Genomic DNA, 72,089 nt, shown 5'->3' with positions numbered 1-72,089 from the left:
AACATTTTGGCACATACAGGTCCCTTTCCCTTCTTTAATATTTCCTTGGGATATAAGCCCAGTAGTAGCACTGCTGGGTCAAAGGGTATGCCCATTTTGATAACTTTTTGGGCATAATTTCAGATTGCTTTCCATAATGGTTGTATTCTTTCACAACTCCACCAACAATGCATTAGTGTCCCAGTTTTCCCACAGCCCTTCCAACATTCATCATTATTTGTTCCTGTCACCTTAGACAATCTGACAGGTGTGTAATGATATCTCAGAGTTGTCTTAATTTGCATTTCTCTGATCAATAGTGATTTGGAACACTCTTTCATATGAGTGGAAATAGTTTTGATTTCATCATCTGAAAATTGAGTGTTCATATCCTTTGACCATTTATCAATTGGAGAATGGCTTGATTTCTTATAAATCAAAGTCAATTCTCTGTATATTTTGAAAATGAGGCCTTTATCAGAACCTTTACCTGTAAAAATGTTTTCCCAATTTGTTACTTCCCTTCTAATCTTGTTTGCATTAGTTTTGTTTGTGCAGAAACTTTTTAATTTGGTGTAATGAAAATTTTCTATTTTGTGATCAATAATGGTCTCTACTTCTCCTTATGACTCAAATTCCTTCCTCCTCCAAAAGTCTGAGAGGTAAACTATCCTATGTTGCTCTAATTTATTTATGATTTCATTATTTATGCCCAAATCATTTCGATCTTATCTTAGTATGTGGTGTTAAATGTGGGTCCATGCCTAGTTTCTGCCATACTAATTTCCAATTTTCCCAGCAGTTTTTGTAAAATAATGAATTCTTATCCCAAAAGTTGGGATCTTTAGGTACCATGTCAAACACTAGATTGCTATTTTTATTCACTATCCTACCCTGTGAACCTAGACTATTCCACTGATCAACTAGTGTATATCTTAGCCAATAGCAAATGGTTTTGGTGACTGTTGCTTTATAATATAGTTCTAGATGAGGTACAGCTAGACCACCTTCATTTAATTTTTTTTTTCATTACTTCCCTTGAAATTCTCGACCTTTTGTTGTTCCATATGAATTCTGTTGTTATTTTTTCTAGGTCATTAAAATAATTTCTTGGGAGTCTGATTGGTATAGCACTATATAAAAGATTAGTTTAGGGAGTATTATCATCTTAATTATATTCACTCGGCTTATCCAAGAGCACTCAATGTCTTTCCAATTATTTAAATCTGATTTATTTTTGTGGCAAGTGTTTCATAATTGTGCTCATATAATTCTTGACTTTCCTTTGGTATTTATATTCCCAAATAAAAAAATTATACTATCGACCGTTATTTTGAATGGGATTTCTCTTTGTATCTTTTGCTCTTGTATTGTGTTGGTAATGTATAAAAATGCTGAGGATTCATGTGGATTTATTTTGTATCCTGCAACTTTGCTAAAGTTTGGAATTATTTCTAATAGCTTTTTAGCAGAGTCTTTGGGGTTCTCTAAGTATACCATCATGTCATCTGCAAAGAGTGATAGTTTGATTTCCTCATTTCCTACTCTAATTCCTTGAATCTCTTTCTTGGCTCTTATTGCCGAGGCTAGAGTTTCTAGTACTATATTGAATAGTAATGGTGATAGTGGGCAACCTTGTTTCACTCCTGATCTTACAGGGAAAGGTTCCAGTGTATCTCCATTACATATGATGTTTACTGACGGTTTTAAATATATGCTCGTTATTATTTTAAAGAGTAGTCCATTTATTCCTATACTCTCAAGAGTTTTTAATAGGAATGGATGTTGGATTTTATCAAATGCTTTTTCTGCATCTTTTGAGATGATCATATGTTTTTTATTAATTTGATTATTAATATGGTCAATTATACTAATAGTTTTCTTAATATTAAACCAGCCCTGCATTCCTGGTATAAATCCTACTTGATCATAGTGTATTATGCTGGGGGTGATTTTCTGAAGTCTTTTTGCTAATATCTTATTTAAGATTTTAGAATCAATGTTCATTAAGGAGATTGGTCTATACTTTTCTTTCTCAGTTTTCAATCTACCTGGTTTAGGTATCTGTACCATGTCTGTGTCATAAAAGGAATTTGGTAGGACTCCTTCAATCCATATTTTTTCAAATAGTTTATATAGCATTGGAGTTAGTTGTTCTTTAAATGTTTGGTAGGATTCACCTGTAAATCCATCTGGTCCTGGGGATTTTTTCTTAGAGAGTTGATTAATAACTTGTTCTATTTATTTTTCTGAGATGGAACTATTTAGACTACTTACATCTTCCTCTGTTAATCTGGGCAAGCTATATTTTTGAAGGTATTCTTCCATTTCATTTAAGTTATAGAATTTATTGCCATATAGTTGAGCAAAGTAGCTCCTAACTATTGTTCTAATTTCCTCTTCATTAGTGGTGAGTTCTTCCTTTTCATTTTCAAGACTAACAATTTGCTTTTTCTCTTTCCTTTTTTAAATCAGGTTTACTAATGGTTTGTCTATTTTGTTCGTTTTTTCATAGAACCAACTCTTAGTTTTATTAATTAATTCAATAGTTTTTTTTACTTTCAATTTTATTAATCTCACCTTTTACTTTTTGAATTTCAAGTTTTGTGTTTGTCTGGGGGTTTTTAATTTGTTCCTTTTCTAGCAATTTTACTTGTAAGCCCAATTCGTTGGCCCTCTCTTTCTCTATTTTATGCAAGTAGGCCTGTAGAGATATAAAACTTCCCCTTATTACTGCTTTGGCTGTATCCCACACATTTTGGTATGATGTCTCATTATTGTCATTTTCTTGGGTGAAGTTATTAATTATGTCTATGATTTGCTGTTTTACCCAATCATTCTTTAGTATAAGATTATTTAGTTTTCAATTGTTTTGTGGTCTATTTTCCCCTGGCTTTTTATTAAATGTAATTTTCATTGTATTGTGGTCTGAAAAGGATGCATTTACTATTTCTGCCTTACTGCATTTGATTTTTAGGTTTTTATGCCCTAGATTATGATCAATTTTTGTATAGGTTCCATGAACTTCTGAGAAGAAAGTATACTCCTTTCTGTCTCCATTTAGCTTTCGCCAAAATCTATCATATCAACCTTTTCTAATATTCTATTTACCTCTTTGACTTCTTTCTTATTTATTCTGTGGTTTGATTTATCTAATTCTGAGAGTGCAAGGTTGAGATCTCCCACCATTATAGGTTTGCTCTCTATTTCTTCTTGCAGCTCTCTTAATATCTCTTTGAAGAATTTAGATGCTTCACCACTTGGTGCATATATGTTTAATATTGATACTGCTTCATTATTGATGCTACCCTTTAGCAGGATATAATGCCCTTCCTTATCTCTTTTAATTAGATCAATTTTTGTTTTTGCTTGATTTGAGATGAGGATGGCTACCCCTGCTTTTTTGGCTTTACCTGAAGCATAGTAGAATCTGCTCCACCCTTTTACTTTTAGTTTGAATGTATCACCCTGTTTTAGGTGTGTTTCCTGTTTTTATCCCATTCACATTTATGGGTAGAATGACTAATTCTCTATTTCTTGCCATCCTGTTAACCCCTGCTTATGCTTTTCTCCTTTCCTTCCCTCTTACCCTCCTACCCAGTATTAAACTTGTGAACAACACTTGCTTTTCACAGCCCTCCCTTTTTAGTATCCCTCCCCCACTTTAATGTTCCTCCCCTTATTTTACCCCTTTTCCTCACAATTTCTATATTCCCTTCCCCTTAGCTTACTCCTTCCCTCTCACTTTTCAATGAAGTGGAAGAAGTTTCACCATAAATCAAATATGTCTATTGATACACACTATATTCATCTCTCTCCTTTCTTTCTCTCAGATATAATAGGTTACCTTTGCCTCTTCATGAGATGTAGTACCACCACTTTACCCTTTTTTATGATATAATTTACTTTCCACCTGTAGTTTCTAGCACAAATTATACATATGCTCTTTACATGTCTTTATGGCAGAAATATAGTTCTCAAGATTTCTTTTTTACCTTTTTAGAAATCTCTTGAGTTCTGTATTTGAAGATCAAACATTTTGTCTAGGTCTGGTTTTTTCATCAAGAATAGATGAAATTCATTTATTTTCTTAAATATCCATCTTCTTCCCTGGAAAATAATGCTCATTTTTGCTGGGTAAGTTATTCTTGGCTGCATACCAAGTTCCTTAGCCTTTTGGAATATCATGTTCCAGGCCCTTCTTCTTTTAATCTAGATGCTGCTAGATCCTGGGTTATCCTTATTGTGGCTCCTCCATATCTGAATTTCTTTTTTCTAGCAGCTTCCAGTATTTTTTCCTTCATCTGATGGTTCTTGAACTTGGCCAATATATTTCTTGGTGTTTTGATTTTAGAGTCCCTTTCAGTAGGTGATTGATGAATTTTTTTCAATGTGTATTTTACCCTCTGTTTCCAAAATGTCTGGGCAGTTCTCTTTGATAATTTCCTCGAAAATAGTGTCCAGGCTCTTTTTTTCTTCACATTTTTCAGGAGTCCAATTATTCTCAAATTGTCTCTCCTGGTTCTGTTTTCCAGGTCTGTTGTCTTTCTAATAAGGTACTTGACATTCTTTTCAATTGTTTCATTTTTCTGATTTTGCTTGACTACCTCTTGGTTTCTCCTTGAGTCATTCATTTCTACTTGTTCGAGTTTAATTTTCAATGATGTATTTTCTTCACTCACTTTTTTTATATCTTTTTGTAATTGTCCAATTGTGTTTTTAAGTGAGTTTTTTTTTTCCCAATGGAATTTTTCTCCTTTTCATCCATTTTATTTTTTAGAGAGCTGTTTTCTTTTTCCAGCTCACTAATCCTGTTTTCCTTGGAGTTGTTTACCTTTCCTAATTCACTAATTTTATTTCTCAATGATTTGATCTCTTTATCCACTCTGGATAACTTCTCCAGACATTCTTCCCTTTCCTTTTCCCTTTTCTCTTCTAGCTCTCTTGTGAGAGCCTTTTTTATTTCCTCCATGAGATACTTTTGTATTGAGGAACAGCTCATATCCCCCTTAGGAGATTCCTCTTGGGACAATCTGCTTTTAGTGTCCTCAGTATTTTAAGTCTGCTCTCTCTTCATACAGAAGCTGTCAATGGTTAGAGCCCTTTTAAATTTTTTGTTCATTTTGTCAGAGCGGGAATTGAAGAAAACAAATTGAGAAGAGAAACAATTGGTCTGTTTTTTGGGGGGATGGGGCTGGATGGTGTTACTGGGCTTCCTCTACAGATTGAGGGGACAGAGGCGAGGTACTAACAGGACAGCGATGGCTGCACTGTGTCTGTGCTCTGAGGCTCTGAGAATGGGATGAGTCACTCCGGGTGGGGGTGGGGGTGGCCGAGTCCCAAGAGACACTGGCTTTCCGGGGTTTTATTGTTCACCTCTGGTGTTTACACCCTCTCTGCTACTCCTGGCTTGCTGCCAAGACATAGTATCCACACTGGGTAAAAGTCTTTTTGAAGAAACTGAAGTGCTCATACCCCTCACCCCTCTGGTCCGGGTTGTGTGAGCTGCCTGTCTTGTTTGAGCTGGCTGCCCTCAGTCTGCACCCAGTCTGTTTGACCCTCCCCCAAAAAAACACAGACCATTTCTGGCGAATTTCAAGGATGGCTTCTGTTGGTGATTATTTGTGGGTTTCTTTTCCAGTCAAGCATTAATTTCGAGGCTTGTCATGAAGTAAGTCCTGAGAGAAAACACGGAGCTCAAGCAGCTGTCTGCCTCCACTGCTGCCATCTTGGCTGGAAGTCGGCATCTAAATTCTTAAAAGAGAAATTAAGAAAGCTGCAAGAAGAAATAGACAGCAAAATTATAATAGTAGGAGATCTCAACCTTGTACTCTCAGAATTAGATAAATTAAACCACAAAATAAATAAGAAAAAATCTAAGGTAAATAGAATACTTGAAAAGTTACATATGATAGACCTTTGGAGAAAATTAAATGGAGACTGAAAGGAGTACAGTTTCTTCTCAGCAGTTCATAGAACTTATACAAAAATTAAACATACATTCGGATATAAAATCCTCAAATTCAAATGCAGAAAGGCAGAAATAGTAAATGCATTCTTTTCAGATTATTTTGCAATTAAAATTACATTTAATAAAAAGCCAGGTGAAAATAGGCCAAAAATAATTGATAAACTAAATAATCTCATACTAAAGACATATATAAAGACATATCTTGTATCTATGATATACTATTACATATTTAACATTTATAAGACTGCCTGCCATCTAGGGGAGGGGGTAGAGTGAAGGAAGGGAAAAGTTGGTACAGAAGTGAATGCAAGGGATAATGTAAAAAATTACCCATGCATATATTCTGTCAATAGAAAATTATGATAAAAATAAGAATGTAGCACTAATGAAATTATTTTGTAAGCAAAGAAAAAAATAAAAAGACTAACTGTAAAGATGTAACTTAAATGTGAATCTCTCTGTGTTTAAGCTTCTAGTATTTTATGATTAACTTCATTCTTGGAGAGAATCAACTTTATGGTATGTACCAGGGGAAAAGGAAGAATTGAAATAAGAAAAAGAGAAACATTTGGGAAAGATGTTTTTCTTTCTTCCTTCTTTGAGAAGAAACATAGAGATCCAGACTTCAGATTAAGAAAAAAATAATATTTGGGAGCCAGAGGATGGTATACTTTACTCTATCCCTGATTTTATTTTTGTCTTCTTTGGTATTTTGAGGAATTTACCCTATTTATTCCTCGTTTTTGTCTCTTGTCTATTTCTAATTCTCTTTCTTTAAACAGTCTTTCTGTGTGTTTGGCTTGCTAGCTGGCTGGCTCTCTGTTTCTGGTTCTTTCTCCTATTTTCTTTCTTTGTCTCTCTAACTCTTTCTCAGTTAATCATGATTCTTTGAGCCTCAAATCATCATCCTTTCTGACAGGCTTGAAATCAGGGCTAAACTTAAATTTTCTCATTAGGGCTTGACAAAGCAAGTTAGAAAAAATCATTTTAGTGTTTCAACTAGTTTCCTTTTGAAACAAACATATACAAGCACTTTACATCAAAACATTTCTTTAAAAAGAAGTCTTGGTTTTTAAAAGTTTTAAATTTGAATATTCTTTGAATCTTTAGTCCCAGAAAGCAACAAAATTCCTATCATTAAAATGATTAAATAATAAAGGTCTTATGTAAAATGTATAAACAAATAATATATATTTGGAATATGGTATCCTTCACAGGTTTCAGAACCAGGAAGACATAGGTTTAATTCCTTGCCAGTAGGCAAGTCACTTAACTTCTAATTATATTATTCAAATGCCTGGAGCTTAAATGTTGATTCATTAATAGGTCTGGATCAGAGGCCCTTCTTCCAGGGAGGAAGATCCTCATATTGATGAAATTACAGTTTGTTTGCAAAAATGTATTATTCTACTTCTTGAAGCTTTAAAAACGTGAATTGAATATAGATAATTATAGTAATAAAGGAATATTAGCATACTGAATAATGTTTATCTTACATTTTAAAATTAATATCTGTGGGGTTCTAAATTGTCCAATCTTTAAGAAAAAAAAATGAGGCAGATGTTTAAGCCAATATCATTTTATAAAGGGTCCATGGCCCTGTCCAATAAAGTGAATCTTAGATCTTTCTTAACATCTGATATGCCTCCATTCCCCAAGGTCTTACTTGTATGAGGTTTGATTTCCAATAATGAAAGAGAGCCATTTTGTTTTATCACAAGAATCATCCAAGGAGGAGTAAATACTCCAATTGTCAAGTAGCCACCACATATACAAGTCCTGAAAGTGAATTTAAGGTCTTACACATAGTATAGTAGAGATTTTCCACTCTGTACTTTGTGTAGTGATCCCTCAAACAATTACATGTTCTGAAGGTAACATTGTAATCAATTAGATAATGCAGATACATATTATAAGCATCCTTTACAGCAACAGTTACCCAAATGTTAACCAAACATTTAACTAAATATTTTTCATCCCTAAACACACATCCTAAACACATAGTAACAGGGGAGCCATTCAGAATTTTACAGTTATTCATCAACCACTTTCTGTTCCCCCCAAATCAATGAGGCTCAAAGTCCATTAGGGACAGGAGAGAGGCTCTCTTCTGAAACTGCTTTCTGCTGAGAATGGATGCAGAGTTGATACCTATTCCAGGGAGGGAGGTTATGTGTGATGTGCTGAAAACATCCAATGGGCTGACCCAGGTCCCAGAAACAAGTCAATACAGCTATAATTTGAGCAAAATGTAGAAGAAAACAAATCTAACAAGTAAAGGTTAGAACAGTCTGAGACAGAAAAAAAATACACAGGGGGGGAAGGATACTGGAAGGAAGGATTTGTATAGCTGAAGTCAGAGAAGCCTCTCTGATGGTGCTACAGATCAAGGTATCATGTAACCTTGTAACCTATACTGGCCATGTGCATTGGTGGGGGGTTATGTTCCCCAGGATTTGCCCTTTCAAGGGCAAAAAGAAATTGTGAGGCTTTATGCAATGGTATACAAAAGAAAGCATCTTTAAGATCTAGAGTAAAGAACAATTGTGCCCCCTAAGATACTTGTACTGGACTCATGGCTTATACTGACCATTTGTTCTAATTATAGAAATTTGCTATAAGATGAAAAAGCTGGGATATAATTATTTTTTAGCATCAAAACAGGTCCTTTAGGTCTCAGCTTGAGAGCACATACATGACAGCATAAGGCATTATTAAGTGAGATCTGTTTGACCACTCATCATACAGTAATAATTACACTTATAGCCAGACTCAGGAATAATCAAGTGGGAAGCAAAGAAAGAGAACAGAGAAACTGAGTCAGAATGATCCCACCTTGAGCAAAGGCCAGGGTCTTGTCCTCCTAATTTTTGTCCAGATAAGTCATCCACCTAGACATTTTAGAAAGACATTCTCTTAGTAATTTATGGCATTTCTCTGGAAATGGTGGGATACTGACTTAATGATCAGGGAATCCAATTCAGAACTCAAAAGAATATCTGTCACAGTACCAAGCAATTTTATCTCTAATAGCAAATTCTACCATTTGCAGCTTAGGGCTAGATACATTATTTTAAATGTTTACCAAGACTTAAATCCATAAGGGATTTTTTTTTATCATATTTTATATGTTTAAACTTCTCCTGGTGCAAAGGATCAATCACTATACAAGGTTATAGATTCTTAGAAAATGCATTCCTTGTTTGGAAACTGTAAATCCTAAACAGGCTTATTTCTCAGGGCTAATAATCTTGCTTACCCTGATGTTTTCAAGGAAATTGGCAAGCTTATAAATTAAGGAGAGTTGAGATCTCAGCAAAGATTTGAGCTTACTAAATTACTCACCTCAACTATTCTTAGTGCTTTCCTGGGCTGTGCTGTTTTATATCTCCCCCTACTCTGTGAAGAGGGAAATGCATTCACATATATACTTGGAGGTAAATTGATAAGGCTTAACATGATGATAATGACTCCAAGTAATTAAGTTAATAACTTTTGAATTTTTCTAAGTAATAGCCAAATAATCAGCTATAGTTTCTATTCCCTTAAGTTTCCCTTTTGTTTTAGGGAGAAAATAACACAATTCTTAAAACTGAGATAGAACAGAATTTAAAATTAACTTTCGTTAATGAGCCTAGGTAAACTGAATTGCAATTTGGTTATTTTCAGATTCATGCAAATCATTTCTCTTTTGTGGGCCAGGAAAAGGTGACATTTTTTTTTTTACCAACAGGGCCCTCAGAAGTCTGACTCTGGATAACTAGTTTAAAGTAGTGTCAAACTGCTTTTCTGTTTTCCTGAAGTTGCAAAAGTGTTTTGTTAACACTATCAGTGAAAATAAATCCATTTAGGGGGATTTTCTTTAAAATTGCTTTTACTTCATGTCTCAAATTCCCAAATTATTTTGTATGTATATATATATATATATATATATATATATATATATATATATATATATATATATATATATATATATATATATATATATATATATATATATATATATATATATATATATATGTAAAACTTTGTACACATCATTTTTCTGTTGTTCTCATTAAAAATACCCATAAAGTATCAAATATAAAGCAATTATATCCAATAAAGCAGTTAATATTCACATAGCAAGTTTTATGCTAAGTATTATGAGGGGTGTAGAAGACCCTTACCCAAAATGACTATTCAGAAATCACTCAGTAGAAAACAGAAAAGTTTTTTTTTTTTTTTTTTAAGCCTCCAGAGGATGAACCCTCCTACCACGAGCTTTATCTCATGATAAGACAGCTCATCTTCCAGAGGTTTTCAATAAACAACTTTTCTGTTTTCTACTGAGTGATCTCTGAATAGTCATTTTGGGTAAGGGTCTTCTATATCCCTCACAGTACTTTTACAATTATGTGATGTGGTCTTCAAAACAGCTATTATCTTTCTTTACAAATCAGAAAACTGGACATGCAATGCCTGAGAAACTGAAACAAGACAGAGATTAAGATTTTTAATATTTCAGAAGTGGAGAATTTGGACTAGAAAAGCCATACGAGCCATAGCCAGCTGGCTAGATTGGACTATTGTCTCAAAGCATCCAGCATCTAGCAAGTAATTCCAGAGACTTTTATAAGGCTCCAGCTGTCAGGGAAACAAAGGCAAGGGGGGCAGAGTACAGGGTGAGTTGAAATTCCAGGAAGGACCATAACTTTTTAATTCTGACAGGTTGGGGTCAAGAAGATGGTGAAGCAGAAGATAGGAAGTCTGAGACCACAAAGTTAGAGGGTGCCATCTAGGTATTTGAGATAAACTATTGGAGTTATATGACTCTTTGGAATTCCAGAGTGGTTAGAGCTTTGCAGCCCCAATTCTCTCAGTACTAATGGCCAGGAAATGGTGGGAGGGGAGAGACATAGTATACTAACTCAGGGAAACTGAGATATTATAATTGAAGGAAACTAAGGTAAGGAAACTGGGGTTTCCTTAGAAAAACTCAGAGAAACTGAGGCATTAAATGCAGAGATAAAATAATTTGCCACAAATTTCATAGCTAATACATATCCATAACTGAGACAGAGAATGGTGGTCTTACCAAGTGCAGATGCTGATTTGCTGTCTGGGTGCTGCCAGGGGAACCAAATTTTTCCCAGGCAGTTCCTGGTCAGAAACTGCTAAAAGCCAGGATTACTGCAGGATATCTCTTTGATGGTAGTTTCAGGTGCCAGGACTCAGGGAATGCTGATTCTCTATTCCCCTTATTCCAAGCTCGATTGAGGTGGTATTTTGGATTATTACTAGGTGCTAAATCAGTTGTCTGGTACTTAATTCTCTAGCTCAGAATTTACATCTTTAAACGTTTGAACTCCTTTAAAGATGTAAACTCTGAGCTAGAGAATTATTAAGTACCAGACAACCAGCTTAGCACCTAATAATAATCCTAACAGTATTTGGACAAGATTAGGTGGGGCTCCCACAATTTTGCTTCCCATATTTCTGCAGGTAAGGCAGAATTTGAATTTCCCTGCAGTTTTGAGATGAGAAGATTTAGCAATCAGAGAGACTTGGGCTATATTGATCTTGCTAACAATTCCCACAACTGAGATGTTTCAGGAATTTTTCTTGCAATTTTAAAATGACTAATTGCCAAACTTCATGATCATTGTTTCCATTGTTTGTTTGTTTGTTTGTTTTTGAGTTTGCTAAGATGTTTTGCTCTCAAAACTTTCAAAAAAGTTAGGCTTTCTAGGAAATTTTCCCAAAATTCTAACTACAGCATAGAAGGTTTTTTGTTTGTTTTTGTTTTTCCTTGTTGGTTGCATTTAAAATCTTTCCAGGTAACAAAATCTCACTCACAGAACAATCATGACAAAGGCATTTTTCCCAGACACAGACACAGACAAAATGACATGAGAGAGACTGTCCCATCTTTGCCAAAAGACATAAAATTTTGCCAAAAGCTATCCTATAGCACTTCTGTCTTCTCTGTCATCCCAGAGAAGAAGAAAAGCCTGGCAAATGTTCCCTAAGAACTTTGTGGAAAATTGCAAAAAAATTCAAGTTTGGGCATCCACAATCAAAGAAAACTTGCAGATCATGGAGTTCATGATGACCCAGACAAGCCTTCTCTCAGTGCCTTAGGGTATCCTATTATAGGATTGTGAGAGAAAAAAAAAAAAAAAAAGAGAGAGAGAGGCTTTTTACCTTGACAAGGAGGGAATCAAGTCAGGGGAGGCCAGACTCTTACAGTATAGGTCACCAAACTTTGAGGTTGGGAAGGGGGACCCCAAAAGTTTAGGGTCCCAGAACAGTGTCACAAGGTGTCTCAAAATAATTTGGAGACTTGAACCCATCTCCCAATCAAGAGGCAAAGTTTATTGAAAGTACTTATTGGAAGTAACACCATTACCACAAAAGTGGGCTTGAATTCAAAGGGAATTCAACAAAAAAAGAGAAGCAAGGAGACACATTTATTCAGCTTTTTAGAATTGCTTTGCTAATTCTGTGCTCATAGGTAAGGAATTTGTTTCTCATTGACCAGATTATCAGTCAGACTACTGTCTCAGGAGTTTGGTCTATGGGAATTTTCCTGAGGCCAGAACCTATGTGACTAAGGAGTGGTCAGAATCAGACAAATTGGCAGTGGGAGTTTATTGAGGCAGAAAATATAGAATCATTAACTTATTGCCAAAACAGAAGTCCCACTCTCACCCCCTAAAATCAGGAGACCACAAAATCATATTACATCATGAGGAAGATCTTTGATAACTTCTCTTCAGGATTAAGCTCACTCCCTTATAGTGCCTTTCCTCTAATGTAACCTTTCTCCTTACTCTAACATTCAGGTTAGTCTGCTAAACTCCTCTGAATCAAACCTGTCAGTCAGTGATTTACTCTAACCTCATGGAGTATTTAATTTCTACTTGTTAATTGTGAGTTCCTTGGAGAACTTGTCTTTTTCCTTTTTCCTATATGTTCTTCCAACTCTATGTCATAGTACCATTCATGGTGTGAATTATAATCTCTTCATTTTGTATGTAATAACTTCCCCAAATAAATCTACTTTTTGCCAAAGAGAATGGCCATTGTGAATTGTCACATGTTTATTTTGCACTAGGTATTTCTACCCCAATCACATCAGGATGGAGAAGTCTTTGTCAGTATTTTTGTAGTTGGGCAAATGAGCAAGATAAATGGTAAAGAAATGATGAATGTGAAATTAAAGTTTAAGGTCTAATATATAGAATTTATAATCACCCCCTATGGAATCATATGATTGGAATAAAAAGGGGTTCTAACTGATTATCTGTCACTTAATCTACTATCATTCATTAGAGTTGAAAAGGAATGCAGAGGTTATTTGATTCAGTGGCTAGGAGAAACATAAATCCAGTATACAATGTCTCTAAGGATTCTCCAATCTCTTCCCTAAACACTCTGAGTTAAAGGGGTTATCATTTTTTTCTAAATTAGTGCTTAGCTAGTAGTCCTGTGGTAATGTTTTAAAATTAAATAGAAGTAGAAGGAGCTTTAAAAATTACCCAAACACTAGCCCAAAGCATGAATCGTGGCTCCCACATTCTTAGAAATTTCCAATTGAAGAATCTCAATAGTAACACTAATTATTCCTTGAAATAGTGATGTGGTCAGGGTAGCAATTCCTAGTTCAAAATAAACATGTGACAAACTCACCATGGCCATTCTGTTTGCCAAAAGAGTCATTTATTTAGGAGAAATTGCAGATAAAAAAATAAAATAGGCACCAGAAATGGTAAATATGCTCTCAGGAGAGTATATAGTTAGCAAGGAAAGATAATTCAACAATCAATAGTGGAAAAGACAAATTTCTTAGTAGAATTTACAAGTAATCATGAGACAGGGAATACACCATGAGGTGGGAACATTCCACTGACTGGCAGGCTTGATCCTAGAGGAGACTAGCACCCTGAAAGAGTTAGTTAGCTATAAGAAAGAGGACTACATTCATGGGGGGAGGGTACAATACTGATCTTTAGGAAATTTTTCTTCAACTAATTTAAAATATGTCTTACAATTCTTGCTAAATAGTGGTCATGTTTTTTTTTTAAATTTTTATAATTATAACTTTTTTTTGACAGTACATATGCATAGGTCATTTTTTTTTTTTTACAACATTATCCTTTGTACTCGCTTCTGTTCTTTTTCCCCTTCTTCTCTCCACCCCCTTCCCTAGATGGCAGGCATTCCCATACATGTTAAATATAGTATATCCTAGGTACAATATATATGTGTAGAACCGAATTTTGTTGTTGTTGTTGTTGTTGCAAAGGAAGAATTGTATTTGGAAGGTAAAAATAATCTGGGAAGAAAAAAAAATGTTCACAGTTTACACTCATTTCCCAGTATTCCTTTTCTGGATGTAGCTGATTCTGTCCATCATTGATCAATTGGAATTGGATTAGCTCTTCTCTATGTTGAAGATATCCACTTCCATCAGAATACATCCTCATACAGTATCATTGTTGAAGTGTATAATGATCTCCTAGTTCTGCTCTTTTCACTCAGCATCAGTTGATATAAGTCTCTCCAAGCCTCTCTGTATTCCTCATGTTGGTCATTTCTTATAGAACAATAATATTCATAACATTTATATACCATAATTTTCCCAACCATTTCTCCAATTGATGGGCATCCATTCATTTTCCAGTTTCTAGCCACTATGAAAAGGGCTGAGTGGTCATGGGTTTGACCTCTGGGTTCAACATGAACAATTCTAATCACTCTTATCTTTGATATTCCAGCAAAGATTTGAAAGTTGATAAAACATTACCATATTACACTTATGTTTTCTTTTATGTAAGCTTAAACTTCCTTCTTCAACAAACTTTCTAGTCTGTCAGTCAAAAAGCAAGGATTATGTAAGTACTTAGTAGTACTAAGCTACAGGTAGTTTTATGAACTCAAGGAATATCAAAAGATACTCTCTGCTCTCAAGGAATGAACAATCTAATGGGCAACAAAGAACAAACAAATAAAATTTATAAATAAAGTATATAAATTATTAATGGGAAATAATTAATATAGAAGTCAGTTATTAGAATTATTAAAATTAAGAAATACTGGTAAAAGCCTTCTATAAAAGGGAAGATTTTGGGTAATAATTAAAATTACTAGAATTAAGATAAATTGAAAAATATTTCATTTAAAATATTTCAGTTGAAAATTAAAGGAAGACAGGAGTGGTGATGAAAATGAAGAGGCTTTCAACGTTGGAGTATAGTCAGAGAAAATGCCTGAAACTAGGAGAGTATTTTCTTCATTTAAAACCCTGGAGGTCAATGTGCCTGGATCAAAGAACAGGTTGGAGAAGGAAGCAGAAAATATCTGGATAATAGAAAGATGAGAATGGATGTCAAATATAAGATTTTGAATTTGATTTTGGAGGTGAAAATGAGCTGTTGAATTTAGTGATTATTATGAAGGTAACTTGATCAGAATCGTGCTTTCCTAAATTCTTGTTAAACATATAATTCAAATTAAACATTGAATGGTGCTGCATGAGCAGGCAGACCAACCAGCAATCTATTGTTTTCTCATTAGGGAATGAGGCTTTCCTGTGACACAGTAAGAGAAAGGGCCATATCTGAAAGATGTTGAAATCAATAAATCTTCTTGACAAATGATTGGTAACTATTTTCTGTTTTGGCACTCTTTCTCTGCCTTCCCTTTTCCTCATCCCATATACATATAATTTGGCAGTATCCTTTCTATAATGATACTAAAATAAGATATTATTCTCCAGTTTTAATTTGACAAGGACAGTGTACAGAGGGATTATGACCTTCATTGCTCTTGGCATTCTATTTCTATTTATGTATCATAAGATTACATTAGCATATTTGATTGCTACACTACACTGCTGATTCATATTGAGCCTGCAGTCCATGAACTACTTATTGTGCCCTTCATCCCTTCTATCATTCAGTGTATTTACTAGTTTCAAATTCACCTAAAGGCCATTCATCCTGTTTTCCATAATATCCATAAGAATACCATGAGAAAATTTCTCATATATATTGATTAAATCTTGATATACTATATCAGTTGAATTCCATTAAATCAAATCTATTAATTTAAGAATGCTATCCAAACTGTAAAATTAATTAAACTAACATTTTTATTCTTTGTCAACCTATGCTCGTTTTTAGTGGCCACTTTTCCCATTCTCCATGTTTATTCCAGAATTTTACCAGAAATCAAACACAAAGGCTATAGTTCAAAATAGGAATGTTTTTCTCTTTTAGAAAATAATTGTAATGGTATATCTCCATTTTTGCAGCACATCTTCCATTCATCATGATTCCTCAAAGATCTCTGAAAAAATTTGGAATCACATCTTCAATATTTCCAAGAATGGTATAATTTAATTAATTTAGACCAAAGTCTTTGAGTTCATTGAAAACATATAAGTCTTCTCATACTATTTTTAAATTTCTACTTTATATATGTGCTCATATATTAATAGAAATATACACCTTCATATATACACACATATATAACACATATGTACACTTCATGTATTATGCACATATATAAAAAGTAAATGGGTGTCCATACATGTGTGTGTATTCATAAATTTATGCAATCTCATACATATGTGTGTTTGGACAGAACTACACAATGAACACATGTACAAAATAAACAAGTACATATAGGGGTGTGTGTGTGTGTGTGTGTGTGTGTGTGTGTGTGTGTGTATGTGTGTGATTAGTTACCAATATGGATCAAGAGAGTTATGTAACATCTTTTTTTTTAGCCTTGAACTCTATGTTGTATGGACTTTATCCCTTTGGTTTGATTTTGTTTCTTTAGCTAAAATTTTCCTTTCTGATGGTATCTGTTGAGAGATGATTGCTTGATGTCCTTATCAAAGAAGACGAAAATGACATACTATTTAGGGACTAAGGTTTAGTGTCTCTGATCAGACCAATACAAGCTCAGAAGACTTTACTACAGGTTGGGCACAATTGGAGTAGAGATGTAATATTCACTCTCCTTGGTTCCAAGACTCTCTGCTCCCACCTGCCTTCTCTGGCTTCTGAATCTCCCTCACTGAATCCTGGCTGAGGTTTTGAGAGTTTTTAGTGTGCTTGTCCTTTCTGGCCCTGAGTGCTTCTCCTTATATGCCCCATACACCAATTATTATATCACTAGGAAACCATTATTTGTTGTAGGATTAAACCAATGCTAAACTAGATTTAATCACTGTCTCCTCAATTCCACTCAGTACCTTGTTTCAAGTTCTGGCCCATAACATCTCCTTATAGGATTAAATCAATCATACTGAACCATGCTAAATTAGATAACTATTGTCTCTATCAATTCCACTGACTTAATACCTTGTAAGAATCCTTTCTTTCAAGTTCAGAGTTCTGGCACATAACATGATGATGTATGTAAATTTTTTCATCTTATATTTTTTTAAAGCTACTGCATTTTTGTTTTGTTTATAGAGTACAGCATTTACTTTGATGCAAGCACACCATGCTGGGAGGTCCTAGTGTCTCAGATGCCTTGCAAATGATTATATTGACACATCATTGTTTCATCATTCAATTATATCTGATGCTTTGTGACCCTATGGATCATATTGTCCATGGGTTTTCTTGATTAAAAACACTGAAATGGTTTGCTATTTCTTTCACCAGTGGATTAAGCCAGATTTTAAATATGTCCAAAATCATAGAGCTAGCAAGTGTCTGAAAGGTAGATTTGAATTTAGATGCACCTGACTTCATCTCTAGTGTCAGATCCACTGAGACATCTAGTCATCCTTCATAGCTCAAACCAGCACCTTTTTCTAGTATTTCATTATCTTTATAAGGGCAATTTATGGACAATAACTTGCAAAAAAGGATAGAAATGAAATGTGGGTAAGGATTATAGAAAAATCCAGTTTAGTTCAATTATAGGGGAGAGAAAAGAGAGTAATGCATATCATTGGTGGAAAAATAGATTGGATCCAAATTCGAAAAGCTTTAAAATTCAGACTAGTTTATATTTTATCTTAGGGACATTAAGGAGTCACGAGAGTTCAATATATTTGGAAAGTCTTATGGGCAGAATGGTACTTAAGAAAAATCACTTTGGCAGCTATGTGGAGGATACATCTGAGGTAGGTAAACAAATTAGGAGGACATTGCAATGACCTAGCTAGAGATGAGGGCCATTTCTAAAATATATAAAGAACTGTCAAATTTATAAGAATACAAGTCATTCACCAATTGACAAATAATCAAAAATATGAACAGACTATTTTCATATGATGAAACTAAAGCCATCCATAGTCATGTGAAAAAATGCTCTAAATTACTATTAATTAGATAAATAAAAATAAAAGCCAGTCTGAGTTACCACCTCACAATTCTCGTTTTGGCTAAGATGACAGGAAAAGAAAATAATAAATGTTGGATGTGGGAAAACTGGGACACTAATACTCTACATTGGTGGAATTGTGAGCTGATCCAAACATTCTGGAGAGTAATTTGGAACTAAGCTCAAAGGCCTATACACCTGTGCATACTCCTTGATCTAGTACATACTACTGCATCTATATACCAAGGAAATAATAAAAGAAGGAAAAAGAACCCATGGGCAAAAATGTTTGTAGTGACTCTTTTTTTTTTTTTTTTTTTTTTGGAGACCATGATTAAGTTATGGTATGTGAAAGTATTGTAATATTGTTCTATATGATGAACAAACTGATTTTAGAAAGGCCTGGGAAGATTTACACAAATTTATGCTGAGCAAAAAAAAAAATAGAAACAAGAATACAGTGTACACAGTAACAGCAATATTGTGTAACAATTAATTAGGAAAAAATTGGTTCTTCTTACTTCAGTGATCCAAGGCAAATCCAATAACCTTTGCATAGAAAACACCACCTGCATTTACAGAGAGAGAGAGAATATGGAGAATAAATGTCAATCAGCATAAGTTAAGGGTTTTTTTTTTTAATTTTTCTTCTGTTTCTTTTTCTTGTGATTTTTCTTTCATAAATGATTTATTAAAAAGTGCATTTTAAAAATTAATGTACATGTATAATCAGAAAAATAAAACAATAAGAACAACAAAATAATAAAACAAAAAATAAAATAACAAAAGGAAAGAGATAATGAGGGCCTGAATTAAGATGGCAAAGAGTAGAGAAAAAGTGTATGAGCAGAGCACTTCCACTTCCATTTTCAGACTATAATTTTTAGGAGCATCATTCCTACAATTTCCTAACCACATGCCTTCTTTTTGGTCCCTGTTAGATGAAGTTAGTTTCTAAACAAGAAATGATAATTCCAATGTTATATTTCTCTTCATTTTTAAATTATTCTTTCATATAATTGAAAGTTATCTATTCATATAAAAATTATTATTCCTGAGTAGAATGTAAGCCCCTTAAGGGCAGTAACTTTCATTGATGTCTTTGCATCACTAAGGCTATTTACCACAATACCTTGTTTATGATAGATTTTTAATTGAATTTTGTCAGGTAAAAATATAAGGACAAAAGAAAGGACAAAAACTCACTTTTTCATTACATATAGTGGATACATTTGCAACATGGTTGCTAAATTGTATTATTTCTTTCCAGTTTTTACTAATATATTAGGTAATTAACACCAGAAGGTACACAGTTTTAAAATACCTTGAAGGGTCATGGGGAATCAATTGATACAGTGCATTTGCATATACTAGATAAAGGATGAAAAATGTTATTACAAAGACACATAACAATATCTGCTTGCATTTATTTATATTTAAATAATATATTTGTACAGGTAAGAGACACTGAACTATAGAAAAGAAAAAAATATTTTAAAATATCTTGTATTATTTGATTTTTTTGTGTTTGGGCTTTATTCCAAGTAAAACCTAGAAAGGCAATCCTTTGAAATCTGTCTAAAAATAAGAAATCGGTCTAAAAGATGATAGGAATCTTGAGAAGCAAAGCAGCAATAATTCCTTAACTTTATTATCCAACTTGTATCATTGCTCTTGAGCTGGAAGTGGTCTTTAAGGTAAACCTTCTTATTTCAGATTCAAAAAAACTGAGACCCATATAGGTAAAATGATTTGACCAATGTCAAAGAGATAAGAAGCAAAATTGATATTATTTAAATATAGGTCATGTGACTTCAAAGACAGTGTTGTTGCTGTTGTAACTTTTGAAGTTAGAGGTAAATATCCTGTTTTACTTCAAATTAAAAAACAAAACAAAACAAAACAAAACAACTTCTTATTTAAATGAAAATTGCCTATACATCAGACACTTGAAACACATTGTGTCCACAAATACACAATCCCAAACTGATCTATTTGTCAATAGATCATTAATGTTTTATCTGACATGGTTTCATACTATTTAAAATTTTGGTAATTTCTATATAAATTCAGAGTACTGAATGAAATAATTGAACCTTTAAGCCAAGTACAAGTTCTTTTAGATGTTAACTAAGCAATAATTATGATGTACTAAAACAATTAAAAATTTAAGGAAAAAAAAAAAGAAATACAGGAATTTTATATAATTGGATACATAATCCTAACAGAAAAAATTTTGTTGTTATTTTCTGATTTTCTTGTCAAAAATTGCATTAGCACATCTATGTCAATAGACAAAGAACAATATTAAATGATTCAAGTTTCTGGGAAAGTTTTGAGATGTGATAATTGTCTGTTTAAAAAATGTAACATCAATTAACTTCTTTATTTATACTTGATAATTCTTCTCCATAGAGATATTAAAGTTTGTAAGACTTTTAGGAAGAAACCTCAGGAAGTGCTTTTTTAATATATATTTTTTATTTCCTAATAAAAGTGAGGAAATTTTAACGAACAAAAGCCATTTAATAATGTAAAGTGTAAAATGGAAAGAGTATTGGTTTAGGCATCAGGACAACTTGTTCAAGCCTTATTTCTGTTACTGATTGATGACATAGTCTTTTCTGAGTGCTTCATTGTACTTCAGTGTATTTCCAATGGCAGACTGTAAAAAATAATATAACAAAGATTACTTGAGAATCCAATATAAATTAAAAAGCCTCGTTTCTGAAAAACTGAGAGGTAGGAATTTTCATTTTAATTTATTTAATTTTAAGGTCTCCTTCTTTGTACCTCATCCTTTATGAAAATCAAATCATTTACCCTATATGAATAGTTTCAGTTTTCTCTTATTGTAAGATGATAAGGTTAACCTTGAAGGTCACTTTCAGCTCTAAAACTCTGATGCAATAATTAATTATATTCAGGTTATTATTATTATTATTATTATTATTATTATTATTATTATTATTATCATTACTATTATGCTTGTTATAACAAGACATTCAAATGTAATAAAGCAAATTATTCCTCAATGTCATTTTAAGATCTTATAAAAGACTATGCAGTTGGTAGACATTTAATAAGTGTTTTATTAAACAAATGAGTTCAAGATGAAGGGCTAACTTTGAAGGCTTATGAATGATATACATATAAGTTTGTTGCTCTATTGGCGCATAGATTAAATGTTTGCTTACATGTAACCTAGCATATGGTAAGTGCTTAATAAATAGAGATTGACTGATTTCAAGGACTTTTGGAATCCTAACTGGTCCCTGAAAATGTTTCATTTACTGATTTGATGATGTCTGATTAAAAAAAATAATTGAAGATATTCTCCTATATAATAGAGCTGTTATTTCATTAGTAATTGATAAGCATTACTTTAATTGTTATCAGTCATCTATACTTCAAAGAAAATGAGTATTACTTTACTTGAAAGTAGAAAAATCTAGATGATGGAGTCTTAGGAGAGAGATAGAAAAGCTTTAAAGAAAGGGGAAAATGGGGACTTAGATGACTATACTGAGTAAATTCATTTATTTGTCAATAATAATTAGACACAAATGTCTGACCTACTCATTGTTCTCTTTAGATGATAGTTGATTCTTGCCTCAGTGCCTTAGATCAGATGAACAAGTGCCATCTCTGCATCCTTTGTCTTAGCTGTTTCTCACCTTAGACTAACTTCTGTCAAATCACAACTTTGGGACTGCCTCTTACAAAATAATTTCATAACCCAGTTTTCTTGCACTCCACTCTCCTGTTAGCTGTCTCTTTCTTCTGAAATTACTTCTTAGTTCTTTGTCTTTACATTCCCTTTGTTTATGTAAATGGCATATGTCCCTGAGCATTAACCCAGTATCTTATACTATGTATAGTTTAATATCTTCTTATTAAATGTTCCATACATAGATTATCAAATAGAAATGAATTACTCTCAATTTTGAATTCTTGATCATTTATTTTCCTCTGAGGATATTTGCTTTTAGAGAGCAAGAATAATTTCACTGTCAATAACTCAGGAGCATGGAATTTAGATAAGTATTCCAGTTTCATAGTTTCAAAGTCCATAAAGAAATAAAGGAAAACAATTTAGAAGGGCTTTTTTGGGGCAAAGTGTATCAGGGAAATATGAGTGTCCTTGTGAGCAACAAGGAAATAGTGGATAGGAAGAGGTTGAAGATTAGTGAAAGAAGGACAATCCACTGACAATGAAATGACACTGAATGTGATCAAAAGTATATATAGAGGGATTAGCCTAGAGAAAGAAAAGGAATATTTATTCATGTGAGACCAGGATAAAAGAGGCCATATGAGGTAAGACATCAGAGAGATATAAGATGAGGGAGAAAGAAAAACTAAATGTCAATTTATCAGGTGTGAGCTCAAGTTTGAACAATGCAAAAACATAATGGAAGTAAACTAAATTTTGAACTTTACAATGCATGTCATATGTGTGATATGTGTAGGGAGGCAAGGGATTTTAAGTAGGAGAATAATGTAGAGTTGAACAGATTAAACAAGGAATAGAAATTGTAAAGAAAGAATAATGTAGTCAGCAGTAGAATGATCAATTGGGAAAGACCTGAGGGGTGGAGGGAGTTCAGAGTGAGAATGACATCTTCAGTGCTTGTGCAGAACCTGAGGAATAGTAGGAACCTAATAAAATTTTGTTGATTGAATTGAATGAACTTTCTGGGGAGAGAGGTTAAAAGGGCATGAATCCTAAAAAGTATGGCAAGGGATTATACATCAAGAGTGGGAAACTATATTCCACTGAGAGCAAGCAGATGGAATGAGTGAACAAGGAAACATTTTAAGATGAAATCATGCTCATAAACTATGAAGGAGGCAATTTAAAGAACACAATGGAAGAAGTAGGTACTTCTTGGGGAATCGTGAGAATTGGCTTAAGAAGGATAAGAATAAGGAAATGGGAAGTGTGGAATGAGTCGAAGGCTTTATCCAGTGATATCTTGGAGTTCAGAATCACTGGTTTAGGGAGGTCAAGATCAATTGGCAATATATGGATTTTTGAACAAATAAAACATTATCAGAGGTATTTAGGTGCCAAAGTAAAGCAATGGAGCTATTCCTAGCTATGTGATTTAAGGCAAGTCACTTAACTTCTATCTACCTCAGTTTCCTCATTTGTAAAATGAGTATTGTAATAAAAATACCAATTCTCCATGGCTGTTTTAAGAATTAAATGAGGTAATATTTGTAAAGTACTCTGCAAACCTTAAAGTATTGTATAGATGATGATGATGATGATGATGATGATGATGATGATGATGATCATCATCATCATCATCATCATCATCATCATCATCCTTAAGGAAGTGTTCCAGGGCAGATTAATCATAGTATTCCCCAGATGTTCATTTGAACTTCACCATTGTCTCCAGAAACTCAACTTCCTAAAAAATCAAGTTAACTCTGAAATTTACATCCGCCAGGTACCCTTTGCCCCTGAAATTATTTCTTCCCTTTGACTGGAAAGAGTACAGGATGTCAAAGAACTCTTCCTAGATCCTCTGTTTAAAGAGAGACTCAAGGTAGATAGTTCATCATTTCCACCTGGCTGTAGGGATTTCATCATGCCAGTTACTTTTTATATGTTTTCTATAAAACTGTAAGTTTCTGTAGGGCAGGATGTTTGGCATTTAGGCATTTAGTAAATCATTATAGATTATATAATTGTCTATTGATTTACTATTACTAATTAGAGAGAAGGTCATAAAAAGAATAAACTTTTCAGGGCTTTCCCCTCAAAGTTCATGCTTATGGCAGGAATTGTTACTCTGTCCTATGGAACCCAGAAAGATGAACTCCCAGAAAGATGCAGAAGCAGACAAAATTAAAAGCTCAAAAAGATCAGATTGGGTTCTGGAATAGACTCAGAACCACTGATGAAGGCTCTGGGATAGAAGCCTGAGACCTGCATCTAGGGCCAAAGTCTTGGGAATTTGGATCTGGATTATTTGAAGTAATGGCAAGTGGATCTGGAGTGACTTCACGCCAGAAACTAAAATATCAAAGACTTGCTGGATCCAGGACAATGCAGAATTCTCTAGGAAGGATCAAGATCAGGGAGCCCATACTCCTCCAATTATTTAATCCCCTCTCCTTGGAAATAAATTATTTTTTAAAAATGTTTGTTAAATTAAAGTAGGTTGGCTGGATTGAGATTATGATGTATTCTCTAGAAAGTCCCAAAAGCCTTTAAAGATATCAAAGACAGCTTATCAAGTTGAATATTGGGCAATAAACCTCTCTGGACCTCAGTGGTTTTGTTTTTGTTTTTAACGAGTGAAAAGAAAGAAAATTAGATTCTGTAAACTTTCCTGCTAAGAATCTATGAACCTATGACCTGTGCTAAAAAAAATACCCTATCATTTAATAGCTATGTGACTGTCAAAAAGTCACTCAAATTTCTTACTCCCTTTCTTTAAAAATAGATCAATTAACATTTTTCTTAGTTCAAACCTGTGAACTTAATTAATAAAATAAATATTTCAAAATACAAAAAATAAGAAAAATGTTTATATGCACTGTTTTATAATTATTGCATACAGATTGTTTTATTACACACATACTTACATGTGTCTGTATATATATACATATATATGTATATATGCAATAATAATAGTAAAACAAAACTGTTATTTTGTCTTCCTTTCTCTTTTTTTCATTTCTATGAATTTTAATGCATTATGGATACTCCTTTTTATATTTTTATACTCTTGACTGATAGTAAATGCATGTAATCATCCTTGTTCTGTTAACTTTATAATTTATTTTATGAAAAAAAAAGTTTTGTAAATCACTAAATAAATGTGAGTTCTTATTCTCCTGATGGACTTAACTGTAGTCATTTAGGACATATTTTGATCATTTATTTTGTGGTCTTTGCAGGAAACTGTGAATGAATAATTTTTCTGGCTGGCATGTGAGAACACTCTATAATTGATAAAATTGTCCTTACATAAGAATTTTCAGTAAGTTTTTCTATGATTGTAGTAAAAATGTCTCTCCAATAGGTAACAGCTTCGTGTTTCCAAACTTATCTGCTTCCCATTCCTTTGGGTCACTCTTCAGGCCTACCCAGATGTTGATTGAATATTGCCTTGATCCAGGTATACACCCTCCATGTTAAAAGGAAGATTATGAGGTATTAAATGTTATTAACACTTAATTGAGGCCATTTCCCTGATGTAATCAGGAAAAGCAAAAGAGCATTGGAGGAAAAAGAGTTTTGAAGAAATAGTGGGCAACTGCCTGAAACATTTTCTGTCAGAAACAAATGCTTTCAAATTTGTTTATTCATGGAATCTCTAGGGCTTATCCCCTTGGAATGGAAGATAGTATATTTTATACTTTCAATGTCATTTCAATGTACTCCTAACAAGGAAATGTGGCTCTCTCAAGCAGATATTAATTGATATCACTGGGTTTTAAGCATTTAACAGACATTGTAATCTTTATCAAGATTGATTCTATTGATTTTTTTTTTGTTGGTTTTATGTCAAATACATTTTAGCTCTTTTTCCTCCCCTTTCCACCTCTCCAAAAACCATTCCTGGCCAAAGAAACAAACAAATCCTAAACCATGAAAAAATAGCAAAATCAATAAAACCAATCAACATTTCCAAAACATCTGAGATCCTTGGAACCCCATCTATACAAAGGGATGAAGAAGTGTCTTCTCGTATTTCTTCATGGCAAAATTTGGTTTTATAACTTTACAACATTAATTTTTATTTATTTTGTACTGATGTTTCTTTTTTTTAATTTATATAGCTGTAGACATTGTGTGTTTTTGGTTTACTTTTCATCAGCTATTATAAGTTTTTCCATGCTTCTCTGAATCTTTATTCTTTCTTATAATGCAGTGATATACCATGCAACCCAGGCACTATAGTTTATTTAGTCATTCTTTTAACTTGGATGTATACTTTGTTTCTATGCTGTAATAAAATTTCTAAATAAAAATAAATAAAATTAACAAAGTTTAGCAACAGATAGGACACATATGCATTAGTCATAGGATAGAAAAGAGTCAAGGAGTGAGTAGTGCCCTCTATACTTCTAAAGAAGGTAGAAAGCAAAGAGAATTTAGGGGAAAAGATAACAAGTTCAATTTTAGACATGTAGTTGTTGTCTCTCTTATTGAGTACAAGCTTCTTAAAAGAAATTGTTGTGTTTTCTCCAGCTTTGTAACCCTAGTCCTGTTACTTAGTGAGTCCTTAAGGAGTGATCATGGTTTCTTTATTGTTAAGTGGAGAGTTTTTTCTTTTATCTTGAGTTTCAATTTCTTGTTCAATCATTCCAATTGAATATGTTTAAATTTCTTTTAAGGGCAAAATAGCACTGAGGAAACATATGTTTGTGTGGGGGGGCATCTGTGTGTGTGTGGGGGGAGGTTTTGTGTGTAAGTAAAAGAAATACTTCCTTCAAGGATATCATATTTGTTTATCTCTTTTTATCAGTATAAAGATAATTCCTGAATAAAATCATGATTCTGACTCCTTTTTCTTATTTATCACCATTTGAACCAACCCAAGCAGTAACTTTACTCTTCTTTGATCCTTTTCTTTCGAATAAATAATTATAAAATATAGTAAATGCAACCCCTTTATTTTTAACTTTGGCATTTATCAAAAAAATCAAATCTACTTTTTTATGTTTCAGATATTATGCTACTCTTCTATTCATCTTTAGTTATCAATCTTTATTTCTCTCTTATATAATTTAAAAATATACAATGGATGATCTCTTCTTTGGCAATTAAAGATAGAAAATTTCTCAATTCCATTATTATCCATTTGAACCATGTATTTTAGAGTCAGGGAAATTTCTTTCTTGAAAGCATTATATTTGTTATGCTTTAGTCAAAATAGTTTTAAAGGATAATTTATGATCTTATTTTGTTATTTTTGGAATCAAAAGAAATAATATAGGATGTTTCAAAAATTTATAATATATGAATGAGAAAGCCATTAGAAAAGCAATAATGTGAACAAAGTTTAAAAGTGAACAAGCAAAAAAAATGAGTAAAATAAAATAACAATATGGAAACATAGTAAAACAGTCCATATATATTTAATGGCTTACAGTCTGAAGGCTTGTATTATATTTTTAGAAAGTTAGGACCTTTCTTCTAATTCTGTGACATATTATTAATGTGATTATCTTTCAAAGATTATTTGTAATTTATAATGTGTGTGTATAATTTATAATGTGTGTGTGTGTGTGTGTGTGTGTGTGTGTGTGTGTGCACTTACACATGATGTTTGCTTAAGAAATAGTTCTTTTGGGCCTGCTATATTCAGTCAATGACTGTAAATAAACATTTAATAAAGTCATATGTTTCAGATATTGTGCTAAATACTGGGAATTCAAAGATAGTGTACTTTTAGTTATACTCTAAAAGAGTGGTAGAAAAATCCTTTAAAATCTATTGCATTAATTTGGGACACTAATTAATGCATTCTTGGTGGAATTGTGAAATGATACAATTCTGGAGAGCAATTTGGAACTTTGTTCAAAGGATAAGCTGCACACTTTTTGTCTGTATTCTAAAGAGATCATAAGAAAGGGAAAATGACACCCATATGCAAATATATTAATTTATTCATTCATTTATTTGTAGCAGCTTTTTTCATGGTGGCAAAATATTAGAACTTGAGGAGATTACTATGAATTGGGGAATGGCTAAATAAACTGTGATAGATGAATTTAATGGAATATTACATAATGAAAAATGATGAATGGACAGGTTTCAATTAAAAAAAAAAAACTAGAAAGGCTTGTGCATACTGATGCAAAGTGAAATGAACAGAACCAGAAAAAAAATATTGTACATAGGATCAACAACATAGCAGGATGATCAATTACAAATGACTCAGCATCTCTCAACAATACAATGACTCATGACAAGTACAAAAGAGTCACAAAGGAAAATGATATCTACATCCAGATAAAAACTCTGAATGAAAATCAGTTTGCATTTTTCACTTTCATTTTTTACTGTTTTTTATTTAAATCTGTTTCTTCTACAACTGTGACTAAGGAAAAATGAAATGAAAGCACATGTATAGCCTATATCAAATTCTCTTCCACTTTAGGAATAGGGGAAGGGCAGGAGGGAGAAAAATTTGAAGCTCAAAATCTTGGAAAAATGAGTGCTAAAAATTTTCTTGATATAATTGGGGGAAAAGTAAAATATGGTTAAAATCTCCTACATTGTTGAACATGACAAAGGTATTTTAATGGAAATTAAATTGTATTTTATCAAGCAGTCATTGTTGTTTAATTATTGTTGTCCATATTCTATAAACTATTTAATACAAAAATGAGAAGGTATTGTTTTCCTAAGGGGCTCATGCTCATTCTTCAATTTGTATACACAATGCAAAGATATTTCAAAAGTAGATTAAATTCAAAGTAGAAATATTCTTTCATTTTTCATATGCTTTCATGTAGATAAATGTTAGGTTCTTACTGGAAAATAGAAAGCACTAAAAAATAATTTTAACTCACAGTAAACTTAATCTAATGAGTCTCCTAGGGTTAAAACCCTTAAGCAATCTTGCCTGTTCTCTGCAGAAAGACTTCCTTCTTTGCCTCATGAGTGTCATAAAAAAAAAAAATAGCTTTTGCACATATTCCTAAACATGTTTGGCAATTTACTCCAGAAGAAGAGGAAGAAGGCAGAGGAAGAAGATACAGAGAAAGAGTGACATAGAAATAGACACAGAGACAGAGACAGAGAATTTAAAAAAAAAGAGTCAAAGAGACGAGAGAGACAAAGACAGAGAAAGACCAAGAGAGAGAGGTATAGATAGAGACTGAAAGACAGACAGAAAAAAATGATAGCGATAGATAAAGATAGACAAACAGGGGGAGATGCAGGCAGAGTGAAATTCTGAATGAAAGAAAAAGTGCAGGAGTACAAAATAGAAAAGGAAGTTGAATCTGCTAAAGAATCAGTGTCTTTGGTTTTTATTTCTTCAGTAATCTTTAATAATTTGTATATATGTATTTGAGGTTTTTAAATTCTCAAAATATTATTTTCCTCTTGAATATTTGAGAAACAAACCATTAGTCACAAACCTTTTTATCATTATTCCTAATGGGTGACAGATGTACTGAGGTTATTCTAACAATAAACTGTTCTTTCAAACTATTTGGATTACCACCACTCAGTGTTCTACTTTAGATGCCTCATGCCAAGCCACTTTTTCTTTAATAGTTTTAAAAAACTTATCTTAAATCATATTTTTCATAGAGAAGATTCAGGGCTTCATAATGGTCTCTATAGTAGAGGGGGGAAGGCAAAGTCCCAATCTTGAACTATATGCTCTGTCTGAAAAAAATAAAATAAAAAAAGTCAAACACTTACTGTGGGCATATACAAAACAAAACAAAACAAAAATAAATGAGGGGGGAGGACTAGCTACTAGTAGACAAAGTTTACCCAGTCATACATGAGATATTTGGAGCAATGAAGTTGCAGAGTTCCTCCCTGGATCATGAACCTAGAGAAACAAAATATTATCATCTTTATTGTTGCTGTTGCTAGTGGACAAAAATGGAAGACAAGAAAAGAAATAAAAAGAGAAGAAAAGAATGAAAAAAAGAGAAAGGGATGGAGAGAGTATGAGAATGTTATTAGACCAAATATGGATGGATGAAAGGTTAATATGGAGATACATATAGATGAAATTGTATCTATATTTTTATCCCTTGTAATTTTATTTATCTCAACATTTCTACTGATAGGTAGACTTTCCCTTCTTCCACCCAGAGAGCAATTTTGTAAAGAAGAAAGGAAACCAAGCAGTCATTTATTTAGCACCAACTATGTTCTAGAAGGCATACTAAATGCATTGTAAACATTTTATCATTGACTCCTCAAAATATCTTTATCTTTGTCTCAATTTCCACACCTGCAAACTAGGAAAAATACCTACCTATTAGGATTGTTTGAAGATTAACCAGATAGCTTTGCAAAAACATTTTGCAAATTTTCAAGAGCTATGTAAATGCAAGATGCTGGCAGCAGCTGAAGTAGCTACATAAGTATAAGAAGCAATATCAACAATGGAAGCAGTAGTGGTACTAGCAATAATAGTATTATCAGTAATGACATTAAGAATTTAGGTGCTAGAAAGCCTTCTTTCCTTAAATGTATATTCAAAAGAAGTCTATTGAAAAATCAAATAGATAAAATGTATCTTATTGAGATTTTGGATTGTAGTTTTTTTTTTCTTTCTTTTTTTTTTTTTTACTTAATAATTTTTATTATATATATATATATTTTTTTATAATATTATCCCTTGTATTCATTTTTCCAAATTATCCCCCCCTCCCTGTATTCCCTCCCCCCGATGACAGGCAATCCCATATATTTTACATGTGTTACAATATAGTCTAGGTACAATACATGTGTGTGAATATCATTTTCTTGTTGCACAATAAACATTAGATTCCAAAGGTACATGCAATCTGGGCAGACAGATATTAGTGCTAACAATTTACATTCACTTCCCAGTGTTTCTTCTCTGGGTGTAGCTACCTCTGTCCATCATTGATCAACTGGAAGTGAGTTGGTTTTTCTTTATGTTGAAGATTTCCACTTCCATCAGAATACATCCTCATACAGTATTGTTGTTGAAGTGTACAGTGATCTTCTGGTTCTGCTCATTTCACTCAGCATCAGTTGATGTAAGTCTCTCCAAGCCTCTATGTATTCCTCCTGCTGTTCATTTCTTACAGAGCAATAATATTCCATAACCTTCATATACCATAATTTACCCAACCATTCTCCATCTGATGGACATCCATTCATCTTCCAGTTTCTAGCTACAACAAAAAGAGCTGCCACAAACATTTTGGCACATATATGTCTCTTTCCGCTCTTTAGTATTTCTTTGGGATATAATCCCAGTAGTAGCGCTGCTGTTTCAAAGGGTATGCAGTTTGATAACTTTTTGGGCATAATTCCAGATTGCTCTCCAGAATGGCTGGATTCTTTTGCAACTCCACCAGCAATGTATTAGTGTCCCAGTTTCCCCACATCCCCTCCAACATTCATCATTATTTGTTCCTGTCATCTTAGCCAACCTGACAGGTGTGTAGTGGTATCTCAGAGTGGTCTTAATTTGCATTTCTCTGATCAGTAGTGATTTGGGACACTCTTTCATGTGAGTGGATATAGTTTCAATTTCTTCTTCTGAGAATTGTCTGTTCATATCCTTTGACCATTTATCAATTGGAGAATGGTTCGGTTTCTTATAAATTAGGGTCAGTTCTCTATATATTTTGGAAATGAGACCTTTGTCAGAACCTTTGTTTTTAAAAATATTTTCCCAATTTGTTACTTCCCTTCTAATCTTGTTTGCATTAGTATTATTTGTACAGAAACTTTTTAGTTTGATGTAATCAAAATCTTCTATTTTGTGATCAATAATGATCTCTAGTTCTCCTCTGGTCATAAATTCCTTCCTCCTCCACAAGTCTGAGAGGTAGATTATCCTCTGTTCCTCTAATCTATTTATTATCTCCCTCTTTATGCCTAAATCATGGACCCATTTTGATCTTATCTTGGTATATGGTGTTAAGTGTGGATCCATATCTAATTTCTGCCATACTAATTTCCAGTTTTCCCAACAGTTTTTTCCGAATAATGAATTTTTATCCCTAATGTTGGTATCTTTGGGTTTGTCAAAGATTAGGTTGCTATATATGTACCCTTTTTTGTCCTTTGTATCTAATCTGTTCCACTGATCTACCGGTCTATTTCTTAGCCAATATCAAATGGTTTTGGTGACTGCTCCTATATAATATAGCTTTAGATCAGGTACACTTACACCACCTTCCTCTGAGTTTTTTTCCATTACTTCACTTGCAATTCTCGACCTTTTATTCTTCCATATGAATTTTGTTGTTATTTTTTCTAGGTCATTGAAATAATTTCTTGGGAGTCTGATTGGTATAGCACTAAATAAATAGATTAGTTTGGGGAGTATTGTCATCTTTATTATATTCGCTCGGCCTATCCAAGAGCACTGAATGTCTTTCCAATTATTTAAATCTGATTTTATTTTTGTGGCAAGTGTTTTGTAGTTTTTCTCATATAATTCCTGACTTTTCTTTGGTAGATGGATTCCCAAATACTTTATACTCTCAACATTTGTTTGGAATGGAATTTCTCTTTGTATCTCTTGCTGTTGCATTTTGTTAGTGATATATAAAAATGCCGAGGATTTATGTGGATTTATTTTGCATCCTGCCACTTTGCTGAAATTTTGAATTATTTCTAGTAGCTTTTTAGCAGAGTCTTTGGGGTTCTCTAAGTATACCATCATGTCATCTGCAAAAAGTGATAGTTTAATTTCCTCATTTCCTACTCTAATTCCTTGAATCTCTTTCTCGGCTCTTATTGCCGAGGCTAGCGTTTCTAGTACTATATTGAATAGTAATGGTGATAGTGGGCAAACTTGTTTCACTCCTGATCTTACTGGGAAAGGTTCCAGTTTATTTCTATTGCATATTATGCTTACTGAAGGTCTTAAATATATTCTCCTGATTATTCTAAGGAATAGTCCATTTATTCCTATACTCTCAAATTTTTTAGTAGGAATGGATGTTGGATTTTGTCAAATGCTTTTTCTGCATCTATTGAGATGATCATATGGTTCTTATTAATTTGATTATTAATATGGTCAATTATACTAATAGTTTTCCTAATATTAAACCAGCCCTGCATTCCTGGAATAAATCCTACTTGATCATAGTGTATTATCCTGGAGATGATTTTCTGAAGTCTTTTTGCTAATATCTTATTTAAGATTTTAGCATCAATATTCATTAAAGAGATTGGTCTATAATTTTCTTTCTCAGTTTTCGATCTACCTGGTTTAGGTATCAGTACCATGTCTGTGTCATAAGAGGAGTTTGGTAGGACTCCTTCATCCCCTATTTTTTCAAATAATTTATATGACATTGGGACTAATTGTTCTTTAAATGTTTGGTAGAATTCACATGTGAATCCATCTGGCCCTGGGGATTTTTTCCTGGGGAGTTGATTAATAGCTTGTTCTATTTCTTTTTCTGAAATGGGACTATTTAAGCAATTTATTTCCTCCTCTGTTAATCTAGGAAGCCTATATTTTTGGAGGAAGTCATCCATTTCACTTAAGTTATCAAATTTATTGGCATAAAGTTGGGCAAAGTAACTCCTTATTATTTCTCTAATTTCCTCTTCATTGGTGGAAAGATCCCCCTTTTCATTTGTAAGACTATCAATTTGATTTTCCTCTTTCTTTTTTTTGATCAAATTTACCAAAGGTTTATCTATTTTATTGACTTTTTCATAAAACCAACTCTTGGTTTTATTTATTAATTCAATAGTTTTTTTACTTTCAATATTATTGATTTCTCCTTTTAATTTTTTGTATTTCAAGTTTAATTTTTGGTTGGGGCTTTATGATTTGGTCTTTTTCTAGCCTTTTAAGTTGTAAGCCCAATTCGTTAATCTTCTCTTTCTCTATTTTCTTCAAATAAGCCTCTAAAGATATAAAATTTCCCCTTATTACTGCTTTAGCTGCATCCCAAAGATTTTGATATGATGTCTCATCATTGTCATTATCTTGGGTGAAATTGTTAATTGTTTCTATAATTTGCTCTTTCACCCAGTCATTCTTTAAGATGAGATTATTCAGTTTCCAATTACTTTTTGGTCTATTTACCGCTAAGTTTTTACTGAATGTAGCTTTTATTGCATTGTGATCTGAGAAGAAGGCATTTATTATTTCTGCCTTCCTACATTTGATTTTGAGATCTTTGTGTCCTAATATATGGTCTATTTTTGTATAGGATCCATGAACTGCTGAGAAGAAAGTATATTCCTTTCTATTGCCATTCAGTTTTCTCCAAAGGTCTATCATACCTAGTTTTTCTAATGTTCTATTTACTTTTTTAATTTCTTTCTTGTTTGTTTTGTGGTTTGATTTGTCTAAATCTGAGAGTGCAAGGTTGAGATCTCCCACTATTATAGTTTTACTGTCTATTTCTTCTTGCAATTCTCTTAACTTTTCCTTTAGAAAGTTAGATGGTATACCACTTGGTGCATATATGTTTAGTATTGATATGGCTTCATTATTTATGCTACCTTTCAGCAGGATATAGTTTCCTTCCTTATCTTTTTTAATGAGATCTACTTCTGCTTTTGCTTGATCTGAGATAAGGATAGCTACCCCTGCTTTTTTTGGCTTTACCTGAAGCATAATAGGCTCTGTTCCAACCTTTTACCTTTACTTTGTATGTATCTCCATGCTTTAAGTGTGTTTCCTGTAGACAACATATTGTAGGGTTCTGTTTTTTGATCCAATCTGCTATCCGTCTCAGTTTGATGGGATCGTTCATCCCATTTACATTTACAGTTAAAATTACTAATTCTGTATTTCCTGCCATCGTATTATCCCCAGATTATGCTTTTTTCCCTTGACCCCCCTGATCCCGCTCCCCAATATTTAATTTACAGACCCCCGTTGTGACACACAACCCTCCCTCTTTTTTTTTTAGGATCCCTCCCCCCTCCCTCCAAGTCCCTTCAGTTATTCTCCTTTTCCTTTTCCCTTTTCCTCTCCCCCCTTTTAATGACATGAGAGAAAATTATCTGAAAAACAAATATGTTAATTATTTACTCTTTGAGCCTCTCCTGATGAGAGTAAGATTCACACAATGATTCTCCCCCTCACTAAGTTCCCTCAGATATGGTGTATTTTCTATGCCTCTTCCTGGGATGTAGTTTCCCTCTTTTTATCACTCCTTCCCCTTTTTCTGAACCGACCTCCTTCCCTTTACTATACCCCCCCTTTTTTTCTTTTATATCAGTAAAATCAAATTATCCTTGAGTATTTTTTATATACCCACAACAGAGTTACAGTTCTCAAGGGTTCTGTGTACCTTTTTCTGTTTCTCTTCAGTCTTGTGGATGTAGATCAAATTTTTTCTTTAAGTCTGGTTTTTTTCTTAGAAACATATAGAATTCCTCTGTTTCATTGAATGACCATCTTCTTCCATGGAAAAAGATGCTAAACTTAGCTGGGTAGTTCATTCTTGGTTGCAGTCCTTTATCTTTTGCCTTACGGAATATCAGGTTCCAGGCCCTTCTATCTTTTAATGTGGAGGCAGCCAGATCTTGGGTGACCCTTATTGTGGCACCTTGGTATTTAAATTGTTTTTTTTTTTTCTAGTTGCTTGCAGGATTTTCTCCTTTGTGTGGTAATTCTGCAGCTTAGCCACTATATTCCGTGGTGTTCTTTTTTTAGGGTCTATTTCAGAAGGACTTCGATGAATTCTTTCCACATCTACTTTCCCTTCTGTTTCTATTATCTCTGGACAGTTCTCTTTGATAATTTCCTGTAAAATAGAATCTAGGCTCTTTTTTTGGTCATAGTTTTCTGGAAGTCCAATAATCTGCAGATTATCTCTCCTAGATCTATTTTCCAGGTCTACAGATTTTCCCAGTAAGTATTTGACGTTGTTCTCCAGCTTCTCATTTTTTTTTTTTTTTTTTTTTTTTTTTTTTTTGTTTTGTTTGACTGATTCTTGGGTTCTCTGTGAATCATTTATTTCTATTTGTTCCATCCTGACTTTTAAGGAGTTATTTTCTTCTTTCACAGTTTTTAGTTCTTTTTGTAAATGCCCAATTTCGTTTTTAAATGAATTATTTTGCTCTATTGAATTTTTTTCCATTTCCCTAATTTTTTTTTTGAGAATTATTTTCTTTTTCCAATTCAGAAATTCTATTTTCTTGAGACTTTTTTTATCTTTTCCAATTCAGAAATCCTACTTTCCTGTGTTTTTTTAACCTTTTCTAATTCATAAATTTTGTTTCCCTGCATCTCCTGTGAATTCTTTATTTTTTCCAACTCCAATTTCAGGACGTTGTTATTCTCTATCATAGCTTCCCTTTCCTTTCCCCATTTTTCTTCAAACTCCCTCAATTTTTTAAAAGTTTCTTCTAGGAGAGATTTATGTGATGGGGGGCAGGAATCGTTCCCCTTTAGGTTGTTATCTGCTGTCTCTCTGCTGTTAACTTCCTCGGGGTTGGATACCCGCTCTTTCTCTGTATAGAAGGAATCTATAGTTTTTCTGGCTTTTTTGCTCATATTTAAAAAATCTTTTGGGGTCTGTCCCTGGGGTAGGAAATTATTTATTTACTTCTTTACCAGCTTCCTCCCAGACTGGATGGATGCAGGGGCTCCTGTGCCTGAGCTAAGATAGAGCTCTGGGAGAGAGTTCCCCACCCCCTCCCTGGAAGTGCCTCAGAGGTGATTAGCACTGCTGTGCCCGAGGGCGTTGAACAGTAAAGACAGCACAAAGCCCAGCCTATGTGTCCGGGTGGGGCGTGGATGTCTGCAGCAAGTGATGTGAAAAGCCCCTGTGCTCAAACTGGAAGTGTCTGCCAGAAACCACGGTCCCTAGTTCAAAGGTTCCGCTTCTCTGGGACTTCCTGGAGCTGAGTTCCACTCCCTCCAGCTAAACTAGGCAGTGTGTGTTGCCTTGGGCTGTATCCACCCACTTGTCAATCTCTTAACTATTCTCAGGTGGTAGCTGTGGCCAAACCTCTGGTGCCGAGATCTGCTGAGTCACCTCCAGGATCCGGGGAAAATCTAATCTGAGTTTTTAAAGTATTTTGGCTTTCTCTTCTGAACTGCTAAATAATTAGCAGAGAAGAGCTAACAGCCTGTGCCAGATTCCTTTACCTTAGTGGCTTCTCTGATCCCAGAGCCCTTCCCAGAGCAATGGGCAGAGTATGCTAGCACCCAGCCGTCTGTGCTGGCCTCTCTTCTTCCTCCCCTGGGGACTGACCTTTTCTGTTGAAACTCCAGATTCTCTTCAGCTGGTAAGTCGTGCTTCCAGTCCTTGTGGTATCTATGAGTCCTGGGCTTATTTTGAGACTTAATTTATCTAATTGGTTGTGAGGGAGTGAGGACGTTCACAGAGTCGTGTGTTTCTTCTCCGCCATCTTGGCTCCGCCCCCCGATTATTCGGATTGTAGTTTTGTAGCTAGACAAATGAGTTTGCAGTTCACCAGCAATAGCTTAATTAATTATTAATATGAATAATGATCCAATAATATAATTAAGTGAGGAGGAAAATTTGGGTTAAAACACTTAGGAAATACATAGCCATTTTTAGGATCCCAATCTTGTTGCTGTCATGAAATCCCATCTTTTACCATGAATACTTTCTCTGTGATACTGTAAGCTATGAATTATCAATCATCTCTACTTCAAATGAATCAGTAATGCAATTGACCCAAAAGATAAAGGAATAATAGAGGCAAATTGAAGGATTTCAGGAAGATATGGACAGGGACTGCTCAGCATGAGGAGTTTCAGATGGATCCAGTCCACCAATGTGTGGTTCTGTTTTGTCCCTGAAATTTCCCAGGGAGTACACAAAGGGAGAATAGAGTACTCTATATACTCTATATTGTGTTGTATTGTAAAATGTGCTGCATTTTAACATTGCAGCATGTTTGTTCATTAGGACAGAATTTGTTAATTTTTTTTCTATAAGTAAATAGACAATAATAAATCATTCAAATAATATATTATAGTACAAGAAATGATTAGATGAATTGGAGGCTTTATGTACATGTACCAGAAAAAGGAATGATTTTGTGGTGCTGTTATTAAAGGATAAATAAATACTCCTCAATTTTATAGGAAAAATATATGTTAGTCACAGGTCAAAATTTAACTTATTCAGTTATCATTTATTAAGTACTTATTATACAGAAGCATTGTGTAAAGCATTAGAACCATAAAGATGTACATACCCTTAAGAAGACTAACTAAAGTCAGTCACTTTAAAAAGAAAAATGATTAAAATTAAAATTCATAAGGAATGGGGACCCATTTCTTTTTAGGCAGGAAAGCAGGGGTTATGGTAATGACAGACAGAAACTGATGAGCAATTGTAGGACCAAAATGGTATCTAGGCCTTAAAGAACCAGATGGAAAAAGCACATTATCTGCCCTGCCTGGGTATAGACTTCAAATTCCATAGCCAAGCCATTTCTCATTTCATTTTCCCTAGAGGAACTTAAGAGATTGGCCATGCTTTCTAATTGCTCTCCATTTACTTGCCTTAAAATTAAAGATAACCTTCAATGTTGGCATACTAAAAGTATGATTTTACTTTCCTCAATTTCTTTTGTATTGACTTCTACCATTTTCTTATTTTAAGTCAGAATTTTGTTCCTTGTATTAGTTTCATTTCTAATAATTTGACTGTATTCTATTCCCATAAGCTTGCCTCCAACTCCTTCTTATCTACTCTATTTCAAATCCTTGGAATTTTTCATAAATTGCAACGATCTCTCTCTCACTCTGTCTCTGTCTCTTAAATAATTCCTTTCCCTTGTTAGCTTTCCTTTTTGCTGCTTGGATAAAGATGAGTTGCATGGCCCTTTCTCCTTTCTTAATACTTCTTCAACTTTTGTCTTAGTAGTTTTCTTGTCCAAGAAATGTTTAATTTTTTTTTCTTATTTTTAAATTTTTGTCCCAGTGTGGATTAACTTAAATATTATTCTACTTTTGTATTTTGATACTTAAAATATTCCTTTGAAATTTCATGTCTTCTAGGGAAAGGAATGTTTCTAGAATTAAAGGGAAAAAAATACCCCCAGCCTTGGGCAATCTATTCAAAGAATTTATCCTGACCCAAACCTGAGTAGAGCACTATGGCTTCTCCCCCTGCTTGGAGTCTGAAGCCAATCTCATCATAAGTAAAGTCCTTCAAGAGACTGAAATTTTGAAGTCAAGACTTTAGGAAAAAAAGGATTCTGGATTTTCCCAAATCATAAATAATTTCTCTCACTAATATTCCTGTGGAACGTACTTCCTGTTACTATGCCTTGCTCAGAGGAATGGATGCTCAACAGATCCATATTGAACCCAAAAGGACTGCATTTGGCTGGGTAGGATATCTGGACATTGAGGTGCTTCAATAGTTTGGTTCCAATATTAATGTGAAAACTATATTCTACCATATCCCAAAATATTCTTTACTTTGCAAAATACAAGTATTATAGGTTATTGTTTTATGCTGCTAAAATTAATTTAAAGTCTCTTTTATATTCCTATGCTGAGAATGTATAGATCTTATATCTTAAACACTTTTTCCTTATTTTGTTTTATTTGGTCATTACTGATTAGTCATTGTTTGCTTTTGAGGTCTTCTGTTGTGCCTCACTCCTAAAAATATCAATTCATGAAGGATTCAGATATGTATGTTATAAGTCACACACATGTATGCGGGTATATTTATATATACATATGTATGCATGTATATATATGCACACATATATAAATACATGTATATTATTTAATTCATATAATATTAATTCAGTTCTTACTCCTTCATTTATCCTGAAATTTTAAGCTTCGACTTAAAAATTTTAATTGTTAAAAGCCTTTTTTTCCCCATTAATAATTCTTTGTTCTTTCATTAAACTTAGACTCTGAAAGAATAGTTTTTTAAACAATATCCTTGGAATATGAGATAATATATTTCATTGTTAAGTCTTTTGTTGATAATTGTTCTTAAATACCTTTCTTCAAGATGACTGAGAGAAGCCAAGAAGTTTCCTGGCTCCTCAATAGCCCTTAGAAACCATGTTCAATTAAGTGTCTAAATAGATTATGAAGCAAGGAAACCTACAAAAAGGAAGAGTAAACTAATTTTGCAATTTAAGATAACAGAGAAGGACTTCAGGAAAGGTCTTTCTCACTTGGGCAAAAGGAGAGCACAGCACAGGTATGGTAGACAAGCCAGCAGAAGGATCTTAGCCACAGTATATATCAGCAAACAAAAGACCCCTCCATTTTTGCTCCAAAGGCCAGAGGCATAGCAGACTAGCAGGAGAGCCTCTAGTCACAGAGAAAAAGGTTAAATGTGAGATTTGGAAGGCAAACAACAATTGTAACAACTAAGCTTAGCTCCCCCAGCTTAGTGAGAAAGTCACCAGTTCTTGAGACCCTAAACACTCAAAGCTAGTGACCAAATCCCTAATCCTCATCATAGGACACTTGGAACTCTTTCCCCTGCATCCCAGGAGCAGAGCTTAACTTTAAAAATTATGAAACAGGCAAAAAATGAGGAAGAAAAATTAATCCTGATTATAAAAACATACTGATGACAGGGAAGAAAAAAGACCAACTTATAAGAGAACAAAATGTCTACCTACTAAACCTCAAAGGGGAGTATAAATTGGCCTTAAGCCCAAAAAACCTTAGAAGATACCAAAAAGTTTTTAAAACTCAAATAAGAAAGGGAGAAGAGAAATTGGGAAAGACATGTGATATGCAAGAGAAAATCAACAGGTTAGAAAAGAAAGGACAAAAGTCGACTGAAGAAAACATCTTTAAAAACACAATTGGCCAAATTGGAAAAAATACACTAAAAAAAAAAAAAAAAAAAAAAAAAAAAAAAAAAAAAAAAACAACTCCTTGAAAAAGTAAAATTAATACAATGGGAAAGAACATATTGAAGAAAATCCTTCCTTTAAAATTAGAATTGGGAAATTTAAGCCAATGTGTTTTTGAGACATCAAGAATCAGTCATACAACATCAAAAGAATGAAAAAAAAAATGAAGAAAATATATAATACCTTACTGGAAAAACAACAAATATGAAAAGCAGATCCAGGCAAGATAATTTAAGAATTATTGGATGACCTAGAAGCCACCATCAAAAAAAGAGACTATCTAGCATCTTTCAAGAATGATAAAGGAAAACACCCTGATATCATAGAACAAAAGGGTAGAATAATAATTTAAAGAATTCACTGATCTCCTCCTGAAAGAGATCCCAAATTCCTGAATAATCATGCCAAGAAGAAAATACTGCAAGCAGCCAGAAAGAAACAACTCAACTCTCAAGGAGCCAGAGTAAGAATTATTCAGAATTTTACAGTTTCTACATTAAAGAATTGAAGGACCTAGAATATAAGATTCTGGATGGTAAAAAAAAAAAAAAATACCAAGAAACATTGAGCATAATCTTCCAAAGGAAAAGATAGTTATTCAATGAAATAGAGGCCTTTCAATTATTTCTGATAAAAAGACTAGAGCTGACAAGACTTAAGAAAACCATAAAAAGAAAAATGTAAAGGAAACAACAACAACAACAACAATACATTATTGTTATTATTATTATTATTATTAAATATCAACCCAAACACAGGAATATGATACTTGGAACACTTGAGATTTGTATCTTTATTAAAGTGGTTGAAAACGATATACATAAGTGAAAGGTGTGAGCATGTTGACTTTGATATGATCATGTAAAAATAAAATTAAGGATAGAGAAAGCATTCTAATTAAAGAAGACAAGGAAAGCAACATCGGGTAAATTAAATCACATGAAGATGCACAAAAAGGCCTATTGCAGTAGAGGAAAATCAGGGAAGGAGACGATCATTATTTGAAACTTAATCTTATTCCTTTGTCTCAAAGAAGGAATAGCATTAATATTCACTGGTATATAAATTTATCTTACACTATAAGGAAATAAGAGAAAAAAGAAAGAAAAAGGAGGGAAAAGTGTTAGGAAAAAAGGAAAGTAAGGGGAGGAGTGATAGAAGAGAAGATGAATTGAGTGACACTGTGGTCAGAAACAAAACACTGGTAAAGAGGTACAGGGTGAAAAATAGAAAAAAAGTATAAACAGGGGACAAAATAGGATGGAAAGCAATACACAGTTGGTAATCATATGACTATGATGAATTCCTTCATAAACTGCAAGGAGAAAATAGACAAAAACCCTACAATATGTTGTTTACAAGAAACACATTTAAAGCAGGGACACATACTGAGTAAATTTAAGGATTAGAGCAGAATCTATTTTGCTTCAGCCAAAGCTAAAGCAGCAATAATAATCCTGATCTCAGACAAAGCAAAAGCAAAAACAGATCTAAATAAAAGAGACAAGGAAGGAAACTATACCTTGTTAAAATGTGCCATTGATAAGGAAATGATATCAATACTAAACATATTTGTATCAAGTGGTATAATAGCCAAATTCTTTGAGAAGTTGAGTTTCAAAAAGAAAAAGAAAGAAAAACTATACTAGTGAGGGATCTCAACCTCTCCCTCTCAGAACTAGGTGAATCTCAATGCAAAGTAAGAAAGAAGTTAAGGAGATGAATACAATTTTAGGAAAGTTATATGTGATAAACCTCTGGAGAAAAATGAATGGGGATAGAAAGGAATAAACATTCTTCTCAGTAAAATATGGCATCTACACAAAAATTGATGACATATTAAGGCATAAAAATCTTACAATCAAATTCAGAAAGGCAGAAATATTAAATGTATCCTATTCAGATCATGATGCAACAAAAATTACATGTAATTAATGACCATGGAAAAATAGACTAAAATTATTTAGAAACTAAATAATCTAATCCCAAAGAACAACAAATCTCAGAAAAAAATCAATAATTTAATTTAAGAGAATGACAATGAAATAACATACTTCAACTTATGAGATGCACTGAAAGCAGTTTTGGGGGAGTTTCTGAATACTTACATAAAAAAAATAGAGAAAGATCAATGAATTGGGCATGCAAATAAAAAAGCTAGAAAAAGAACAAATTAAAAATCCCCAATTAAATAGCTAAGAATTCTGAAAATCAAAGAAGAAATTAATAAAACAAACAAACAAAAAACACCCTGAAGTAATAAATAAAATTAAAAGCTGGGTTTATTTCAAAAAGTAACAATAAAATAAATCTTTGGTTAATTTAATTAAAAAAAAAAAGGAGAAAGAAATAAAATTATTAGTATTCACCACCAGCATAGAGGAAATATATCTGACAATCTAAGTGAAATATAAATTGCTCAGATTTACAAAAATTCATAAATAATCCCATTAAAAAAAGAACCTATTAATAAATTCCTTAAGAAAAATACTCCAGGACCAGATGGTGAATTCTACCAAACTTTAAAAGGACAATTACTTCTAGTATTATATAAATTATTTGAAAAGAATAGATGGTGTACTTTCAAATTCTTTTTTCTGACATAAATATGTTGTTTATACCTATACCAGGAAGAGCAAAAACAGAGAAAGTAATTATAGACCAATTTTTGTAATGAACATCAGTGCAAAAGTTTTAAATAAAATATTAGAAAACAGATTACATTACTTTATCATGAGAATAATATACTAAGACCAGGTGCAATTATGTCAGGAATTCAAGGGTAATTTAATATTAGGAAGCATAATTCATCATATCAATAACAAAAACAAAAAAAATAATGTGATTATCTCAAGAGATACAGAGAAAAAAAGCTTTTGACAATATACAACAATTTCTATGAAAAACCCTAGATAGATAAATATAATGCAATTTTCTTTAAAATGCTAAGTTACATCTATCTAAAACTGTCAGCAAACATAATATGCAAAGGGGAAAATAGATTAGAAACATTCTTAATAAGATCAAGGGTGAAACAAAAATGACCATTATCACCACTATTATTCAATATTATATTAGAAATCTTAACTTTAACAATGAGAAAAGAAATAAAAATTGAAGAAATAAGGATATGCAATAAGGAAAAATTATCTTTTTGCAGATGATTTGTTTAGAGAATCCTAGAGAATCAGTTAAAATAAAATATTTGAAATTAACAAATTTTAGCAAAGTTGCAGGATATAGGAAAAATCCACATAATCAGCATTTCTATATATTGATAACAAAGTCCAGCAGCAGAATTCCATGGAAATAACTGTAGATCACATACAATATTTGGGAGTCTACCTTTCAAGGGAAACCCAGGAACTATATGAACACAATTATATAACACTTTCTAAATAAGGTTAGATCTAAACATTTTGAAATATATAAATTCCTCACAGGTAGACCAAGTTAATAAAATTAAAATGACAATTCTACCTAAATTTATCTATTAATTCAATGCTATAAACATAAAATGATCAAAATTATTTTATAGAGCTAGAAAAATAACAAAATTCATCTAAAAGAACAAAAAGTCAAGAAAGTCAAGGGAATTAATGGTGGAAAAAAGGCAAAGGAAGGTGACTTAGTCATACCAGATCTACATCTGTATTATAAAGTTGTAAAAAATTTTTATTCTCTCATAGTCCAATCTTAGACATTTTGTACTCCATGGTCAACTGCCTGTTATTCCAACTATCTTTTGATTTATTGCTTTAGTTTTTCAATCATATATGATGAATATGACTTTATCCCTACACCCCGTTATGTTATTTTCACATTATTTTGCATATCTGCATATAATTGATCAGGTTGGTCCTCTTTGGCATTCGTTATTGAAGCAGAGATGTTATTACTATAATGTTGGATGATTTGGTTTAGATTCAAACAAATAGCATTATGTTGTTTTTGAGATTAAATTCCATTACTGTTTTTTTCTTCCTTTTATTGGTTCTGAAGACTTCTCCATTTCTTCCAAGGGATTCTTGCCTACAATAGTATATGTAATCATTACCTGAATTAAATTCACTCATTCCTGATGATTTTATTTCACTGACACCAAAAATATCTATGTTTAATCTTTCCATCTCCTTTTTGACCATATCCAATTTTCCTTGGTTCACAGATGTAACATGTTACATTCTTATGCAATAATGATCTTTATAGCATCAGCCTTTTCTTTAGTCCCCAGATCCATGTGCAGCTAAGCTTTCTTTTGGCTTTATCCCAGTTACTTCATTAGCACTGGAGCGACATGGGGTTGTCTTCCACTCTTCCTCAGTAGTGTGTTGGTCACCTTTTGACCTAAGAGGTTCATCTTCCAGTGTCATTATCGTTTATCATTTTAATACTGTCCATAAGGTTTTCTTGGCAAAGCTACTGAAACAGTCTTTATTTCTTCTCCAGTGGACTACCTTTTGTCATACACTATGACCACTTCATCTTGGGTAACACTGCTTAGCATAGCTCATATATTCATTGAGCTACATAAGCCCCTCTTGCTTGACAAGGCATTGATCCAAGTACTGCACTTACATCCTCAGGACAATGCCTGTCATATATTAGACTTAATAAGCACCTGTTAATTTATTGATTGATTTTATCAGGCTTAATAAAAGTAGCGAAAAAGTTCAGTAAAAAGATCTTTCAACAACAAAGAAGTGTCTTTCATTTAATTATTTTTCCTCAAGGTAAGTCTATCAACATTTTTCTTCTGCCAAGTGAAAAAGAGCTTTTATCAGAGAAACTCTTTACTCTCCATGAATAGTTAGCTAGACTCATAGAATCCTGGCTATTGAGCTGTATGACACATATTAATACTATCGAATATGATTTATGAAGATTTAACATGACAAACTTTATTATAAAATAGCTTCATCGATAGAAGATTCACTAAAAATATTGAATAACTTTAATTGGCTCTTCTCACATATCTGTAGCTGTGTAAATATCATGATTACTATTAATCAATTCACACTTGATAGTAAGTGTAAATGAAAAATTCTAGCAAAATAATTATTATGCATGGGGATTCTGAGATGGCTTTGAAAGTGAAGTTATCTCAGAAATTGATTATTGCATGAATATTTTACAGTAGACAATGAAATCCAAGCTTCAAGACTAAATCTAAAACTTAGTTCCAACTAAAAATACATGTTTAATAGAGGCAAGTTAATTGTCCTCAGATATGCTTTCTAAGGAAGTAATATTATACTTTTTTGTTTTGTTTTGCTTCTTTTAAGTTTGATGGGACAGTTAGATGGTATAGTAGATAGAACACTACATCCTGGAATCAGAAGGATCTGAGTTCAAATCCATCTGCAGACACTTAACACTTAATAGCTGTGTGATTCTGACCAAGTCACTTAACTTGCGAATTGAGGAATTTGAGAGAAGGAAGAAGAAAAAGATACTTTATTTTAGTCAGTCTAGAATAAAGGGAAATACTATTTGGCTACAATATGTCAAATCTCTTTTCATATTTGACTGTTAGATCATACTCAAATGGTGAGCATTTGATAGCCTTGTCATTTGATTTTTAATTTTTTTTTCTAAAATTCAAATGATTTTATTTGATTCTATTACTCTAGTGTATTTTAAAAATCATCATTTAAATTACTTATTATGTATCTAGCACTATGTCAGATTCTACAGGTAAAATATAATACCAAAAAATCCCTATTCCCCAAAACTCTATAATCTATTGAATAAAAAGAAAATGTACACCAATAAGTAACTATGATAAACATAAGCAGTAAATCACAATTATTTCCTGGGTAAGATATGGGAATGTCATTTAGAGCATAATGAACTAAGACTTAACAAGTAGGGGACTTATGAGAAGGTGGTGAAAATGAAGGCATTCCAGATCATGCAAAAGCAAAGAGAAGGTGAGATGGCAAGGAGGAAAAATTGCAAGCAATGAACTTGATGATAATTGAGAAAAATGCATAATCAACCTGGAATAGTGAAGATTCTCAAATTTCAAGAAAGCAGAATTATATTTTATCACAATAATTAAAAGGGACATGAATTTCTTTGGCAGGTAATTGAAAAGGTCACAGCTATGGTTTATAAATATTAATTATACAGACATAGAGGATGCACTGGAAAGACAATAATCTAAAAGTAGGAAGGCCAATAAAGAGACTTTTTTTTTCATTATTAAGTAAGAAATGATGAGGGCTTTGATGAGGGTAGTTGTCATATTAATATAAACAATGAACATGGAAAGCATGTTCTGGAGGCATTATCAATATGGCCTGGTAAATGATTATACATGTGAGTGATGATGGTGAGTGAAAAGAGTCAAAATCCCTAAATCCTGGTGACTAGAATGAAGGTAAAGCTCTTTATTTTTTTTTATTTTTTTTGAGGCTGGGGTTAAGTGACTTGCCCAGGGTCACACAGCTAGGAAGTGTTAAGTGTCTGAGACCAGATTTGAACTTGGGTCCTCCTGAATTCAAGGCTGGTGCTCTATCCACCGCGCCACCTAGCTGCCCCAGGTAAAGCTCTTTAACAGTGCTTATTGTCACCCATCCCTGCCTCCATTACTCATTCAAACTTTCCCATAAATATTTAATAAATGATTCACTAAGCTAGAAGCCTTCTTTTAGATTTTTTTAAACATGTTAATATTAGGATAGCATTTGGAATGTCTATCTATTATCTCTCTATTTAATATAATGACCCAGTCTTCTCCATTTACAGTATTATATTTTTTGTCTTTAGATAATATTCAACAAGTATAAAACTTTATCCTCTAGCCTTTTAAATTCTCAGTTTGATTTTTTTTTTCACTAATTTTTCATTGTTCTTTAAAACATTTAGGGCATATGTTAACTCCACTTACTAAATCCTCCAAGTACCCATAATCTCAAAGAGAATCACTGAAGGTCAATGATAGCTGCAGGTACATATTAACAAAATAATAGACCTATTAATATGCAAAAGGATTCACTAAATCTTCTTTTTTCTGTAGATAACTACGGCTTTGTTCAACTATGTATTTTGTTAAATCTTATCTGCATGAACAGTTATAGAATTCAGTCTTGAAGAAGTTGACTATATAATCCGAATGGAAAATGAAAGTAAAAGGACAAAAGTAAATTTAATTATGTGAAAATTAATTTCTGAAAAGATGTTTATATACTTTTTTGTGTAAAATGTGATTTAATTTGTGAAATTATTCATTTACCATAGGAAAGCTTTCATGTTTTTTTGATGGTAATATGAAAAAATCTCACCAACATGGAGATATTCAGAAAATTATGGATTTTTATTCCTTTATTGTACTTCTATTTTTCTTGAGATATGCCAGTTTGCAATTAAAAACACACAATAAAATATTTGTGCATCTGTTTCAGTGCCAAAAAAAAAAAATAATATGCTTTAGGGAATAAAGGTGTCACTATATTCTTCCCTTAAAAACAAGAAGAGAAATATTTCTATTTTGTAATTGTCATAGACATTAAATGAAACGTCTATGTTACCATTTAACATTTAGAGAATAAAGACATAATAATTGCCTACTATGTGTAATATCTGGGAGAAAAAATATCCCTGAATTCAAGGATCTTATCTTTTCTAGATGAGGAGGGAATTCAAAACACAAACCACTAAGTCTAAAACAAGGAACATTTTGGAGATTGTGAGAAAGAATTAATGGTTCCATGGAACTTAGAGGGAGCTTGGAATAAAAGGTTTTTCGAAGACAGAGGAAAAAAACAATATAAACACAGAGAATGTCCTGTACAAAGACAAAGAGGAAAGACATGGGTTATCAAGTTTCAATTTTGTTGGAATATGTATTTTATACTAGATGATATACAATGTCTATTTTTGGATTTATGTGACTATCTGTTGGAGGAGTTGAGGTTACAAAATATTTTCTGATCACATTTAATTCTAGAAAACTTCTCATAATACTATGAAATCTAAAGTGGAATTCAGGTTGTTTCAATCTCTCTTGGACCTTGCCCTACAAAATTTAGTTGTAATAGCATTGTATTGTTAAAGTAAAATAGCAGGGTATTGTTAAATTTTTACTTGTTCTCTTTAGTCCTGAAGTGAAATGTTGAAATTTTGCTGTTATGTTGAAACATTATGTCTATGTGTTTACACGTGTATGTATGTGGTGTGTTTCTTGACCACCTGTTTGGGTTTTCCTGCAGAAATGGTAATAATTGGCACCTTAGATCAAGAACTGACCATTTTAATATATGTGTGAAGGTGACATAGAAATGTTTGGGGAGCTGAGTTATGAGCTCTGACAAACACAGAATGTGTACTTCTAGCCAAATCTCCCACATTTAACACAGCCCTCCCATGCAAAATTCCAGCTGTTCTAGAGGGCCATTCAGCTTAAAATAAAACTCTCATTCATCTAGAGCAAAAAATAAATCCTTTCCCCTGGAATCTAATCAGAAAGAGGCTGAGCTATGTCAGGGCTAGAGCAGGCAACTGCTGATTCACTCTGGAACACACCCATCTATTTTTAAAGAACATTGTCTGCTGGAACAGTGCTTGGTTTGTGTTTGGAGAACATGAAAATAAGTATGTGCTTCTCAGAGCTATCCTTGAATTGTCTAAATATTTCTAGGTAAATATCCACAGAGTAACAGAACCAGCTAGAACTTTTATCCTACCACCCATAAACCTACATGTAGTTCAAGCACTTCAAAAATTTCAAATTACATTCTCTCAAACACTCAAACAATAGAGAAACTGGAACCTTTGTTATTCTCTTTATGAGACATTCCCACTTCTATCTCAGTGCCTTTGCACAGGCTATCACCCATGTTTGGAATCTCCTTATTATTGCCACTTGGAATCTCTAGATCTGTTTAGTTTAGCTCAGGTACTCCCTTAAAAGCCTTCTCTGGTTCCCCAAGTTGATACATATTTCATACATTTTCTTCATTCTTCATTATCATACATTTTATATTCATTCATCTCTGTACATGTATGCTCACCCCACCTCAAATAGATTATAAATTTTGAGTTAGAAACATTCTGATAAGACTTGGGGAAACAGAACAAAACAAATCCTACTCTCAAGAAAATTCAAATTTAGTGGGCACTAAGATGAGGGAAGGATAAGATGTATACTTTAATACAGGTTTAATGATCATTATTCACATATGAAAGAGGAAATAGGATGATGTGAATAATTCAAAGAATAATACTTCTTAATAGAAGAGTTTGGAGGAAGGTTTAAGAGAAGAGGTAAAAACTGAGCTGGGGCTTATAAGGAAGATTAGGATTTCAACTGGCAGAAATGTGCACAAAATATTGTTTAGAGAGATTATGGAAAATGGAGAATGGAGGAGATAATATATGCAAGGCACCCTTAATTAAATTGAAATGTAGGTAATACAATATGTCTGTTCTTGGGATGAGAATATCAATACTATTTGATTCTGTTTAGTTTATCAGTTGTATGTCTTTTCATTTTAAAAATTGTCAATTTCCCTCAACCCTACCTCCCCCACCAAAAAAAAAAAAAAAAAAAAAAAAAAAAAAAGTAGATATGTAACTCACGTGTTATTTCAACAACAAAGAATTCTGATCTGGAAATTTCTCTTCAATATAAATTCACATGGCTATTACTTGCTAGTTTACTTCTGCAGTATTGCTTGAGGTAGTTAGAGGTTCAATTATTTTTTTATGGATCACACAGACAGTATATGCCAGATATAGGAATTAAAACCAAGTGCTCATGGCTCTCTAGAAACCAATTCATATCACCTCTCCTTGGACACAAAATAGGTATAGACTATCTCTAGAACTATAATTGACCCAACACAGACACCTTTCAATTGTCTATACTAATGGGGCCCATTGTAGCATGGACTATAAAATTCCAGATAGCAGGAAGTAACATATTAGACTATGCTACTGGTAAAGAAAGCAAACGAAGTACAGAAGCTTGTGGAACGAAATCTCAAGCAGCCCACCCTCAGACATTCTCCAAAGCTTTAATCAAAGATTTTGACACGATCAGAATCTCACATACAGTAAATGCCAAGTCTGTGAAAAATTAACATGAATTTTCACACCATTATAATGAAAAAGAACTTACAGTGGGAAAAAAGGCTTTTTTCCCCTAGATACTGGCCTTGATTTATAAGCCTAATGAGAAAGTAAAAGTAAAATATCCTACAGCAGAATAGTTATGAGAGAATGATTAAAGTTAAGGTTAAGACTGGCATATTGTAGCAATCTCAGTATTAAATTGTTCTTGCAGTTCTGAAACTTTCTTTAATTAGCTTAAAGCAATCTAAAAGTGACTTTGAAATTTCAAGTCTACCTGCCTAGAAAAAGGTGTTAAAATTTATAAATATAGAGGCTCGAGGAAGATGGAGATTTAAAGGAATATTGCTGTCAATAAGATGTGACAATTTTGCATAAATGGTCAGTAGTGAAATAATCTTATATTACTTCTCTAATTAGAGGAATTTTAGGTAATTAACCTTACTGAGTTACAGTTCACTCATCTGCAAAATGGGAATCCTGATATCTACAGTGCTTAACTCATGGAATTATTGTGAGGATAAAGTGGGATAATGTTTTACAAACATTAGAACTATGTAAATATGAGCTATATGTTTATTGTTTGTCCTGGAACTTCTCTATAAGTTAATTTAAAACATAACATCTTCTACACATCACGCAGTCTATATTTGGGTATATGTTAAGAATTTCATAAATGTTTACATAATTTATAGTTGAGTTATATTACCCTTAACTAATCTATAATTAATTCAACTTGTCCAAAAGATCAATATACTTCTATATTAATTTGAACAACTGGAAGCTAAATAAATGCAAAAGCAAATTCCATATTTGCCTTTAAAAATGTCTGTTTAAATGATGCAAAAACATTTTCCCCTCTCACCCAACTGTATAGAAAAAAAAAAAAAAAAAGGAGGAAGAATATAATTCAAAAGACTTCTCTTTGCTGGGATATAGTAAAGTTTTGGGGATAATTCAACAGGGACTGGTGATAAGGTACTTATTGATTGGAAAGCTTATACATGATCTGCATCCAATAATACATGTGAATTAATTGATTTGGTAGGAAGAGATTAAAGGAGGCACAGAATAGAGGAGTGCCTAATCCTGTGTTAAATTCCTTATAAATTAGTTGTATCTAAAGGATCTGTATAGTAGTAAGGCAATGAATTGGGAATAATTTTTCAATAAATTTTGGAAACATAATCCAAGAAGAGAACTGGCATTTTATTTAATAGGGAAGGAGATAACAAAAACTCTAAAAAAAAAAAAAAAAAATAAAAAAAAATAAAAAAAAAAAAGTATGTACTATCTTTATCTTTAACCTATAATTCAATTAATTACACTACACTTTGAATCAGCAATACCATTACTGAATCTGCATCCCAAAGAAATCATAAAGGAGGGAAAAGGGCCAATATGTGCAAAATTTTTTTTTTGTAGCAGTCCCTTTTTAGGGTGGCAAAGAATTGGAAAATAATTAGATGCTCATTAATTAAGGAATGCTGAGTAAGTTATAGTGTTTGGAAGTAATGGAATATCATTGCTTTATAAAAAATGATAAGCTGAATTTTAGAAAGGCCTAGAAAGATTTACACAAACTGATGTTGAGCAAAAAAGACGAAATCAAGAATATATTGTACACAGTAACAGCAAGATTATGGGATAATCAATTATGAGAAAGTTGGATGAAAAATGTCATTTATATCCAAAGAAATAACTATGGAGACTGAATGCAAATCAGCATATGCTAAATCCTTTTTTTTTTTTCTTTTACTTCTTTTTTCTTTTTCACAAATGGTCTTTCCCTTTTGTTTTTTTTGTTTTTTTTTTTGCTTGTTTGTTTTTTGTTTTTTTCTCTCCCAACATGATTCAGAAGGAAATAGGGGGAAAATAAATGTATATACATAACCAAATAAATACTTTAAAAATAATTAATTATGCTGCTTCTTAGGTTTATGATCCCAATGATAACAGCACACAGTAGTTGCCTCTTTTTTTTTTTTTGTTTTCGTTTTTTTACAGTATCAAAAAAATATATATTTTCTAAAATGATTAATGTTGGCGTATACGTCAATATTGTCAGATCATTGGAATCTTCACCTCATTTTTTTTTTTTTTTTTTCATTTTTCCAAATTCTACCCTCCCTCCCTCCACTCCCTCCCCCCATGGCAGGTAATCCCATACATTTTACATGTGTTACAATATAACCTAGATAAAATATATGTGTGTAAATACCATTTTCTTGTTGCACATTAATTATTAGCTTCCGAAGGTATAAGAAACCTGGGTAGATAGACAGTAGTGCTAACAATTTACATTCACTTCCCAGTGTTCCTTCTCTGGGTGTAGCTACCTCTGTCCATCATTGATCAACTGGAAGTGAGTTGGTTTTTCTTTATGTTGAAGATTTCCACTTCTATCAGAATACATCCTCATACAGTATTGTTGTTGAAGTGTATAGTGATCTTCTGGTTCTGCTCATTTCACTCAGCATAAGTTCATGTAAGACTCTCCAAGCCTCTCTGTATTCCTCCTGCTGGTCATTTCTTACAGAGCAATAATATTCTATAACATTCATATACCACAATTTACCCAACCATTCTCCAATTGATGGATATCCATTCAACTTCCAGTTTCTAGCTACAACAAAAAGAGCTGCCACAAACATTTTGGCACATACAGGTCCCTTTCCACTCTTTAGTATTTCTTTGGGGACTTCTGGCCAAGATGGCAGCGTGGAGGCAGACAGCTGCTTGAGCTCCTTGTTTTCTCTCAGAACTTACTTCATGACAAGCCTCTGACTTAATGCTTGACCCAGAAAGAAATCCACAAATTATCACCAAGAGAAGACATCCTTGAAAGTCGCCAGAAAAGGTCTGTGTTTGCTCGGGGGAGGGTCAATCAGACTGGGCACAGACTGAGGGCAGACAGCCAGAGCAAGACAGGCAGCTCACACAGCTCAAACCTGAGGGGGAGGGGTGTGATCTCTGCCATTTCTGTGAAAGGGCTTTTGCCCCAGTGTGGATGCTCCGTCTTGGCAGCAAGCCAGGAGCGGTGGAGAGGGTGTAAACACCAGAGGTGAAGATTAAAACCCCAGAAAGCCAGCTTCTCTCGGAGCCCGGCCACCCCCAACCCCCACCTGGACTGACTCGGTGCGTTCTTGGAGCCTCAGAGCGCAGACTCAGTGCAGTCATTGCTGTTCTGTTAGTGGCTCTCTGCTGCCCTACCCCCAGTCTGTAGAGGAAGCCCATTAATACCATCCAGCCTCATCCCTGGCAAAACAGACCAATTGTTTCTCTTGTCAGTTTGTTTTCTTTGATTCCTGCTCTGACAAAATGAACAAAAAATTCAAAAGGTCTCTAACCATTGACAGCTTCTGTGTGGAGAGGGAGCAGACTTCAAATGCTGAGGAGACTAGGAACAGACTGTCCCCAGATGTATCCCCTGGGAGGGATATAAGCTGCTCCTCAATACAAAAGAACCTCATAGAGGAAATCAAAAAGGCTCTCACAAGAGAGCTGGAAGAGAAATGGGAAAAGGAAAGGGAAGCTTGGCAAGAAAGCCTGGAGAAGTCATCCCATGCATTCAAAGACAGAGTGGATAAAGAAATCAAATCATTGAGAAACAAGATTAGTGAGCTGGAAAAGGTAAACAACTCCAAGGAAAACAGGATTAGTGAGCTGGAAAAGGTAAACAACTCCAAGGAAAACAGGATTAGTGAGCTGGAAAAAGAAATCAGCTCTCTAAAAAATAAAATGGATAAAATGGAAAAAAATTCCATAGAAGATAAAAACTCAATTGGACAATTACAAAGAGATATAAAAAAAGTGAGTGAAGAAAATACATCATTGAAAATTAAACTGGAACAAGTGGAAATGAATGACTCAAGGAGAAACCAAGAGGGAGTCAAGCAAAACCAGAGAAATGAAACAATTGAAAAGACTGTCAAGTACCTTACCAGAAAGACAACAGACCTGGAAAACAGATCCAGGAGAGACAATTTGAGAATAATCAGACTCCCTGAAAAATGGGAGGAAAAAAAGAGCTTGGACACAATTTTCGAGGAAATTATCAAAGAGAACTGCCCAGACGTTTTGGAAACAGAGGGTAAAATAGACATTGAAAAAATTCATCAATCACCTAATGAAAGGGACCCTAAAATCAAAACACCAAGAAATATAGTGGCCAAGTTCAAGAACCACCAGACAAAGGAAAAGATATTGGAAGCTGCTAGAAAAAAACAATTCAGATATGGAGGATCCACAATAAGGATAACCCAGGATCTAGCAGCGTCCACATTAAAAGAACGCAGGGCCTGGAACATGATATTCCAAAAGGCTAAGGAACTTGGTATGCAGCCAAGAATAACTTACCCAGCAAGAATGAGCATCGTTTTCCAGGGAAGAAGATGGACATTTAACGAAATAAATGAATTCCATCTATTTTTGATGAAAAAACCAGACCTACATAAAAGGTTTGATCTTCAAATACAGAACTCAAGAGATTTCTAAAAAGGTAAAAAGAAATCTTGAGAACTATACTTCTATCAAAAAAATATGTAAAGAACATATATACAATTTGTCTTAGAAACTAGTGGTGGAAAGGAGATTATATCATAAAAAAGTGTAAAGTGGTGGTACTACATCTCATGAAGAGGCAAAGGTAACCTATTATATCTGAGAGAAAGAAATGAGGGAGATGAACATAGCATGTATCAATAGACATATTCAATTTATGGTGAAACTTCTTCCACTTCATTGAAAAGTGAAAGGGAAGGAGTAAGCCAAGGGGAAGGGAATACAGTAATTTCGACTAAAAGGGGTAAAATAAGGGGAGGATCTTTAAGGTGGGGGAGGGATCCTAAAAAGGGAGGGCTGTGAAAAGCAAGTGGTGTTCACCAGTTTAATACTGGATAGGAGGGTAAAAGGGAAGGAAAGGGGAAAAGCATAAGCAGGGGTTAAAAGTAAAAGGGTGGAGCAGAATCTATTATGCTTCAGGCAAAACCAAAAAAGCAGGAGTAGGCATCCTCATCTCAGATCAAGCAAAAACAAAAATTGATCTAATTAAAAGAGATAAGGAAGGGCATTATATCCTGCTAAAGGGAAGCATCAATAATGAAGCAGTATCAATATTAAACATGTATGCACCAAGTGGTGCAGCATCTAAATTCTTAAAAGAGAAATTAAGAGAGCTGCAAGAGGAAATAGATAGCAAAACTATAATAGCGGGAGATCTCAACCTTGCACTCTCAGAATTAGATAAATCAAACCACAAAATAAATAAGAAAGAAGTCAAAGAGGTAAATAGAATACTCGAAAAGTTTGATATGATAGATCTTTGGCGAAAGCTAAATGGAGACAGAAAGGAATATACTTTCTTCTCAGTAGTTCATGGAACCTATACAAAAATTGATCATATACTAGGGCATAAAAACCTCAAAATCAAATGCAGTAAGGCAGAAATAATAAATGCATCCTTTTCAGACCATAATGCAATCAAAATAACATTTAATAAAAAGCCAGGGGAAAACAGACCAAAAAATAATTGGAAACTAAATAATCTTATACTAAAGAATGATTGGGTAAAACAGCAAATCATAGACATAATTAATAACTTCACCCAAGAAATTGACAATAATGAGACATCATACCAAAATGTGTGGGATACAGCCAAAGCAGTAATAAGGGGAAGTTTTATATCTGTACAGGCCTACTTGCATAAAATAGAGAAAGAGAGGGCCAACGAATTGGGCTTACAACTAAAATTGCTAGAAAAGGAACAAATTAAAAACCCCCAAACACAAAACTTGAAATTCAAAAAATAAAAGGTGAGATTAATAAAATTGAAAGTAAAAAAACTATTGAATTAATTAATAAAACTAAGAGTTGGTTTTATGAAAAAACCAACAAAATAGACAAACCCTTAGTAAACCTGATTAAAAAAAGGAAAGAGAAAAAGCAAATTGATAGTCTTGAAAATGAAAAGGGTGAACTCACCACTAATGAACAGGAAATTAGAACAATAGTTAGGAGCTACTTTGCTCAACTTTATGCTGATAAATTCGATAACTTAAATGAAATGGAAGAATACCTTCAAAAATATAGCTTGCCCAGATTAACAGAGGAAGAAGTAAGTAGTCTAAATAGTCCCATCTCAGAAAAAGAAATAGACCAAGCTATTAACCAACTTCCTAAGAAAAAGTCCCCAGGACCAGATGGATTTACAGGTGAATTCTACCAAACATGTAAAGAACAACTAACTCTAATGCTATGTAAACTATTTGAAAAATAGGGATTGAAGGAGTCCTACCAAATTCCTTCTATGACACAGACATGGTACTGATACCTAAACCAGGTAGATCGAAAACTGAGAAAGAAAACTATAGACCAATTTCCTTAATGAATATTGATGCTAAAATATTAAATAAGATATTAGCAAATAGACTTCAGAAAATCATCCCCAGGATAATACACTATGATCAAGTGGGATTCATACCAGGAATGCAGGGCTGGTTTAATATTAGGAAAACTATTAGTATAATTGACCATATTAATAATCAAATTAATAAAAACCATATGATCATCTCAATAGATGCAGAAAAGGCAGTTGATAAAATCCAACATCCATTCCTACTAAAAACTCTTGAGAGTATAGGAATAAATGGACTATTCCTTAAAATAATAAGGAGCATATATTTAAAACCTTCAGTAAACATCATATGTAATGGTGATAAACTAGAACCTTTCCCTGTAAGATCAGGAGTGAAACAAGGTTGCCCACTATCACCATTACTATTCAATATAGTACTAGAAACTCTAGCCTCGGCAATAAGAGCCGAGAAAGAGATCCAAGGAATTAGAATAGGAAATGAAGAAATCAAATTGTCACTTTTCGCAGATGACATGATGGTATACTTAGAGAACCCCAAAGACTCTGCTAAAAAGCTATTAGAAATAATTCAGAATTTTAGCAAAGTCGCAGGATACAAAATAAATCCACATAAATCCTCAGGATTTTTATACATTACCAACACAATCCAACAGCAAGAGATACAAAGAGAAATTCCATTCAAAATAACAGTCGATAGTATAAAATATTTGGGAATATATCTACCAAAGGAGAGTCAGGAATTATATGAGCAAAATTACAAAACACTTGCCACAAAAATAAAGTCAGATTTAAATAATTGGAAAGACATTCAGTGTTCTTGGATAGGCCGAGCAAATATAATAAAGATGACAATACTCCCCAAACTAATCTATTTATTTAGTGCTATACCAATCAGACTCCCAAGAAACTATTTTAATGACCTAGAAAAAATAACAACAAAATTCATATGGAAGAATAAAAGGTCGAGAATTGCAAGGAAACTAATGAAAAAAAAGTCAGAGGAAGGTGGTGTAAGTGTACCTGATTTAAAGCTATATTATAAAGCAACAGTCACCAAAACCATTTGGTATTGGCTAAGAAATAGACTAGTTGATCAGTGGCATAGGTTAGGTTCACAGGGCAAGATAGTGAATAAAAATAGCAATCTAATCTTTGACAAACCCAAAGATCCCAAATTTTGGGATAAGAATTCATTATTTGACAAAAACTGCTGGGAAAACTGGAAATTAGTATGGCAGAAACTAGGCATGGACCCACATTTAACACCACATACTAAGATTAGATCAAAATGGGTCCAAGATTTAGGCATAAAGAACGAAATCATAAATAAATTGGAGGAACATGGGATGGTTTACCTCTCAGACTTGTGGAGGAGGAAGGAGTTTGTGTCCAAGGGAGAACTAGAGACCATTATTGATCACAAAATAGAACATTTTGATTACACCAAATTAAAAATTTCTGCACAAACAAAACTAATGCAAACAAGATTAGAAGGGAAGTAACAAATTGGGAAAAAAATTTTACAGTTAAAGTTTCTGATAAAGGCCTCATCTCCAAAATATACAGAGAATTGACTTTAATTTATAAGAAATCAAGCCATTCTCCAATTGATAAATGGTCAAAGGATATGAACAGACAATTTTCAGATGATGAAATTAAAACTATTTCCACTCATATGAAAGAGTGTTCCAAATCACTATTGATCAGAGAAATGCAAATTAAGACAACTCTGAGGTATCATTACACACCTGTCAGATTGGCTAAGATGACAGGAACAAATAACGATGAATGTTGGAGGGGCTGTGGGAAAACTGGGACACTGATGCATTGTTGGTGGAGTTGTGAAAGAATCCAACCATTCTGTAGAGCAATCTGGAATTATGCCCAAAAAGTTATCAAAATGGGCATACCCTTTGAACCAGCCATACTACTACTGGGCTTATACCCCAAGGAACTACTAGAGAAGGGAAAGGGTCCTGTATGTGCCAAAATGTTTGTGGCAGCCCTTTTCATAGTGGCTAGAAGCTGGAAGATGAATGGATGTCCATCAATTGGAGAATGGTCGGGTAAACTATGGTATATGAATGTTATGGAATATTATTGTTCTATAAGAAATGACCAACAGGAGAAATACAGAGAGGCTTGGAGAGACTTACATCAACTGATGCTGAGTGAAACGAGCAGAACCAGAAGATCATTATACACTTCATCAATGATACTGTACGAGGATGTATGCTGATGGAAGTGGATTTCTTCAACATAGAGAAGAGCTAATCCAATTCCAATTGATTAATGATGGACAGAACCAGCTACATCCAGAAAAGGAACACTGGGAAATGAATGTAAACTGTTATTTTTACCTTCTGAATCCAATTCTTCCTGTGCAACAAAAAATTCGGTTCTACACACATATATTGTATCTAGAATATACTGTAATATATTTAACATATATAAGACTGCTTGCCATCTGGGGGAGGAGGTTGGGGGAGGAAGGGAAAAAATCTGAATAGAAGTAAGTGCAAGGGATAATGTTGTAAAAAATTACCCATGCATATGTACTGTCAAAAAAAATGTTATAATTATAAAATAAAATAAAAATTAAAAAAAAAAACATATTTCTTTGGGATATAATCCCAATAACAGCAATGCTGGGTCAAAAGGTATGCACAGTTTGACAACTTTTTGGGCATAGTTCCAAATTGCTCTGCAGAATGGCTGGATTCTTTCACAACTCCACCAACAATGTATCAGTGTCCCAGTTTTCCAACATCCCCTCCAACATTCATCATTATTTGTTCCTGTCATCTTAGCTAATCTGACAGATTTGTAGTGGTATCTCAGAGTTGTCTTAATTTGCATTTCTCTCATCAGTAGTGATTTGGAACACTCTTTCATATGAGTGGAAATAGTTTCAATTTCATCATCTGAGAATTGTCTGTTCATATCCTTTGACCATTTATCAATTGGAGAATGGTTTGGTTTCCTATAAATCAGGGTCAGTTCTCGATATATTTTGGAAATGAGACCTTTGTCAGAACCTTTCCTTTTAAAAATATTTTCCCAATTTGTTACTTCCCTTCTAAACTTGTTTGCATTAGTATTGTTTGTACAGAAACTTTTTAGTTTGATGTAATCAAAATCTTCTATTTTGTGATCAATAATGATCTCTAATTCTCCTCTGGTCAAAAATTCCGTCCTCCTCCACAGGTCTGATAGGTAGACTATTCTCTGTTCCTCTAATCTATTTATGATCTCATTCTTTATGCCTAAATCATGGACCCATTTTGATCTTATCTTGGTATATGGTGTTAAGTGTGGATCCATATCTAATTTCTGCCATACTAATTTCCAGTTTTCCCAACAGTTTCTTCCAAATAATGAATTTTTGTCCCTAAGGTTGGTACCTTTGGGTTTGTCAAAGATTAGATTGCTATAGATGTACCCATTTTTGGTCCTTTGTATCTAATCTGTTCCACTGATCTACCGTTCTATTTCTTAGCCAGTACCAAATGGTTTTGGTGACTGCTGCTATATAATATAGCTTTATATCAGGTACACTTAGACCATCTTCCTCTGACTTTTTTTTTCATTAGTTCCCTTGCAATTCTCGACCTTTTATTCTTCCATATGAATTTTGTTGTTATTTTTTCTAGGTCATTAAAATAGTTTCTTGGGAGTCTGATTGGTATAGCACTAAATAAATAGATTAGTTTGGGGAGTATTGTCATCTTTATTATATTTGCTCGGCCTATCCAAGAGCACTGAATGTCTTTCCAATTATGTAAATCTGACTTTATTTTTGTGGCAAGTGTTTTGTAATTTTTCTCATATAATTCCTGACTATTCTTTGGTAGATGGATTCCCAAATACTTTATACTCTCAACATTTGTTTGGAATGGAATTTCTCTTTGTATCTCTTGCTGTTGCATTTTGTTGGTGATATATAAGAATGCTGAGGATTTATGTGGATTTATTTTGCATCCTGCCACTTTGCTAAAATTCTGAATTATTTCTAATAGCTTTTTAGCAGAGTCTTTGGGGTTCTCTAAGTATACCATCATGTCATCTGCAAAGAGTGATAGTTTGATTTCCTCATTTCCTACTCTAATTCCTTGAATCTCTTTCTCGGCTCTTATTGCAGAGGCTAGCATTTCTAGTACTATGTTGAATAGTAATGGTGATAGTGGGCAACCTTGTTTCACTCCTGATCTTACTGGGAAATGTTGCAGTTTATTTCTATTGCATATTATGCTTACTGATGGTCTTAAATATATGCTCCTGATTATTCTAAGGAATAATCCATTTATTCCTATACTCCCAAGAGTTTTTAGTAGGAATGGATGTTGGATTTTGTCAAATGCTTTTTCTGCATCTATTGAGATGATTATATGGTTTTTATTAATTTGATTATTAATATGGTCAATTATACTAATAGTTTTCCTAATATTAAACCAGCCCTGCATTCCTGGTATGAATCCTACTTGATCATAGTGTATTATCCTGGGGATGATTTTCTGAAGGCTTTTTGCTAATATCTTATTTAAGATTTTAGCATCAATATTCATTAAGGAAATTGGTCTATAATTTTCTTTCTCAGTTTTTGATCGACCTGGTTTAGGTATTAGTACCATGTCTGTGTCATAAAAGTAGTTTGGTAGCACTCCTTCATTCCCTATTTTTTCAAATAGTTTATATAGCATTGGGGCTAATTGTTCTTTAAATGTTGGGTAGAATTCACATGTAAATCCATCTGGTCCAGGGGATTTTTTCCTGGGGAGTTGATTAATAGCTTGTTCTATTTCATTTTCTGAAATGGGACTATTTAAGCAATTTATTTCCTCCTCTGTTAATCTAGGAAGCCTATATTTTTGGAGAAAGTCATCCATTTCACTTAAGTTATCAAATTTATTGGCATAAAGTTGGGCAAAATAACTCCTTATTATTTCTCTAATTTCCTCTTCATTGGTGGAAAGATCCCCCTTTTCATTTGTAAGACTAACAATTTGATTTTCCTCTTTCTTTTTTCTGATCAGATTTACCAAAGGTTTATCTATTTTATTGGCTTTTTCATAAAACCAACTCTTGGTTTTATTTATTAATTCAATAGTTTTTTTACTTTCAATATTATTGATTTCTCCTTTTAATTTTTCTATTTCAAGTTTACTTTTTGGTTGGAGGTTTTTAGTTTAGTCTTTTTCTAGCCTTTTAAGTTGCAAGCCCAATTCGTTAATCTTCTCTTTCTCTATTTTCTTCAAATAAGCCTCTAAATATATAAAATTTCCCCTTATTACTGCTTTAGCTGCATCCCACAGATTTTGGTATGATGTCTCATCATTGTCATTTGACCTGGCCTGCAGGTCTCGAACTAGGGACTGCTGAAGTCACACATCAGTCTGTAAGCCGGAGGCTGGGGGAGGCGTTTGCCTGGGGATGGGCTGAAAAGAAAGAAACGGAGGCAACTCTGGCAGAAGGTAGAATAGCTACTTTATTGAAGGAGGGTTTTGGGTTTATATAGGGGCTTGGTCACATAGGCAGTCTTTTGAAAAAACATTCCATGATTAGGGGTCATATAACAAAGGTAACATTTGTCGGTTACAGGACATCTGGTGGTAGATATGTGTGTCCTTGTGATGTTCAGGGGCAGGATGTTCTCATGCTTTGTTGAGCATATTTCTTAGAACTCAACAAACCAAGGTCTTTTATTAATTCTTGGAATGTGGGGTGTGGGGCAAGGGGCTCCAGCATGTCTCTCTTCTTCAATTTAAAAAATAGGAGGGAAGGCATTTTGATTCAGAAGAATCAAATCTAGCCAATTTGAAATTTTAATTATTATAATCCTGTTGTTATGATTTTTCTCAATTCTATGCATAGAGAGGAGAGCACTGAACAGAGCGGAGAATTAGCAGAGGCTTCTATCCCTAGGGTCAGATGGTCCACTGCAACCAACAGCTATGGGGAACACCAATTTTTGTTGAGTTTGTCTGTCTTTGTTAGGCCGATGAGTCATAGGTGGTCCTGTCTATTCTATGGTAGGCAGAATTCCTAATGACCATATGGATTGCAGGCCGATTTGAGACGGATATCAAGCATACAGTCCTGATGATCTTCCGGTGCTTGTGTGTTGCTGAGGTCAGTACCTTTCTGCCTTTCAGGGAACAGCCAGTGCATTATGAGTTTTTCATCTCCATCTCCGTATTTCTCTCCCCTAGCAAGAGTATGAGAAAGCCTGGCCTTTTATAAAGGCTTATCAGCCAATTAGAGGTTAGAATTTGAGGGACTAATTCTTATGAATATCATTTTGCCTTCTCTCTTATCAAAGGTAAAGGCCAATGCCTATTGATGTACAACAATTTGCATTACATCAGATAACTGTGAGATTTTATTTAACATTATCCGATCCAAACTTTCTTGGTGCCTCCAAGCAGCATTGTTTTTTTATCATAAATTGTGGTAGGCTCGCAGCTAAAAAAGCTACCTCCTATTGAATTTGATATATTTGCATTTCCTCTATCACATTAAGAGCTAAATTAACCAATGATATAGCTGTATCAAAAGAACTGTCTCGTTTCATTCTAGTTAATTTTCTTATCATGTCTATAGACAAAGAAGGATTTTTACCAAAAAATTATTTAAGGGTTTGGCACATACATCTGTGCAGGTGCGGGGTATGGAAGGGCTTCACTAGTTGACTCGTTCCGTATCGTCTGTATCTTGACAGTTCTTTATTAATTGTCTATGCCCAGGGAGGGAGCCACTCTTCTCTGGAGCACAAACATCTCTAGGAATGGCTAGTTCCTAGCATGTCAAAAATATACAGAGTTCATGGAACGGTCAAGTTCCCATAATTTGGAAGCTGAGGCCTGTTAGATTTGAGTGAGCTTATAATCCTAATATGAAATTTTAAATTTCTTAATCATTTGGCCTTAAGATCACGAAAATAATAAGAGGACTGAGCTAGTGAGGTGCAATTAGAGTAAATTAATTTCATTTTCCAATACATAAGACAATTACACATACATAATATAACTAGAAAGAGTAATAATAATACTATGGGTATAGCTAAACTATTAAAATAAATGGTAGCGCTACCTGATCTAAATAAGAAATCATACCAATGGTGGTTAGTATCCGATGTTACTAAATGAGAGGCCTCGATAAGTTGTCCTGCAGCTATAAGAGTCTGTATTCGATGTTCATTTAATGAGCGCTGATTAGACTCTAATAGTTTCTTCATAACTAAAGATCTGTTTAGGATATCCATATATATGAAGTAAAGCAAAGTAATTAGGTAAGACAAAAGATAACACATGAAATTAACACATAACAGCCCATATCTTAACTTGACAATACACAATAGTTCCAGTACACCAAAAAAAAAGTACACATAGCATTTTCAGGTCATTGTTTTTCCATGCTTCTGGTAAATTAAACATATAATCCCACATTGCAACAATCTCTGAGCATTTTCTTTTTGTATCTAGGTATACATATTTTGTAAAGAGCATTTGGTCCACTTAAATAATTTACTAATATTTCCAGTAAAACCCAAACTAGTAATAATACTATCATCAAAAATCTGTAGAAATTGGCCTTGATATTTTAAAGTATTTTGGTGGGGTAGGATCATTGTGGGCAACTATTGAGCATTTACAGTCAAAGCTTGAGAAACATCTTGTCCAGCACTGCGCAGACTGCTGGCCAAGGTCTCAAGGTCTATTGAATTAACTATACCCAAACCAGTTCCAGCACCACCAAATAAAGTGTCATACCAGGTTCTTTTCTTTCTAACACAATTCATCAGAGGAGGAAAAGTTACATTATTGGTACAAGTTTTAGGAACTCTTATGATTGATGGAGGATGTTTTGTAGGAGGGGGAGGTGTCAGTAATAGATATTTTATCTAATAGTGAGGTTTCAATACCGCCATCAAGATTTTACATGCACAGTTCATCAGTTGCTTTTCAATGTCTGTCTCAGTGTGTTCTCTGCATTCAGTTGGGAAGTCCACACTCTCGGAGTCCACCAGTCCTTTAATTCTGATGTGCTGAGTCCACTCTCTTTCCTGTGTAGCACTGCTGTATCTGATGTCAAGAGGATCTGGAACAGTCCTTTCCATCTCAGGGTCAGCTTGTCCTCCTTCCATGTTTGAACCAGGACCCTGTGTCCAAGCTAGAACTCATGTACTGTTGAAATCCTAAGGGAGGAGTCTGAGCAATAAGCCTGTTTAGTTGCAAAGTTTTCAGATGTTACAGTAAAGACATAACATATTTCCTTAAAAACAAATCCTTGGTTTCAAATATTGGATACAAGGAAGAATTTTGAATCCCTTTTGGATAAGGGTGACCATACAACAATTCATAAGGTGACAATTCCACATCTCTTCAGGGGTTTTGTTTTAATTTTTAATAAGGCAAGGGGAAGGCACTTGGTCCAGGGCAATTGTGTCTCTAATGCCAATTCACTCAATTGTTGTTTAATTTCCTTATCCACCCTTTCCACTTTACATGATGAGGGAGGATGCTATAGCTTGGGCCACAGATTGGAGGATCTTAGCTGTGAAACAGGTGCTTTGGCCTAAATCTGCCTGCTCCACCATCTCCTCTGTACTTACAGATTCCTCTTCTCCAGGCCGCTTTGCTTCCTCATCTGCAAAGCAGTTTCTCCTTATCTCAAATGAATTTCCTCTTTGGTGCCCCTGCACATGAATCACTGCAGCATTCTTAGGTAACATAAGTTTAGTCAAAATTTCATTGACCAATGCCCTGTGTGCCAATCCCTTTCCTTTACTGTTTACCATTCCCCTTTCTTCCCATATTTCCCAAATATATGAACAATTCCCCAAGCATATTTTGAATCAGTCCTTCAAGCAATTTTAGGGCTTGATTTACTGCATATAATTGACAAATTTTGAGCTGACCACTCTTTTGGCAAGAATCCAGCTTGAACCAGAGTCAAATTTTCCCATTAACAATAGCATAACCATTTTTCCTTTTCCCATTAACTATTTGTGAAGAACCATCTATGAACTATTCAGTGCCTTTCAACAAAGGGACTTCCTACAAATCTTCCCTAATCTTAGTTTGGTAATCAATCACATTTGGACAATCATGTTCAAGGGACACATGTTCCCCAGGGGAAGCAGATAAGAACATGGCTGGATTAAAGTTATGATCTGGTGAGAGTGCCAAATCATCTCTTTCCAATAGTATTGCTTCATATTTTAAAATCCTTGAATCAATTAGCCACCTCCTGGCCTATTTGATTCAGAATTGATTGAGCCTGGTGCAGGACATTCACTATTAAACTATTCCCAAAGGTTAATTTCTGACTTTTCTTGTACCAAAAGTGCTGTGGCTGGCCTCGCTTTAATTGTGATAACACTCCTAAAGCCACATTGTTTACTGTATTTACATATTGAACTATATCAGGCTTCTCTTCCAACAAATGACTTAATAAAGTCTTAGTTAATAATGCATATTCATCAATCCAGGTTCTACAATACTCCACCAATCCTAGACATCTCTGCAGACTCTTTTTAGTTTTAGGCTTAGTAATTTGAAGAATCCCCTCCACCTATACAGGATCTAGTTTCTTTTTTTTTTTTTTAAGCTTATAAAATGGCCTAAATATTTTATCTCATGTTTCACAAATTGAAATTTGTCTTAAGAAATTCTCAGTCCCTGTGCTCCCAAATAATTTAACAAACTGATAGTGACTTGGACAAGGTCACTTTTTTTTTTTTTTTCCCTGTCACAAAAAGATCATCTACATTTTGTAAGACTTTTAACAATAAGAAATTTATCCCAGAATGTTCACACAATTCTTATATACCCAAGTAGATGTTTTATAAGTTGAACATTGTACCAATTATTTTGTTTTTAAAATACCCAATACACAGAAAAATCCCAAATTACATATTGCCATAACAAAAACATTTTCAAAAGGACAAAGGCAAGAACTATTATACTTGGAGTCCCTGTAAATAATTGGCATCAATACAATTAATTAAAACTTCTATTTTCACATAAAGGAATCTGAAAAATTCTTAAAAACATCAATTAAACATTTTTTTTTATATAAATAACCCTTTCAGACTATATATCACATTTCTGATCATATTCTTTGAACACAAAAACTACTATATATCTAAGGAAAGAAATGTTCAATAAATTAACATCTTGTAAGAGCAGCTTGACCCCTTTATCAGTTTGCTTTCTTCAACCAAAAACAGCTGCAGCTTCCTACTGCTGTTCTCCCCCTGTAAAAACACATCCTGTCTCACAGTCATCTCTCCGTGACTCCCCTTTCCAACTAGTTCCTTCTTTTCCCCACTGATTTCTTCTTGAAATCTTTTGCTCCCACTAATCAATCCTTCTTAAATCACCTTCATTCTCCTGTCCCATCTCTCTGTCTCTCTCTTCCCAATGCTTACTTACTTAAACCTAACACTTCCAAACCAATAACTCTTCTGATTTCATTTAAACTATTAATTGCTTTTTGTAAATCAATCTCCCTTGTCCCTTTTCTTTAATCACCTTTTTTTTTAAACTTTAAACTTTAAGATTTATAACCCATAATGATAACAAATTACCCAATGTTTCAGAAGCAAACCAAATAATTTTTTTTTTTTTTTTCTGCCTGAGTGCTTCAAGGCCACTAGTAAGAAGCTTCCCAGGCGGTATGGTATTAAGCAGATAAGATTGTAATGCCGTTACTCCCCTTTAGCAGGCTTTGAAAATCTGCTTTTCAGAGAAAACTTTCCCACCAGTTTAAAATAGTCAAGTTTTTTTTTTTTTTTTTTACTTACAAATTGGTACAACAGATTAAAAGTTTAAAATCACAAACAATTTTATATTAAGTAACATTAAAATAATCAATTCCCAAATTTCTTAATCATTGTTTTTAAAACTTAACAAAGCTCTTAAATCACCAAAGCAAACTAGAGGCTTTTCCTAGGACTCCCACTGCCAGAGAGAAGTTTGTTTCACCTTGAACATTCTTCCCTCCTGGAATCCAAACAGAGCTTCTCTAAACTTCCAAGCCCATTTTAATGCACTTCTCTGCCTTCACAGGAATGCCTAGATATTCCATGATTTAAGACCACTCTGAAAGAATTACTATTCTGAATGAATTCCAATTTCCACAATTCAGCCTGTTATTTTTCTAAGCCTGTAACACAGAGGCTGAATTCTTATCTCTTATGAGCTTGCTAACTTTTAACACAGAACAAAAAATTCAAAGCAGACAAACATACACAGACAGACACAGAGCTCTATTTTTCTTAACTTTTAAGCCTCTTTCTCTAAAGCTTTCTTTTAAGATCTTTCCTTTTAACCTTAATTCCTCGTTCCCTAAAATTCTCTTTAAGATCTTTAATGAAAGTCTGTTCTTTAGAAAGGTGGGAGCCCATGATTGCGACGGATTGGTTCACTTACCCTGTATGTGAAGATTCTCTTCGGGGTCTTTAGACGTGGGCCTGGCCAGGCGGTTCGTCTCTCCTTCTCTTCGTCAATCGGGCTGATATGGATCTTCAGGTCCCTGTTCGGGCGCCAATTTGACCCAGCCTGTGGGTCTCAAACTAGGGACTGCTGAAGTCACACATCAGTCTGTAAGCCGGAGGCTGGGGGAGGCGTTTGCCTGGGGATGGGCTGAAAAGAAAGAAACGGAGGCAACTCTGGCAGAAGGTAGAATAGCTACTTTATTGAAGGAGGGTTTGGGTTTATATAGGGGCTTGGTCACTTAGGCAATCTTTTGAAAAAACATTCCATGATTAGGGGTCGTATAACAAAGGTAACATTTGTCGGTTACAGGACATCTGGTGGTAGATATGTGTGTCCTTGTGATGTTCGGGGGCAGGATGTTCTCATGCTTTGTTGAGCATATTTCTTAGAACTCGACAAACCCAAGGTCTTTTATTAATTCTTGGAATGTGGGGTGTGGGGCAAGGGGCTCCAGCAGTCATTATCTTGGGTGAAATTATTAATTGATTCTATAATTTGCTCTTTCACCCAATCATTCTTTAAGATGAGATTATTCAGTTTCCAATTACTTTTTGGTCTATCCCTAACTTTTTACTGAATGTAGCTTTTGTTGCATTGTGGTCTGAGAAGAAGGCATTTATTATTTCTGCCTTCCTACATTTAATTTTGTGATCTTTATGTCCTGATATATGGTCAATTTTTGTATAGGATCCATGAACTGCTGAGAAGAAAGTATATTCCTTTCTATTGCCATTCAGTTTTCTCCAAAGGTCTATCATACCTAGTTTTTCTAATGTTCTATTTACTTTTTAAATTTCTTTCTTGTTTGTTTTGTGGTTTGATTTGTCTAAATCTGAGAGTGCAAGGTTGAGATCTCCCACTATTATAGTTTTACTGTCTATTTCTTCTTGCAAGTAGTTGCCTCTTTTTGTGTAGCTGCTGAGTCAAAACATTTTTTCCAGTTTTATACATTTTTTACTCTTAATAGAGAATAACAAAGCATAACTGTTATCTTTTATTTATGTACTTTAAACTCATTTTGTGAATTTTAATTTTTTCAAGAAGTTTATATAAATGAATCTATAGTTTATAAATCTTAGCAGGAAGAAAATTAAGCAAAGTTGGTATAAAATTTATATAACAACTACATATATTGAAAAATATTATTCCTCAAAGTAAATTGATATATTACAGTTACTGCGAGAAGCAATCCACTTGAATTGATAAATTGTGTGAGAAAAAGAAGGAAGTCAGAATCATGGATACATTCTTGATATCTTAGTTGTATATAAAAGAAGTTACAATGTAAGTAAGATATTGGGAATAATATATATATATATATATATATATATATATATATATATATATATATATATATATATATAAAATGGCTTTTTATTGGCAGAACATATACATGGGTAATTTTTCAACATTGACCCTTGCAAACACTTCTGTTCCAATTTTTCCCTTCCATTTCTCCACCCTCTCCCCTACATGGCAGGCAGTCTCATACATGTTAAACATGTTAAAGTATATCTAAAATACAATATATGTGTACATATTTATACAGTTCTCTTGTTGAACAAGAAAAATCAGATTTAGAAAGTAAAAATAACTTGGGAAGAAAAACAAAAATACAAACAGCCCAAACTCATTTGGGATAATATTTTTAATGAATGTTAGAAATATAAATTGAGGCTTGCTAACCCAACTTACATTCAAAGACTGAATTTCCCAATATGACAGCTGAGTATTTCTGCTTTCTCTAGCAGTTTTAGGGAACTCTGAAGTTCCTTAGGAATATATGGTTCAGGAGAGGCGGAGCCAAGATGGCGGAGAGGAAACACACGACTCAGTGAACGTCCTCACTCCCTCACAACCAATTAGATAAATTAAGTCTCAAAATTAGCTCAGGACTGATAGATACCACAAGGACTGGAAGCACGACTTACCAGCTGAAGAGAATCTGGAGTTTCAACAGGAAAGGTCAGTTCTCAGGGGAGGAATAAGAAAGACCAGCACAGACGGTGGGGTAGGGGCACACTGCGCCCATTGCGCTGGGAGGGGCTCTGGGATCAGAGAAGCCACTGAGGTAAAGGAATCTGGCACAGGCTGTTAGCTCTTCTCTGCTAATTATTTAGCAGTTCAGAAGAGAAAGCCAAAATATTTTAAAACTCAGATTAGATTTTCCCCGATCCTGGGGGTGACTCAGGCACAGATCACGGCACCAGGGGGTGTGGCCTCAGCTACCTCCTGAGAATAGTTAAGAGACTGACAAGTGGGTGGATACGGCCCAAGGCAACACAAACTGCCTAGCTTAGCTGGAGGGAGTGGAACTCAGCTCCAGGAAGTCCCAGAGAAGCGGAACCTTTGAACTAGGGACCGTGGTTTCTGGCAGACACTTCCAGTTTGAGCGCAGGGGCTTCTTACGTCACCTGCTGCAGACACCCACTCCCCACCAGGACACATAGGCTGAGCTTCTTGCTGTCTTCACTATTCTACGCCCTCGAAGCACAGTAGTGCTAATCACCTCTGAGGCACCTCCAGGGAGGGGGTGGGGAACTCTCTCCCAGAGCTCTCTCTTAGCTCAGGCTCAGGAGCCGCTGCATCCATCCGGTCTGGGAGGAAGCTGGTAAAGAAGTAAATAATTTCCTACCCCAGGGACAGACCCCAAAAGATTTTTTCTAAGTATGAGCAAAAAAGCTAGAAAAACCATAGATTCCTTCTATACAGAGAAAGAGCGGGTGTCCAACCCCGAGGAAGTTGACAGCAGAGAATCAGATAACAACCTAAAGGGGAACGATTCCTGCCCCCCATCACATAACTCTCTCCTAGAAGAAGCTCTTAAGAAATTGAGGGAGATCGAAGAAAAATGGGGAAAGGAAAGAGAAGTTATGATAGAGAATAACAATGTCCTGAAATTGGAGTTGGAAAAAATAAAGAATTCACAGGAGATGCAGGGAAACAAAATTAGTGAATTAGAAAAGGTTAAAAAAACACAGGAAAGTAGGATTTCTGAATTGGAAAAGATAAAAAAGTCTCAAGAAAATAGAATTTCTGAATTGGAAAAAGAAAATAATTCTCAAAAAAAAAAATTAGGGAAATGGAAAAAAACTCAATAGAGCAAAATAATTCATTTAAAAACGAAATTGGGCATTTACAAAAAGAACTAAAAACTGTGAAAGAAGAAAATAACTCCTTAAAAGTCAGGATGGAACAAATAGAAATGAATGATTCACAGAGAACCCAAGAATCAGTCAAACAAAACAAAAAAAATGAGAAGCTGGAGAACAACGTCAAATACTTACTGGGAAAATCTATAGACCTGGAAAATAGATCTAGGAGAGATAA

The 72,089-nt window shown here is 33.8% G+C and overlaps 1 long non-coding RNA gene across 1 annotated transcript; it reads right to left on the bottom strand.

Annotated features, from left to right (window-relative positions):
- Positions 1-29,559: 29,559 nt before the first annotated feature.
- On the bottom strand, positions 29,560-69,318 carry LOC141565510 (uncharacterized). Its single transcript, XR_012489044.1, has 3 exons — positions 68,694-69,318; positions 29,782-29,832; positions 29,560-29,660 (listed from the first exon to the last, which is right to left on the bottom strand). It is a non-coding gene; the product is annotated as an uncharacterized LOC141565510 (long non-coding RNA).
- Positions 69,319-72,089: the final 2,771 nt, after the last annotated feature.

This window comes from Sminthopsis crassicaudata, chromosome 4, assembly GCF_048593235.1.
Source record: "Sminthopsis crassicaudata isolate SCR6 chromosome 4, ASM4859323v1, whole genome shotgun sequence".
NCBI lineage: Eukaryota > Metazoa > Chordata > Mammalia > Dasyuromorphia > Dasyuridae > Sminthopsis > Sminthopsis crassicaudata.
Note: the sequence above shows the minus strand (reverse complement) of the source record. Positions and strands in the feature narration are given on the sequence as shown.